The sequence below is a fragment of the Platalea leucorodia genome, assembly GCF_965183815.1.
Source record: "Platalea leucorodia genome assembly, contig: HAP1_HAP1_SCAFFOLD_328, whole genome shotgun sequence".
Taxonomy (NCBI): Eukaryota; Metazoa; Chordata; class Aves; order Pelecaniformes; family Threskiornithidae; genus Platalea; species Platalea leucorodia.
In genome coordinates, this window is record NW_028121249.1 from 1 (window position 1) to 69,441 (window position 69,441).

A 69,441-nucleotide genomic window follows, 5' to 3' on the forward strand; every position below is an offset into this window, starting at 1 on the left:
CGTCGGCCAGACCAGCGACGGCGGCGTCTACTGGGAGGGCATCGACCAACCCCTCCCCCCCGGCACCACCCTCACCTCCTGGTTGGGCCAACCCTGGAAGCCCGGTAAGACAGACCCCGCCCCTTCGCGGCCCCGCCCCCCCCCCTGAAGCCCCGCCCCGCTTCTCCCATCATCTCCTGATCTTCTAGGTGACCCCCAACCTTGCGCCCACCCCAATTCCCGCTTCTGCGCCCCGGCGAGCCAATGTCCCATCATCGACCCGGCGTGGGAGGACCCCGAGGGCGTCCCCATCGACGCCATCATCTTCGGTGGGCGGAGACCCGAAGGTGAGGCCACGCCCCCCCACCCCGCCCCACCCCGCCGCCCCCGAGGAGGCGCCGATTGGCCGGGTCCCACGGCGGGGCGGGTTCTCGCCCTAGGGGTGCCCTTGGTCTACGAGGCCTTCAACTGGCGCCACGGCGTCTTCGTGGGGAGCGCCATGAGGAGCGAGGCCACCGCCGCCGCCGAGCACACCGGTCAGCCCCGCCCCCTCGCCGCGCCCCACCACCCCCACCGCCCCGTAACCACCTCCCACCGCCCCGTAACCACCTCCCACCGCCCCGTAACCACCTCCCACCGCCCCGTAACCACCTCCCACCACCCATAACCACGTCCTACCACGTCCCGTGACCCCATAACCACGTCCCACCACCCATAACCACGTCCCACCACCCATAACCACGTCCTACCACGTCCCACCGCCCATAACCACGTCCCACCGCCCCGTAACCACCTCCCACCGCCCCGTAACCACCTCCCACCGCCCCGTAACCACCTCCCACCGCCCATAACCACCTCCCACCGCCCCGTAACCACCTCCCACTGCCCCGTAACCACGTCCTACCACATCCCACCACCCATAACCACGTCCTACCACGTCCCACCACCCATAACCACGTCCCACCGCCCCGTAACCACGTCCCACCGCCCCGTAACCACCTCCCACTGCCCCGTAACCACGTCCTACCACATCCCACCACCCATAACCACGTCCTACCACGTCCCACCACCCATAACCACGTCCCACCACCCATAACCACGTCCCACCACGCCGTAACCACGTCCCACCACCTCCCACCGCCCCGTAACCACCTCCCACCACCCATAACCACGTCCTACCATGTCCCACCACCCCGTAACCACGTCCCACCACCCATAACCACGTCCCACCACCCCGTAACCACGTCCTACCACGTCCCACCACCCATAACCACGTCCCACCACCCATAACCACGTCCTACCACGTCCCACCGCCCCGTAACCACGTTCCACCGCCCATAACCACCTCCCACCACCTCCCAGTGCCCCATAACCACCTCCCAGTGCCCCCAGTGCCCCATAACCGCGTCCCAGTGCCCCATAACCGCGTCCCAGTGCCCCATAACCGCGTCCCAGTGCCCCATAACCGTGTCCCAGTGCTCCATAACCACCTCCCAGTGCCCCATAACCACCTCCCACCACCTCCCAGTGCCCCATAACCACCTCCCAGTGCCCCATAACCACCTCCCAGTGCCCCCAGTGCCCCATAACCACCTCCCAGTGCCCCATAACCACCTCCCACCACCTCCCAGTGCCCCATAACCACCTCCCAGTGCCCCATAACCACCTCCCAGTGCTCCATAACCACCTCCCAGTGCCCCATAACCACCTCCCAGTGCCCCCAGTGCCCCATAACCACCTCCCAGTGCCCCATAACCACCTCCCAGTGCTCCATAACCACCTCCCAGTGCCCCCAGTGCCCCACAACCACCTCCCAGTGCTCCATAACCACCTCCCAGTGCTCCATAACCACCTCCCAGTGCCCCATAACCACCTCCCAGTGCCCCCAGTGCCCCATAACCACCTCCCAGTGCCCCATAACCACCTCCCAGTGCTCCATAACCACCTCCTAGTGCCCCATAACCACCTCCCAGTGCCCCCAGTGCCCCATAACCACCTCCCAGTGCCCCATAACCACCTCCCAGTGCTCCGTAACCACCTCCCAGTGCCCCCAGTGCCCCATAACCACCTCCCAGTGCCCCATAACCACCTCCCAGTGCTCCATAACCACCTCCTAGTGCCCCATAACCACCTCCCAGTGCCCCCAGTGCCCCATAACCACCTCCCAGTGCCCCATAACCACCTCCCAGTGCTCCGTAACCACCTCCCAGTGCCCCCAGTGCCCCATAACCACCTCCCAGTGCCCCATAACCACCTCCCAGTGCTCCATAACCACCTCCTAGTGCCCCATAACCACCTCCCAGTGCCCCCAGTGCCCCATAACCACCTCCCAGTGCCCCATAACCGCATCCTAGTGCCCCATAACCACCTCCCACCACCTCCCAGTGCCCCATAACCACCTCCCACCACCTCCCAGTGCCCCACAACCACCTCCCAGTGCCCCATAACCACCTCCCAGTGCCCCCAGTGCCCCATAACCACCTCCCAGTGCCCCCAGTGCCCCATAACCACCTCCCAGTGCCCCATAACCACCTCCCCCCCCCCCCCCTCCCCCCAGGCCGCCGCCTGATGCACGACCCCTTCGCCATGCGCCCCTTCTTCGGCTACAACGCCGGCCAGTACCTGGCCCACTGGTTGGCCGTCGGCGAGCGGCGGGGGGCCCGCCTCCCCCGCATCTTCCACGTCAACTGGTTCCTCCGCCACCCCCTCACCGGCGCCTTCCTCTGGCCGGGCTTCGGCCACAACGCCCGCGTCCTGGCCTGGATCTGCGGCCGGGTGGCCGGCGAGGCGGCCGCCGTCCCCACCCCGGTGGGGTTGGTGCCGCCGGAGGGGGCTTTGGATTTGGGGGGGTTGCCGGGCGTGGCCTACTCCGCCCTCTTCCCTTTCCGCAAAGCCTTCTGGGAGGAGGAGGTCCGGGAGCTGCGGGGCTACTACGAGGAGAATTTCGGCCGCGACTTGCCCAAGGAGGTGATGGGGGAGCTGGAGGCCTTGGAGGAACGGGTCAAGAAGATGTGAGGGCCCGCGGTGGCCGTCACGGGGCCGTTGGTGGCCGTCACGGGGCTTCGGTGGCCGTCTCGGGGCTTTGGTGGCCGTCTTAGGGCCTTTGGTGGCCGTCTCGGGGCCGTTGGTGGTCACCTTGGGGCCGTTGGTGGCTGTCTTAGGGCCTTTGGTGGCTGTCTCAGGGCTTTGGTGGCCACCTTGGGGCCTTTGGTGGCCGTCTCGGGGCTTTGGTGGCCACCTTGGGGCCTTTGGTGGCCGTCTTAGGGCCTTTGGTGGCCCTCTCGGGGCCTTTGGTGGCCACCTTGGGGCCTTTGGTGGCTGTCTTAGGGCCTTTGGTGGCCGTCTCAGGGCTTTGGTGGCCATCTCGGGGCCTTTGGTGGCTGTCTTAGGGCCTTTGGCTGTCTCGAGCCTTTGGTGGCCGTCTCGGGGCCATTGGTGGCCGTCTCGGGGCCATTGGTAGCCATCTTAGGGCCTTTGGTGGCCATCTCAAGGCCCTTGGTGACCATCTCAGCCCTTTGGTGGCTGTCTTAGGGCCTTTGGTGGCCGTCTCGGGGCTTTGGTGGCCGTCTCGGGGCCATTGGTGGCCACCTTGGGGCCGTTGGTGGCTGTCTTAGGGCCTTTGGTGGCTGTCTCAGGCCTTTGGTGGCCACCTTGGGGCCTTTGGTGGCCGTCTCGGGGCCCTTTGGTGGCCGTCTCGGGGCCTTTGGTGGCTGTCTTAGGGCCTTTGGCTGTCTCGAGCCTTTGGTGGCCATCTTAGGGCCTTTGGTGGCCGTCTCGGGGCCTTTGGTGGCCACCTTGGGGCCTTTGGTGGCTGTCTTAGGGCCTTTGGCTGTCTCGAGCCTTTGGTGGCCACCTTGGGCCCTTTGGTGGCCATCTCGGGGCCATTGGTGGCCGTCTCGGGGCCATTGGTGGCCATCTTAGGGCCTTTGGTGGCCATCTCAAGGCCCTTGGTGACCATCTCGGCCCTTTGGTGGCTGTCTTAGGGCCTTTGGTGGCCTTCTCGGGGCTTTGGTGGCCATCTCGGGGCCTTTGGTGGCCACCTTGAGGCCTTTGGTGGCTGTCTTAGGGCCTTTGGTGGCTGTCTCGAGCCTTTGGTGGCCATCTCAGGGCCCGTTGGTGGCCTTCTTGGGGCCGTTGGTGGCCACCTTGGGGCCTTTGGTGGCTGTCTCAGGGCCGTTGGTAGCCATCTCGGGGCCCTTAGTGGCCGTCTCGGGGCTTTGGTGGCCACCTTGGGGCCTTTGGTGGCTGTCTTAGGGCCTTTGGTGGCCATCTCGGGGCCCTTAGTGGCCTTCTCAGGGCTTCGGTGGCCATCTTGGGCTTTTGGTGGCCTTCTCAGGGCTTTGGTGGCCATCTCGGGGCCTTTGGTGGCCGTCTTAGGGCCTTTGGTGGCCGTCCCGAGGCTTTGGTGGCTGTCTCAGGGCCTTTGATGGCCGCCTTGGGGCCCTTGGTGGCCATCTCAGGACTTTGGTGGCCATCTCGGCCCTGTGGTGGCCACCTTGGGGCCTTTAGTGGTCATCTCTGGGCCCTTGGTGGCCATTTTGGGTGGTTGGTGGCCAGTTTGGGCAGTTGCTGTGGTCTTCACGGGGGTCCACCCCCCTCACCCGTCAGTGGCCACCACCCCCAACCTCATGGCCGCCTCCCTCACGACCTGGTGGCCACCACCACAACCTTGTGGCCACCACCACCGTCCCAACCTGGTAGCCACCATTGCGACCTGGTGGCCACCATTGCAACCTGGTGGCCACCACCACCACCTGGTAGCCACCACCCCCGGCCTGGTGCCCGCCATTGCGACCTGGTGGCCACCACCCCCCGACCTGGTAGCCACCACCCCGACCTGGTGGCCGCCACCGCCACCTGCTGGCCGCCATCTTCTCTGGTGGCCACCGTGGTCTTCGTCGACGCCCCCCCTGGCCACCGTCTCTCCTGATTGGACCACCGGGAGCCCGAGGCCGACGCCGCCCATTGGTGGCCTCTTGGCCAATGGCCCCGCCCCCTTGACCACGGGACCCCGCCCACCTTGGCCAACCTCTTCCACTTGACCGACCTCTTCCAGTTGGCCACGCCCCCTTGGCCAATGGCCACGCCCCCTTGACCAATGGCGACGCCCTGTTGACCAATGGCCACGCCCCTTGCCCCGTGGCCACGCCCCTTGCCCCACCCCTCCCCCCGTTGGCCAACCGCCCCCCTCCCGTTGGCCAATCCCTTTGTTGACCGATGACCGACGCCTCCCATTGGCCGACGCCGGCGGCTGCCTTCCGACGTCCTCATTGGCTGCTGACCTCACGCCCTCCGCTCCTATTGGCTCCCGCCCCCCCCCGGGGTGGGCGGGGCCTTGCCCACGTGCCTTGGGGGGGCGGGGCCGGGATGGGACCAATAAAAGAGCCCCTTGGGGGGGGCTCGGATGGGACGTGGGAGTCACGTGTCGTCATTGGGGGGGGTCAGGGGTCACGGCGGGGGGGCGGGGCGGGGGTCAAAGGTCACGGGGGAGGGGCCGGGCCCCGCCCCGAGGCTCCTCGGGCGCTCATTGGCCGCCGGCGCCGGGTTCAAGGCCGCGTGGGCGTGGCCACCGCCCCCCGCAGCCAATCAGCAGGCGCCCGCCCCCCCCACCGCTCTCACCAGCCAATCAGAGACGCCGTTTATTGCCCTCCCCCCCTCTCCAGCAGCAGGCGCCGCGTCCAATCAGCGCTCGCCCCGCCCCTCCCCCACCCCCGCGGGGCCCCGCCCCTTCCGGCGCGCGGCGGACGTAAACAAGCGGCGGCCGGGAGGGGGAGGGGGGGGGCGCAGCGCCGCCGCGCGCCGCTCCTGATTGGCCAGCGCCGGGCAGGGGGGTAAGGAGGGGGCTCCGGATTGGTGGGCGCTGGGGGGGGGGGGGGGGGGGGGGGGGTCGCTCCTCGGCCTCTGATTGGCTGGAGCGCGGCGGGGCGGCCGGAGGGGGGGGGGGGGGGGGGGATCGCGGGCCGTTGCCATGGGGACAGGGGGGGTCCCGGGGCCGTTACCATGGATACGGGGGGGGGGGGTGGTGTTTCTGGGCCCGTTGCCATGGAGACGGGGTCCCAGGGCGGTTGCCATGGAGACAGGGGGTCCCAGCCCGTTGTCATGGAGACGGGGGGGGGGGTGTGTGTGTCCTCTGGGCCGTTGCCATGGCTACGGGGGGGGGTGTCCCCTCGATGGTTGCCATGGCTACGGGGGAGTCCTGGGCCCGTTGCCATGGATGCGGGGGGGGGGGGGTATCCCAGGGTGGTTGCCATGGAGACGGAGGGGGTGTCCCCCAGGGCGGTTGCCATGGTTACGGGGGGGGGGAATTCCCCTGATGGTTGCCATGGGGACGGGGGTGTCCCGGGGCCGTTGCCATGGAGACGGGGGGGGGGGGTGTCCCTGGGCCCGTTGCCATGGGGGGGGGGGGGTGTCCCAGGGCGGTTTCCATGGTTACGGGGAGGGGGGGTGGGGGTGTCCCCGATGGTTGCCATGGCAACAGGGGGGTCCCTGACGCTCCCCCCCCCCCCGCAGGTGGTGGGGGATGGGCTCCCACAGCAGCAGCAGCAGCAGCGCGGGGGAGGGGCGGGGGGGGGGAGGGGGAGGGGGAGGGGGCGCCCCCCGCCCCGGGGGGACCCCGAGGAGGAGGAGGGGGAGGGGGAGGAAGAGGAGGAGGAAGAGGAAGAGGAAGAGGAAGAGGAGGAGGAGGAGGAAGAACGTCGACCTGGCCCAGGTCCTGGCCTTCCTCCTGCGCAGGTACCGGGGGGCCCTATAGGGTCTGGGGGGGGCTATAGGGCGGGGGGGGGGCCCTATAGGGTCTGGGGGGGGCCCTATAGGGTCTGGGGGGGGCCCTATAGGGTGGCTGGGGGGGGCTATAGGGCGGGGGGGGGGCCCTATAGGGTCTGGGGGGGGCCCTATAGGGTCTGGGGGGGGCCCTATAGGGTGGCTGGGGGGGGCTATAGGGCGGGGGGGGGGGCCCTATAGGGTCTGGGGGGGGCCCTATAGGGCGGGGGGGGGCCCTATAGGGTGGCTGGGGGGGGCTTTTGGGGGGGCCTTATGGGGTACTGGAGGGCCCTATAGGGTGTCCAAGGGGGGTATTGGGGGGGTCCTATGGGGTTTGGGGGGCCCTATAGGGTCTGAGGGGGGTCTATAGGGGGCCCTATAGGGTTTGGGGGGCCCTATAGGGTGGCTGGGGGGGGGTCCCTATAGGGTTTGGGGGGCCCTATAGGGTCTGAGGGGGGTCTATAGGGGGCCCTATAGGGTTTGGGGGGCCCTATAGGGTACTGGGGGGCCCTATAGGGTGTCCAAGGGGGCTATGGGGGGGCCCTATGGGGTTTGGGGGGCCCTATAGGGTCTGGGGGGGGGGCATAGGGGGCCCTATAGGGTTTGGGGGGTCCCCTATGGGGTACTGGGGGGCCCTATAGGGTGGCTGGGGGGGTCCCTATAGGGTTTGGGGGGCCCTATAGGGTCTGAGGGGGGGCTATAGGGGGCCCTATAGGGTTTGGGGGGCCCTACAGGGTACTGGGGGGCCCTATAGGGTGTCCAAGGGGGGTATAGGGGGGGTCCTATGGGGTTTGGGGGAACCTATAGGGTCTGGGGGGGGCCATAGGGGTCCCTATAGGGTTGGGGGGTCCCCTATGGGGTACTGGGGGGCCCTATAGGGTGTCCAAGGGGGTTCAAGGGGGGGTCCTATGGGGTTTTGGGGGGCCCTATAGGGTCTGGGGGGGGTCTATAGGGGGCCCTATAGGGTTTGGGGGGTCCCTATAGGGTTTGGGGGGTCCCCTATGGGGTACTGGGGGGCCCTATAGGGTGGCTGGGGGGGTCCCTATAGGGTTTGGGGGGGGCCCTATAGGGTCTGAGGGGGGTCTATAGGGGGTTCTATAGGGTTTGGGGGGCCCTATGGGGTACTGGGGGGCCCTATAGGGTGTCCAAGGGGGGTATAGGGGGGGCCCTATGGGGTTTTGGGGGACCCTATAGGGTCTGGGGGGGGTCTATAGGGTGTCCTATGGGGTATTGAGGGCCCTATAGGGTTTGGGGGTCCCCTATGGGGCTGTGGGGTGCTCTATAGGGTGTCCAGGGGGGGTATGGGGGGCCCTATGGGGCATAGGCTTTTGGCCCCAATTTAAAACAAAGCTTTTAAACATATATGTAGAGGGGGGGCCCTATAGGGTTTGAGGGGCCTATAGGGTTTGGGGGGGCTCTACAGGGGATTGGGGGGGGTCTATAGGGGATTGGGGGGCCTATAGGGGATTGGGGGGCCCTATAGGGTTTGGGGGGGCCTATAGGGGATTGGGGGGGGGCCTATAGGGGATTGGGGGGCCCTATAGGGGATTGGGGGGGGGGCCCTATAGGGTTTGGGGGGGCCCTATAGGGGATTGGGGGGCTCTATAGGGGATTGGGGGGGGCTCTATAGGGGATTGGGGGGGGGGCCCTATAGGGTTTGGGGGGGCCCTATAGGGATTGGGGGGCTCTATAGGGGATTGGGGGGGCCCTATAGGGTTTGGGGGGGCCCTATAGGGGATTGGGGGGGCCCTATAGGGGATTGGGGGGGGGCTCTATAGGGGATTGGGGGGGCCCTATAGGGTTTGGGGGGCCCTATAGGGGATGGGGGGGGCTCTATAGGGGGTGAGTGGGGCTCCCTATGGGGTGCTATGGGGCGCCCTATAGGGCCATGGGTCACCCTATGGGGGAGGGGGGGGGATTTTAGGGTGTGGCCGCCCCTCCCCCACCCCCAAGGGCGCCCCCTGCTGTTTCCCCCCCCCCCCAGGAACCAATCGGGGCCGGCGCGGGGGGGGAGGGGCCGGGGGGCCCCCCCCCGATTCGGATGAGGAACCTTGGGATGGGGGAGGGGGGGACCCGGACCCCCCCCCAGGTAGGGTGGGGGAGGGGCAGCGGGGGGGGGAGGGGCAGCGGGGGGGGGAGGGGCACCTTTGGGTGGGGGAGGGGCATCGGGGAGGGGCATCTGTGGGTGGGGAGGGGCACCTTGGGGGGAGGGGCATCGTGGGGGGGGGAGGGGGACCTGGGGGGGGAGGGGCATCTTTGGGTGGGGGAGGGGCATTGGGGGAGGGGCATATTTGGGTGGGGGGAGGGCATATTTGGGGGGGGGCATATTTGGGTGGGGGAGGGGCATATTTGGGTGGGGGAGGGGCACCGGGGGGGGGAGGGGCATTCCGGGTGGGGGAGGGGCATCTTGGGTGGGGGAGGGGCACCCTGGGTGGGGGAGGGGGGGGGGGTCCCCTTTTTGGGGGGAAACGGGGGGGATTTGGGGGTCCCAGCTGCCTGGGGGGGGGGGGGGTGGGGGGGAGGGTGGTGGGTTGGCCCCTCCCCCACTGACCATGTGACCCCTCCCCCCCCCAAGCCCCGCCCCCTCCGGACACGCGGGTCCTGGACAGCCACGAGTTGCGGTCGCAGCTGGAGTGGGTGGGGGGGCGGGGGGCGGGGCCCCGCCCCACCGAGGAGAGTTTGCCCCGCCTCCTGCGGCAGGTGTGGGGCAGGGGTGGGGCTGGGGGGGCCGCTATGGGGCTGGGGGGGTCCCTATGGGGCTGGGGGATGGTACGGGCCCGGGGGGGGCCGCTATGGGGCTGGGGGGCCGCTATGGGGCTGGGGGGTCCCTATGGGGCTGGGGGGTCCCTATGGGGCTGGGGGTGTCTATGGGCCCGGGGGGGGGCTGCTATGGGGCTGGGGGGCCGCTATGGGGCTGAGGGGGATCCCTATGGGTCCAAGAGGGCTCCTATGGGGCTGGGGGGTCGCTATGGGTCCAGGAGGGCTCCTATGGGTCTGGGAAGGCCCCTATGGGGCTGGGGGGGCTCCTATGGGGCTGTAGGGCTCCTATGGGTCCGGGAGGGCCCCTATGGGGCTGGGGGGGCTCCTATGGGTCTGTAGGGCTCCTATGGGTCTGGGAGGGCCCCTATGGGGCTGGGGGCGCCTATGGGGCTGGGGGGGCGCCTATGGGGCTGGGGGGGCTCCCATGGGTCCGGGAGGGCCCCTATGGGGCTGGGGGGGCTCCTATGGGGCTGTAGGGCTCCTATGGGTCCGGGAGGGCCCCTATGGGGCTGGGGGGGCGCCTATGGGTCTGTAGGGCTCCTATGGGTCCGGGAAGGCCCCTGTGGGGCTGGGGGGGCTCCTATGGGTCTGTAGGGCTCCTATGGGTCCGGGAAGGCCCCTGTGGGTCCGGGAGGGCCCCTATGGGGCTGGGGGGGGCCCCCCTATGGGTCCCGACCCCCGCGGGTCCCCTCTCCCCCCAGCGCGAGTGGGGCCGGTGCCGCCACGGCAGCTTCTCCCCGGGCGAAAAAACCCGCGTGGGCTCCCAGTAAGTACCCGTAACCCTACTGGGAGCTACTGGGACGGGGGGGGGGGGTCGGGAAAATTAACCTATGGGGCTCAGCCCCCTATATTTGCCCCGCCCCCCCCCAAGTTTCCTGCCCAATCACGTCGCCTTCACCGACGCCTACCCCCAGAAAGCTTTCTGCGGCGTCTTCTCCGACGACGGCTCCCTCTTCGCCTCCGCCTGCCAAGGTGCGCTATGGGGCACGGCCCCCCCAAATCTATGGGGCTGGGATGGGGGGGGGGGGGGGAGGGGAGCCGGATTGACCCCCCCCCACCCCCACCCCCCCCCAGACCAGACCCTGCGGCTCTACGAGTGCCGGGGGGAGGGGCTGCGCCTCTTCCGCGCCTCCCGCGCCCGCGACGTCGGCTGGAGCATCCTCGACCTCGTCTTCACCCCCGACGCCGCCCAGTGCCTCTATTGCAGCTGGTCCGACTACAGTGAGTGGGGGGGGGGGCGTGGCCAGGCCCGGGGGGGCGTGGTCATCACCTGGGGGGGGCGTGGTCGTGCCCTAGGGGCGGAGCCTAAGGGGGTGGGGGCGGAGCATAGCCTCTCTATTGCCTCTATTCTGCCGCGTTTAGGTATAGGGAGGGGTCCTAGGGGGCGTGGCCAGACCCTGGGGGGCGTGGCCAGGTCGTGGGGGGCGTGGTCATGCCCTAGGGGCGGGGCCTAAGGGGTGGGGGCGGAGCATAGCCCCTCCGTTGGCTCTATTCTGCAGCGTTTAGGTATAGGGAAGGGTCCTAGGGGGCGTGGCCAGGCCCTGGGGGGCGTGGCCAGGTCGTGGGGGGCGTGGTCTTGCCGTAGGGGCGGAGCCTAAGGGGGTGGGGGTGGAGCATAGCCTCTCTATTGCCTCTACTCTGCAGCGTTTAGGTACAGGGAGGGGTCCTGGGGGCGTGGCTTAAGTCCTGGGGGCGTGGTCATCACCTGGGGGGCGTGGTCTTGCCCTAGGGGCGGAGCCTAAGGGGGTTGGGCGCAGCCTGTGCCCCTCCCAGCGCCTCTATTGGGCATCATTTAGGTATAGGGAGGGGTCCTGGGGGCGTGGCTTAAGTCCTGGGGGCGTGGTCAGACCCTGGGGGCGTGACCATCGCCTTGGGGGCGTGGTCTTTCCCTAGGGGCGGGGCCTAAAGGGTTGGGGCGGAGCCTGTGCCCCTCCCAGCGCCTCTATTGGGCATCATTTAGGTATAGGGAGGGGGCCAGGGGGCGTGGCCTGATGCTGGGGGGGGCGTGGCCGAGAAAGGCGGGGCGTGGCCTAACGAGGCCCCTCCCCTTCCGGCCCCGCCCAGTCCACGTCTATGACATCTACGGGGACGGGGACAACCACACCGCCCTCGACCTGCGGTAGGGGGCGGGGCTATGGGGTGGGCGGGGCCGGGGGCGGGGCTACGGGGCGGGGAGGGGGGTCATGGGCGGGGCTATGGGGTCATGGGCGGGGCTATGGGGCAGGGTGGGCGGGGCTATGGGGCTCAGGGGGTCATGGGCGGGGCTATGGGGTGGGGTGGGCGGGGCTATGGGGTCATGGGCTGGGCTATGGGGCGGGGTGGGCGGGGCTATGGGGCAGGGAGAGGGTTCTATGGGGCTATGGGGCGGGGTGGGCGGGGCTATGGGGCAGGTAGGGGTCATGGGCGGGGCTATGAGTTGGGTTGGGCGGGGCTATGGGGCTCAGGGGGTCATGGGCGGGGCTATGGGGCAGGGTGGGCGGGGCTATGGGGCTCAGGGGGTCATGGGCGGGGCTATGGGGCGGGGTGGGCGGGGCTATGGGGCTCAGGGGGTCATGGGCGGGGCTATGAGTTGGGTTGGGCGGGGCTATGGGGCACAGGGGGTCATGGGCGGGGCTATGGGGGCGGGGCTATGGGGCGGGGTCACTGATTCCCCCCTCCCCCCCCAGCCCGGAAGAGCGTCGCTTCGCCGTCTTCTCATTGGCCGTGGGGCCGGACGGGCGGGAGGTGGTGGGCGGGGCCAACGACGGCTGCCTCTACCTCTACGACCGGGAGGTCCAACGGCGCGTCCTACGGGTCAGCCCCGCCCACCCCGGGGGGCGTGGCCTGGGGGCGGGCCTATGGGGGCGGGGGGTGAGGGGGGCGGGGTCAAGGGCAGCCTACGGGGGTCAAGGTCGCCCTGTAGAGGTCAAGGGCACCCAATGGGGGGGTCAAGGTCAACCTAGAGGGGGTCAAGGTCAACCTATGGGGGTCAAGGGCAGCCTATGGGGGTCAAGGTCGCCCTGTAGAGGTCAAGGGCACCCAATGGGGCGGTCAAGGTCAACCTATGGGGGTCAAGGGCACCCGATAGAGGTCAAGGTCACCCTGTGGGGGGTCAAGGGCACCCGGTAGAGGTCAAGGTCCCCCTATGGGGGTCAAGGTCACCCTGTAGGGGTCAAGGTCACTCTGGGGGGGGGTCAAGTTCAGTCTATGGGGGGGTCAGGATCGCCCTGTAGAGGTTAAGGTCACCCTATGGGGGTCAAGGCCACCCTATAGAGGTCAAGGTCAGCCTATAGAGGTCAAGGTCAGCCTATAGAGCTCAAGGTCACCCTATGGAGGCCAAGGTCACCCTATAGGGCTCAAGGCCACCCATGGGTGCCGAGGCCACCCTATGGGTCCAAGCCCCCCCCATGCCCCGGCGTGACCTTGACCTTGACCTTGCCCTCCCCCCCCCCCCCCCCCGCAGGTGGAGGCCCACGAGGACGACGTCAACGCGGTGGCGCTGGGGGAGGGGGCGGGGCAGCTGCTGCTCTCGGGCGGGGACGACGGCGTCTGCCGCGCCTGGGACCGCCGGTGCCTGGGGGAGGGGCGGCCCCGCCCCGTCAGCCTGCTGGCCGGCCACCGCGACGGCATCACCTTCCTGCACCCCAGGGTGGGGCCCGGGGGCACTGGGGGCACTGGGGGGCACTGGGGGGGGCACTGGGGGGCACTGGGGGGCACTGGGAGGGGCTGGGAGGGGACTGGGGGGCACTGGGAGGGGCTGGGAGGGGCTATGGGGGGCGCTGGGGGGCACTGGGGGGGCTGGGAGGGGACTGGGGGGCGCTGGGGGGCACTGGGGGGGCTGGGAGGGGCTATGGGGGGCAGTGGGGGGCACTGGGAGGGGCTGGGAGGGGACTGGGAGGGGCTATGGGGCACTGGGGAAGGACTGGGAGGGGCTGGGAGGGGCTATGGGGCACTGGGGAGGCACTGGGAGGGACTGGGAGGGACTGGGACGGACATAGGGTCAACTGGGAGCAACTGGGAGCAACTGGGATGGACATAGGGTCAACTGGGAGCAACTGGGATGGATGTAGGGTCAACTGGGATGGGCGTAGGGTCAACTGGGAGGAATGTAGGGTCAACTGGGAGCAACTGGGTTCAACTGGGATGGACATAGGGTCAACTGGGAGCAACTGGGTTCAACTGGGATGGACATAGGGTCAACTGGGATGGATGTAAGGTCAACTGGGATGGGCGTAGGGTCAACTGGGATGGACGTAGTGTCAACGGGGAGCAACTGGGAGCAACTGAGATGGACATAGGGTCAACTGGGAGCAACTGGGATGGATGTAGGGGCAACTGGGATGGGCGTAGGGTCAACTGGGAGGAACGTAGGGTCAACTGGGAGCAACTGGGTTCAACTGGGATGGACATAGGGTCAACTGGGAGCAACTGGGATGGATGTAGGGTCAACTGGGATGGGTGTAGGGTCAACTGGGAGCAACTGGGTTCAACTGGGATGGGTGTAGGGTCAACTGGGAGCAACTGGGTTCAACTGGGATGGACATAGGGTCAACTGGGAGCAACTGGGATGGATGTAAGGTCAACTGGGATGGGCGTAGGGTCAACTGGGAGGAACGTAGGGTCAACTGGGAGCAACTGGGATCAACTGAGATGGACATAGGGTCAACTGGGAGCAACTGGGATGGATGTAAGGTCAACTGGGATGGGCGTAGGGTCAACTGGGAGCAACTGGGAGCAACTGGGATGGACATAGGGTCAACTGGGAGCAACTGGGTTCAACTGGGATGGACATAGGGTCAACTGGGATGGATGTAAGGTCAACTGGGATGGGCGTAGGGTCAACCGGGACAGACGTAGGGTCAACTGGGAGCAACTGGGATCAACTGAGATGGACATAGGGTCAACTGGGAGCAACTGGGATGGATGTAAGGTCAACTGGGATGGGCGTAGGGTCAACTGGGAGCAACTGGGATGGGCGTAGGGTCAACCGGGACGGGTGTAGGGTCAACCGGGACGGACGTAGGGTCAACTGGGAGCAACTGGGAGCAACTGGGAAGGCTCTGCGGTCAACCGGGCTGGGGTTCTGCCGGGACTGGTGGAGCTGGGATGCTCCGGAAGCCCCGGGGGTGCCCCGGGGGTGCCCTCAAGCCCCGCCCCCCCCTTGCCCTTGACCCTTGACCTTTGCCCTTGACCCCCCCCCAGGGGGACGGGCGCTACCTGGTGACCAACTCCAAGGACCAGACGGCCAAGCTCTGGGACCTGCGGCGGCCGGCGGGGGCGGGGGGGCTGGCGGCCGCGCGCCGCGCCGTCGCCCGCCAGAGCTGGGACTATCGCTGGCAGCGGGCGCCGCGGCGCGGTGAGGGGGCGGGGCCTCGGGGGGGGGGGGGCCTCGGGGGGGCGGGGCCTCGGGGGGGGGCGGGGCCTCGGGGGGGCGGGGCCTCGGGGGGGAGGGGCTTCGGGGGGGAGGGAATTCGGGGGGGGATTCGGGGGGGAGGGGATTCGGGGGGGAGGGGCTTCGGGGGGGAGGGGATTAGGGGGGAGGGGCTTCGGGGGGGAGGGGCTTCGGGGGGGAGGGGATTCGGGGGGGAGGGGCCTCGGGGGGGGAGGGGCCTCGGGGGGAGGGGCTTCGGGGGGGAGGGGATTCGGGGGGGAGGGGCCTCGGGGGGGGATGGGATTCGGGGGGGAGGGGATTCGGGGGGGAGGGGATTCGGGGGGAGGGGCTTCGGGGGGGAGGGGATTCGGGGGGGAGGGGATTCGGGGGGGAGGGGCTTCGGGGGGGAGGGGATTCGGGGGGGAGGGGCTTCGGGGGGGAGGGGCTTCGGGGGGGAGGGGATTCGGGGGGGAGGGGCCTCGGGGGGGGATGGGATTCGGGGGGGAGGGGATTCGGGGGGGAGGGGATTCGGGGGGAGGGGCTTCGGGGGGGAGGGGATTCGGGGGGGAGGGGATTCGGGGGGGAGGGGCTTCGGGGGGGAGGGGATTCGGGGGGGAGGGGCTTCGGGGGGGAGGGGATTCGGGGGGGAGGGGCCTCGGGGGGGGAGGGGATTCGGGGGGGGAGGGGCCTCGGGGGGGGAGGGGATTCGGGGGAGGAGGGGCCTCGGGGGGGGAGGGGATTCGGGGGGGGAGGGGCCTCGGGGGGGGAGGGGATTCGGGGGAGGAGGGGCCTCGGGGGGGGAGGGGATTCGGGGGGAGGGGCCTCGGGGGGGAGGGGATTCGGGGGGGGGAGGGGCGCAGGGGCGTGGGGCTATGGGGAAGGGGGTGGGGGTTGGGGAGGGGGTGGGGCCATGGGGAAAGGGGTGGGGCTATGGGGAGGGGGCGGGGCTATGGGGAAGGGGTGGGGCTATGGGGAGGGGGGTGGGGCTGTGGGGAAGGGGGTGGGGCTGTGGGGAAGGGGGTGGGGCTATGGGGAGGGGGCGGGGCTATGGGGAAGAGGGTGGGGGTTGGGGAGGGGGTGGGGCCATGGGGAAAGGGGTGGGGCTATGGGGAAGGGGCGTGGCTTTGGGGAAGGGGGTGGGGCTTGAAGAATGGGTGGGGCTATGGGGAAGGGGAGGGGCTTGGGGAAGGGGTGGGGCTTGGGGAAGGGGCGTGGCTTTGGGGAAAGGGGTGGGGGTTGGGGAGGGGGTGGGGCCATGGGGAAAGGGGTGGGGCTATGGGGAGGGGGCGGGGCTATGGGGAAGGGGTGGGGCTATGGGGAAGGGGTGGGGCTATGGGGAGGGGGTGGGGCTGTGGGGAAGGGGGTGGGGCTGTGGGGAAGGGGGTGGGGCTATGGGGAGGGGGCGGGGCTATGGGGAAGAGGGTGGGGGTTGGGGAGGGGGTGGGGCCATGGGGAAAGGGGTGGGGCTATGGGGAAGGGGCGTGGCTTTGGGGAAGGGGGTGGGGCTTGAAGAATGGGTGGGGCTATGGGGAAGGGGAGGGGCTTGGGGAAGGGGTGGGGCTTGGGGAAGGGGCGTGGCTTTGGGGAAAGGGGTGGGGGTTGGGGAGGGGGTGGGGCCATGGGGAAAGGGGTGGGGCTATGGGGAGGGGGCGGGGCTATGGGGAAGGGGTGGGGCTATGGGGAAGGGGTGGGGCTATGGGGAGGGGGTGGGGCTGTGGGGAAGGGGGTGGGGCTGTGGGGAAGGGGGTGGGGCTATGGGGAGGGGGCGGGGCTATGGGGAAGAGGGTGGGGGTTGGGGAGGGGGTGGGGCCATGGGGAAAGGGGTGGGGCTATGGGGAAGGGGCGTGGCTTTGGGGAAGGGGGTGGGGCTTGAAGAATGGGTGGGGCTATGGGGAAGGGGAGGGGCTTGGGGAAGGGGTGGGGGTTGGGGAAGGGGCGTGGCTTTGGGGAAAGGGGTGGGGGTTGGGGAGGGGGTGGGGTCATGGGGAAAGGGGTGGGGCTATGGGGAAGGGGTGGGGCTATGGGGAAGGGGCGTGGCTTTGGGAAAGGGGCGTGGCTTTGGGGAAGGGGTTGGGGAGGGGGTGGGGCCATGGAGGAAGGGGGTGGGGCTATGGGGAAGGGGTGGGGCTTGGGGAAGGGGCGGGGCTATGGGGAAGGGGAGGGGCTTTGGGAAAGGGGGTGGGGCCATGGGGAAGGGGTGGGGCTCTAAGGGGCGGGGCTTTGGGAAGGGGCGGGGCTTGAAGAAGGGGCGGAGCTTTGGGAAAAGGGGCGGGGCTTGGGGAAAGGGGCGGGGCTTCAGGAGGGGGAGTGGCCAAGGGGAAGGGGGTGGGGCCTGGGGGAAGGGGTCGTGTGTGTCCCCCCCCCCCAGCAGTCGCCACGGTGACGGTGGGCGTGTCCCCCCCCCCCCCCGCAGCCACGGTGACGTCACCGCTGCCCGGCGACAGCTCATTGGTCACCTTCCGGGGCCACGCGGTGCTGCGCTCCCTGCTGCGCGCCCGCCTCTCCCCCCCCCGCGGGGGGGGCGGCCTCTTCCTGGGGGCGGGGTGCGCCTCGGGCGCCCTGATAGGTCAGGGGGCGGGGCCTGGGGGGGCGGGGCCTGGGGGGGGCGGGGCCTGCGGGGGGGGCGGGGCCTGCGGGGGGAGCGGAGTGGGGAGGGAGGGGACTGGGGGGCGGGGGTGGGGGGTGGGGGGGGGGCCTGGGGAAGGGGGCGTGGCTTTGGTGTGGGGGCGTGGCTGGAGGTTGGGGGCGTGGCGTGTGGGTGGGGGGCGTGGGGGGCGCGTTTAGGGGGCGTGGCCTGCGGTTGGGGGCGTGGCCTGCGGTTGGGGGCGTGGTTGGGGGCGTGTCTTTTGGGAGGGGGCGTGGTTAGGGGGCGTGGCGTGTGGCTGGGGGCGTGGCTTTAGGGTGGGGGCGTGGTTAGGGGGCGTGACGTGTGGTTGGGGGCGTGGCTTTTTAGGGGTGTGGGCGTGGTTATGGGCGTGGCTTTTTGGGGGTGTGGGCGTGGTTATGGGCGTGGTCCGCACTCGGGGGGGGGCGTGGTCTGTGGCTATGGGGGCGTGGTTTGAGGGCGGTGGGCGTGGTCTGTAGGGGCGTGGCTTGAAGGGGGGCGTGGCTACGGGCCCGGGGGCGAGGCCGGCGGGTGGGGGGCGGGGTTTGGGGCGTTGGGCGTGGCTCGAGGGGGGGGTGGTGGGCGTGGCCTGAGGCCGCCCCGCCCCCCCGGCAGTGTACGAGGTGCTGACGGGGCGGGCGGTGCGGCGGCTGACCAATCACGGGGCCTGCGTGCGCGACGTCAGCTGGCACCCCCACGGCGGGAGGCTGGCCAGCGCCTCGGTGGGCGGGGCTTGGGGGGGCGGGGCCGGGGGTGGGCGGGGCCGGGGGTCGCTATGGGGCTGGGGGGGTCTCTATGGGTCCCTATGGGGCTGGGAGGTCGCTATGGGGCTGGGGGGGTCCCTATGGGTCTGGGGGTTCCCTATGGGGCTGGGGGGGTCGCTATGGGGCTGGGGGTTCCCTATGGGGCTGGGGGGTGTTGCTGTGGGGCTGGGGGTGTCGTGGTTATGGGCTGGGAGGGAATCTATGGGGCTGGGAGGTCGCTATGGGGCTGGGGGGGTCTCTATGGGGCTGGGTGGGACCCTATGGGGCTGGGGGGTTCCCTATGGGGCCGGGGGGTCTCTATGGGTCCCTATGGGTCTGGGGGGGTCCCTATGGGGCCGGGGGGTCTCTATGGGTCCCTATGGGGCTGGGGGGGTCCCTATGGGGCTGGGGGGTCTCTATGGGTCCCTATGGGGCCGGGGGGTCTCTATGGGTCCCTATGGGTCTGGGGGTCCCTATGGGGCTGGGGGGTCCCTATGGGGCTGGGGGGTCTCTATGGGTCCCTATGGGGCTGGGGGGGTCCCTATGGGTCTGGGGGTTCCCTATGGGGCTGGGGTCTCTATGGGTCCCTATGGGTCTGGGGGTTCCCTATGGGGCTGGGGGGTCTCTATGGGTCCCCTATGGGTCTGGGGGTCCCTATGGGGCCGGGGGGGGTCTCTATGGGTCTGGGGGTTCCCTATGGGGCCGGGGGGTCTCTATGGGTCCCTATGGGTCTGGGGGTTCCCTATGGGCCGGGGGGTCTCTATGGGTCCCTATGGGTCTGGGGGGTCCCTATGGGGCCGGGGGTCTCTATGGGTCCCTATGGGGCTGGGGGGTCCCTATGGGGCTGGGGGGTCTCTATGGGTCCCTATGGGGCCGGGGTTCTCTATGGGTCTGGGGGTTCCCTATGGGGCTGGGGGGTCCCTATGGGGCCGGGGGGGGTCTCTATGGGGCCGGACGCCGCTATGGGGCCGCCTGACCCCCCCCTCCCCCCGCAGTGGGACGGCAGCATCTGCCTCTGGGATTACCGGGAGCCGCAGGACGAGGACGGGGGAGGGGAGGCGGGGGGGGAGGGGAGCGGGGCCCCCCCCCTCCGCCCCACGGCGCCGTAGCCCCACGGCGCCGCCGTCGCCCCCCAATAAACCGTGACCCACAAGTGACCCACTGTTATTTTGGGGGGGGGGGGAGGGGAACAGGGGGACGTGTGTCCCCCCTCCCCCCCCCCCATGCGACTCCGTGGGGTGGCGGCCTCCTCTCTGCCCCACAAGTCCCAGCCCCACATCTGCTGTGTCCGTCCGTCCGTCCGTCCGCGTCCCCCCTCATCCCCCCCCCCCCCCCCTTCCCCCTCCCCCAATGTCCTCTCCGTGTCCTTGTCCCCTCCCCGCCACCTGTCCCCGGACCAGGCCGCCATCCCAGGAGGCCGTGGGGCGGCCGCTGTGGGGCAGCCATGGGGTGGTGTGGGGCAGCCATCCAGGCCCTCAGCCGTGGGGCGGCCGCCGTCCTGGCCTCGCCGGCCTTTCCCCGGGCCCACGCCTTGACCTTGGCCTTACTTGTGGGGCTGGGACCCGTCCTGAGGGCCCGGGCCGACCCCCACAGCCTGCTGGCCTCGCCCCATAACCTGCTGGAGGCGTGAGTGGGGCTGGGGGGGAGCTGTGGGGCTGGGGGGGAGCTGTGGGGCTTGGCTGTGGGGCTGGGGGGGAGCTATGGGGCTTGGCTGTGGGGCTGGGGGGGGCTGTGGGGCTGGAGGTGTGAGTGGGGCTGGGGGGGCTGTGGGGCTGGGGGGAGCTATGGGGCTGGGGGGGAGCTATGGGGCTGGGGGGGATCTATAGGGCTTGGCTGTGGGGCTGGGGGGGAGCTGTGGGGCTGGGGGGGATCTATAGGGCTTGGCTGTGGGGCTGGGGGGGAGCTGTGGGGCTGGGGGGGATCTATAGGGCTTGGCTGTGGGGCTGGGGGGGCTGTGGGGCTGTGGGGGTTCTGTGGGGCTGGGGGGGATCTATAGGGCTTGGCTGTGGGGCTGGGGGGGAGCTGTGGGGCTGGGGGGGATCTATAGGGCTTGGCTGTGGGGCTGGGGGAGCTCTGGGTCTGGGGGGAGCTGTGGGTCTGGGGGGGCTGTGGGGCTGTGGGGTGGTTGTGGGGCTGGGAGGGTTGTGGGGCTGGGGGAATCTATGGGGCTGGGGGGGGGTGCGGGGCTGGGGGGAGATCTATAGGGCTTGGTGGTGGGGCTGGAGGTGGTTATGGGGCTGGGGGGTTATGGGGCTGGGCGGGAGCTATGGGGCTGGGGGTGGCTGTGGGGCTGGGGCGTTATGGGGCTGGACGGGAGCTATGGGGCTGGAGGTGGTTATGGGGCTGGGGGGTTATGGGGCTGGGCGGGAGCTATGGGGCTGGAGGTGGTTATGGGGCTGGGGGGTTATGGGGCTGGGCAGGAGCTATGGGGCTGGAGGTGGTTATGGGGCTGGGGGGCTGGGGGGTTATGGGGCTGGGCGGGAGCTATGGGGCTGGAGGTGGTTATGGGGCTGGGGGGTTATGGGGCTGGGGGGTTATGGGGCTGGGCGGGAGCTATGGGGCTGTGGTGGCTGTGGGGCTGGGGGGTGGTTATGGGGCTGGGTGTCTATGGGGCTGGGGGGGGGTGTGGGTGTGGCTATGGGGCAGGCCCCCGCCCTCCCCCACACCCCTCCCCTCCCCCCCCCCCCCCAGGCGCCTGGTGGCCCTCGGCCGGCGGTTGGACCACCTTGCTGGTGGCCGCCCTCTTGGTGGCCTCCTGGCCGCTGGCCCGGCCGGGGGGCGGCGCCCTTCTCCGCGCCGTGGGGCGCTGGCTGGTGGGCGTGGCCCTGGCTCGCTCCGCCCCCCGCCTCTTCGCCGCTTTGGAAGCCGCCACCGGGCGTTGCTGCAGGCCGGCGGCCGGGGGGCTCCTCCTCCTGCCCCACGGCGACCCACGGAGCTGCCGGGCCGAGGGCCATCGGTGGGAGGGGTTCGGGGCCTCCCCCCAGGCCTTCGCCTTGGTTCATTGCGGCCTGGGATTGGCCGAAGAAGCCGGGGCGTTGGGGCGGGTCCTCTACCTGCCCCGGCGGAGGAGGAGGAGGGGGCGGAGCCAAGAAGGAGCTCGGCGAATGGGCTGGAAGGGGGAAGGAGCTCAATGGTTGGAGGGGGAGAACCGTGGAGGAGCTCAACCAATGGGGTGGGGCCGGGGAGGAGGTCAACCAATGAGGTGGGGCGGTGGAGAACGTCAAGCGATGGGGTGGGGCCGGGAAGGAACCGGCCATCCAGGGTGGGCGGGCCACGGAGGAGGTCAGCCAATGGGGTGGGAGAGCCACGGAGGAGGTCAGCCAATGGGGTGGGGCCCTGAGGGAGGCCAGCCAATGGGGTGGGGCCGTGAGGGACCTCAAGGGAAGGGGGAAGGACCTCAGTGGATGGGGTGGGAGAGCCAGGGAGGAGCTCAGCCAATGGGGTGGGAGAGCCAGGGAGGAGCTCAGCCAATGGGGTGGGAGAGCCAGGGAGGAGCTCAGCCAATGGGGTGGGGCCACGGAGGAGCTCAGCCAATGGGGTGGGGCCAGGGAGGAGCTCAGCCAATGGGGTGGGGCCAGGAGGAAGCGGGCTGGCAGAGCCCCGAGGGCCATTGGCAGCCGGGGTGGGTGAGCCCCGCCCCCGGCAGGACCCGGACGATTTGGCGTTGGCTGTTACGAGGCCTCTCATTGGTCTTCGGGGAGAGCCCGGGGGCTGGGTGGCCCCAGGGGGCCGGGTGGCCACCGTCCGCCGGGTGGCCACCGTCCGCCAGGTGGCCACCGTCCGCCATGGGGCCGCCGTCATCTATGGGGCCGCCATCATCTATGGGGCCGCCGCCATCTATGGGGCCGCCGCCATCTATGGGGCCGCCGCCACCCATGAGGTCATCGTCCCCCATGAGGTCACCACCATCCATGGAGCCACCATCCCCCATGAGGTCACCATCCCCCATGAGGTCATCGTCCGCCATGAGGTCATCGTCCCCCATGAGGTCATCATCCCCCATGAGGTCATCGTCCCCCATGAGGTCATCATCCCCCATGAGGTCACCACCATCCATGGAGCCCCCATCCCCCATGAGGTCACCATCCCCCATGAGGTCATCATCCTCCATGAGGTCATCGTCCCCCGTGAGGTCACCGTCCCCCGTGAGGTCACCGTCCGCCATGAGGTCACCGCCCCCCGCTGGAACGCGCCCCCCCCGCCGGTCCCAAGGCGGGTGGAAGGAGGATGACGATGTCGCGGAGGAAGGAGCCCGGCGGCCCGGCACCGCCCTCTCCCTCCTCTTCCTCCTCAACGTGGCCCTGGTGGCGCTCTGGCAGATCCTATTGGCCGTCACCTTGGCCTACCGCCACGATTGGCCGCGGAACGCCGCCGGCGCCGCCGTGGGTTGGGCCGCTTGGGTCATCACCTATCGCTTCTGGTATCGCTACCCCTGTTCTCCTGGGCCACCGGGGTTGGGACTTCCGGCGCCCTGAAGGTGGCCGGGAGGGGCCCCAGGTGGCCGGGGAGGTTCTAGACCTCCAGGAGAACCCCAAAAGTCCAGGAGAACCCCAAAAGTCCAGGAGAACCCAAGAATCCTGGAGAACCTCAAGTGTCCTGGAGAACCTCAAGTGGCCAGAAGGTCCATGCGTCCATGGGGGGAGGGGTGATGATGGGGTTTGGGGGGGGCCCCAGGTGGCCGGGGAGGTTCTAGACCTCCAGGAGAACCCCAAAAGTCCAGGAGAACCCAAGAATCCTGGAGAACCCAAAATCCAGGAGAACCTCAAGTGGCCAGAAGGTCCATGCGTCCATGGGGGGAGGGGTGATGATGGGGTTTGGGGGGGACCCAGGTGGCCGGGGAGGTTCTAGACCTCCAGGAGAACCCCAAAAGTCCAGGAGAACCCCAAAGTCCAGGAGAACCCAAGTGTCCTGGAGAACCTCAAGTGTCCTGGAGAACCTCAAGTGGCCAGAAGGTCCATGTGCCCATGGGGGGAGGGGTGATGATGGGCTTTGGGGGGGACCCAGGTGGCCGGGGAGGTTCTAGACCTCCAGGAGAACCCCAAAAGTCCAGGAGAACCCCAAAAGTCCAGGAGAACCCAAGAATCCTGGAGAACCCAAAATCCAGGAGAACCTCAAGTGGCCAGAAGGTCCATGCGTCCATGGGGGGAGGGGTGATGATGGGGTTTGGGGGGGGCCCCAGGTGGCCGGGGAGGTTCTAGACCTCCAGGAGAACCCCAAAGTCCAGGAGAACCCCAAAAGTCCAGGAGAACCCAAGAATCCTGGAGAACCTCAAGTGTCCTGGAGAACCTCAAGTGGCCAGAAGGTCCATGCGTCCATGGGGGGAGGGGTGATGATGGGGTTTGGGGGGGGGACGCAGGTGGCCGGGGAGGTTCTAGACCTCCAGGAGAACCCCAAAAGTCCAGGAGAACCCCAAAAGTCCAGGAGAACCCAAGAATCCTGGAGAACCTCAAGTGTCCTGGAGAACCTCAAGTGGCCAGAAGGTCCATGCGTCCATGGGGGGAGGGGTGATGATGGGGTTTGGGGGGGACCCAGGCGGCCGGGGAGGTTCTAGACCTCCAGGAGAACCCCAAAAGTCCAGGAGAACCCCAAAAGTCCAGGAGAACCCAAGAATCCAGGAGAACCCAAGTGTCCTGGAGAACCTCAAGTGTCCTGGAGAACCTCAAGTGGCCAGAAGGTCCATGCGTCCATGGGGGGAGGGGTGATGATGGGGTTTGGGGGGGACCCAGGTGGCCAGGGAGGTTCTAGACCTCCAGGAGAACCCCAAAGTCCAGGAGAACCCCAAAAGTCCAGGAGAACCCAAGAATCCTGGAGAATCCAAGAATCCAGGAGAACCTCAAGTGGCCAGAAGGTCCATGCGTCCATGGGGGGAGGGGTGATGATGGGGTTTGGGGGGGGACCCAGGCGGCCGGGGAGGTTCTAGACCTCCAGGAGAACCTCAAGGGTCCTCCAGGAACCTGAAGAACCTCCAGGAGGCGCCATTTTGGGGCCAATCGGGCCGGAAACGGGGCTTCCCCCGCCCCTTTTTGGGGTGATTGAGGTCCCGGCCAATCAGGGGAAGGCAAAGGGGAGGTGCCGGCGGTGCGGGCGGCGGCCAATCAGGTGAGAGATGAAGAGGGGCGGGGACTCAGGAGGGTGGGTGACCCCGTTGACCTCCCCCCCCTCCGATTTTGGGGTCAAATCCGCCCGTTGGGGGATTTTGGGGGTCAAATCGGGGCGAAAACCGCAAATTTGGGGGCCGCGCTCGAGCGGGCCGCGCGGAACGGGGCGGAAAGGGCGGGTTTGAGTCAAAATAGCACCCAAAACCGGCCGTTTTGGGGAGAAAAGAGGCAAATCGGGGCGTTTTGCCCCAAAATCGGGGTTTTTTAATAGGCGGAAATGGCGGTTTTTGAAAACCGGGCGATTTTTGCCCCAAAATGAGGGGTTTTTGAGCCTAAAAACGACGGGGTTTGGAGGCGAAAGGGAAGATTTTTGGAGCGCAAAATTGGAGATTTTTGGGTGGAAAAGCGACAAGTTTGGGGGCGCGGAAAATCAAGATTTTGGAGCGCCAAATTCTGGATTTTGGAGGGCAAAATTCCCGATTTTGGAGCGCAAAATTCCCGATTTTTGGAGCTGCGAAGCGAAGCTTTTTGAGCAGCGAATTCAGGATTTTGGAGCCGAAAAATAAAGGTTTTTGGGTGCAAAATTCAAGATTTTGGGGGCACAGAATGAAAGATTTTTTTGGGGACCAAAAATTCAAGATTTTGGGGGCGAAAACGTGAAGATTTTGGGGTAAAAAAGTCACGATTTGGGAATTCTGCTCGGATTTCTCCCCAAAAAGGCAGGTTTTTGCGGTGAGGAGGGGAGGTTTTGTGCCAAATTTCAGGGTTTTGGGCAAAAATCATGAAAAAACGGGAGTTTGGGGTCGGCGGCGACGGTAGAAATGTTTTTTTTTGCAGAAAAACACCTAATTTGGGGGGGAAAAAAGGGATTTTGGGGGGTTAAAATGATGATAAAGGAAGAAAATGTGGTTTTTTTCCCCATAAAATGCGTGGGTTTGCTGTAAAATGTGTATTTTTGCCGTAAAATGTGGATTTTTTGCTGTAAAATGTGGATTTTTTTGCCGTAAAATGTGGATTTTTTGCTGTAAAATGTGGATTTTTGCTGTAAAATGTGGATTTTTGCTGTAAAATGTGGATTTTTGCTGTAAAATGTGTGGATTTGGGGCTAAAATGTGTGGTTTGGCCATAAAATGCTTCTTTTTGTGCCGTAAAATGCTTTTTTTTTGCAACTAAAATGCCTGAAAATGGGGTTTTTTTTCCCCATAAAATGGGGGGGGACGGGGCGGTAAAAATGAGGATTTTTTTTGCCATAAAATGAGGATTTTTTGCCATAAAATGAGGATTTTTTGCTATAAAATGAGGATTTTTTTGCCCTAAAATGAGGATTTCTTTTGCTATAAAATGAGGGTTTTTTTGCCATAAAATGAGGATTTTTTTGCCATAAAATGAGGATTTTTTTGCTCTAAAATGAGGATTTTTTTTTCTATAAAATGAGGGGTTTTGCCTTAAAACGAGGATTTTTTTTTGCCATAAAATGAGGACTTTATTGCCGTAAAATGAGGGGTTTTGCCTTAAAATAAGGCCTTTTTTGTTCATAAAATTAGGGTTTTTTTGTCTGAAAACGAGGGTTTTTTTACCATAAAATCAGGTTTTTTAACCTGAAAATGAGGGTTTTTCCTTTGCCTTAAAATGAGGGCTTTTAACCATAAACTGAGGGCTTTTAAACCATAAAATTAAGGTTTTTTACTGTAAAAGGAGGGGTTTTTTTGCCGTAAAATGCTTCTTTTGTGCCATAAAATCCTTCTTTTGCCCCTTTTTTTGGCCAGAAAATGAGGATTTTTTTTGCCTTAAAATGAGGGATTTTTTTTGGCCAGAAAATGAGGGATTTTCCCCATAAAAAGGGTTTATTTAACCATAAAATAAGGTTTTTTTTCCCCTATAAAATGTGGGACTTTGACTGCCTTAAAATGGGGGGGGAGGTGTCATAAAATGCTTTTTTTGCCCCCAAAATCCCTTTTTTGCCCCAAAAATGCTGCTTTTGCCATGTTTGGGGTTTTTTTTTCCATAAAATGAGGGGGTTTTGCCATAAAATTGGGTGTTTTTTTGCCGTAAATTAAATTTTTTCCATAAAATAAGAGGGTTTTTTCCCTTAAAGGACCTTTTTTCCCCCGAAAAATCAGGTTTTTTGGCCATAAAACGAAGGGTTTTTTCAACCTTAAAATAAGGTTTTTTTAAACCATTAAATAAGGTTTTTTTACCGTAAAATGAGGGCTTTTTTTGCCGCAAAATGACTTTTTTTCCCCCCTAAAATGTGGATTTTTTTTTGGCCGTAAAATGAGGATTTTTTTGCCGTAAAATTGGGTATTTTTTTGCCATAAAATGGTTTTTCCCCCCATAAAATAATTTTTTTTTTTCCTTAAATGAGGGGTTTTTTCCCCATAAAATGAGTTGGGTTTTTTTCAATAAAATGAGGTTTTTTTCCCATAAAATTGGGTATTTTTTCCCCATAAAATACCCTTTTCCCCCCATAAACCGAGGGTTTTTTCCCTTAAAATGGCTTTTTTTTTGCCACAAAATGGGAGGGTTTTGCCTTAAAATGAGGAACTTTTTTGCCTTAAAAAAAGGATTTTATTGCTTTAAAATGAGGACTTTTTTTGCCTTAAAATAAGGATTTTTTTGCCTTAAAATGAGGACTTTTTTTGCCTTAAAATAAGGATTTTTTTGCCTCAAAATGAGGATTTTTTTGCCTTAAAATGAGGATTTTTTTGCCATGCAATTGGGTATTTTTTTTTGCGCTAAAATGTTCTTTTTTCCCCCCATAAAATGAAGGGTTTTTTCCTCATAAAATGGGATTTTTTTGCCCTAAAAAGAAGGGTTTTTTACCTTAAATTTTTTGTTGTTGTTGTTTTTTGTTTGGTTGGTTGGTTTTTACCTAAAATGAGGGCTTTTTTGGCCATAAAATTGAATGTTTTTGCCATAAATTCCCCCCCCTCCATAAAATTAGGGATTTTTTTTCCTTGAAATAAGACCTTTTTTCCCCTTAAATGAGTTTTTCCCCCCTAAAATGTTTTTTTTGCCATAAATTTGGGTGTTTTTTGGGCCATAAAATGTGTTGGTTTTTTTCCCCCACGTAAACTGAGAGGATTTTCCCCCAAAATGAGGTTTTTTTCCCCATAAAATGAAGCTTCCCCCCCCTTTTTTTGCCGTAAACCGAGGGCTTTTCAACCACAAAACGAGGTTTTCCACCTGAAAACGGCGACGCTTTTTCTTTGCCGCAACACGAGGGCGCGTTTGCCTCCAACCAAACCTTTATTTTGCCTTAAAATCAACATTTTGAACCCAAACGAGTGGGTTTTTTTTCTTTTTTTGCCACAAACCAAAGTGGTTTTGCCAGAAAATGGAGCTTTTCCCCTCAAAAGACGCGGCGCTCGCCACAAAAAATACCTTCCCTTCTTGCCGGAAACCGGCGATTTTCGTCCCAGCGGCCTTTGAGGCAGAAACTCGAAAATTTTGGGGTAAAGAAGCGAAAATAGCGATTTTTGGGGGTGGTTTTCGTCGCGGCGGGGCGGCGGGAAGCGCAGGGGTTGGGGGGCGGAAACGGGGCGGAAAAAGGGGATTTTGGGGGCTATATTGGGCCAAGTCAAGGCCCGGGCGGTTGCGCGGATGCAAATGTTGGTCGGGTGGGGGTTTTTTTGCTCTAAATCTGCGGGTTTTCGGGGAAAAAAAAGGAGACAGCCCCTCCCTCGCCGCCCCCGGGTAGACCTGGTGGCCGTCCCAACCTTTGCTCTGGGTAGACCTGGTGGCCGGTTGCCCTGGGTAGACCTGGTGGCCCTGGGTAGACCTGGTGGCCGATTGCCCTGGTAGACCTGGTGGCCGGTTGCCCTGGGTAGACCTGGTGGCCGGTTGCTCTGAGTAGACCTGGTGGCCGTCCCCTCCCCTTGGGTGACTGTCCCCCTCCCCTTGGGTAGACCTGGTGGCCGGTTGCCCTGGGTAGACCTGGTGGCCGTCCCCTCCCCTTGGGTGACTGTCCCCCTCCCCTTGGGTAGACCTGGTGGCCGTCCCCTCCCCTTGGGTAGACCTGGTGGCCGGTTGCCCTGGGTAGACCTGGTGGCCAGTTCCCCTGGGACGAGCTGCTGGCCATCCCCAGCCCTGGGGCCACCTGGCGACTGTCCCCTCCCCTTGGCTAGACCTGGTGGCCATCCTGCACCCCCTTGGGTAGCCCTGGTGGCCAGTTGCCTTGTGTAGACCTGGTGGCCAGTTGCCCTGGGTAGACCTGGTGGCCGGCTGCCTTGGGTAGACCTGGTGGCCCGTTGCCCTGGGTAAACCCGGTGGCCAGTCCCCCTCCCCCCCAGGTTGCCCTGCTGACTCGTCCCCTCTCCTCCCATCCACCCCCCCCCCCCCCCCCCAGGTTGCCCTGGTGGCCCCTCCCCTCCTGGCGGCCGCTACCCCACGCCTCGATCTACCCCGGGCATCGTGGGCAACCCCCAATACCCACCCCTCCCCCCCCCCAGCTGGGGGTGCCACCCACCCCTGGGTGCTATCTTAAGGCGCGACACCCGCCTCCGCGTCCCCTGGGGGGGGGGGGGTGGGGGGGGGCAGGAAACATCTGCCGCCGCGGGGGAGGGGAGCACCCAGGCGCTGGCCGCGCCGGGCACCCGGTTTTTCTCTCCGTGCACGCCTGCACCCCGTTTTCCTCGCTGTGCACCCATGCACCCGTGCAACGTCCTCTCCGTGCACCCCGTTTTCTTCTCCGTGCACCCATGCACCCATGCACCCATGCAACGTCCTCTCCGTGCACCCCATTTTCTTCTCCGTGCACCCATGCACCCATGCACCCATGCAACGTCCTCTCCGTGCACGCCTGCACCCCGTTTTCCTCGCTGTGCACCCATGCAACGTCCCCTCCGTGCACCCCGTTTTCTTCTCCATGCACCCATGCACCCATGCACCCGTGCAACGTCCCCTCCGTGCACCCTGTTTTCTTCTCTGTGCACCCATGCACCCATGCACCCATGCAACGTCCTCTCCGTGCACCCCATTTTCTTCTCCGTGCACCCATGCACCCATGCAACGTCCTCTCCGTGCACCCCATTTTCTTCTCCGTGCACCCATGCACCCATGCACCCATGCAACGTCCTCTCCGTGCACGCCTGCACCCCGTTTTCCTCGCTGTGCACCCATGCACCCATGCAACGTCCCCTCCGTGCACCCCGTTTTCTTCTCCATGCACCCATGCACCCGTGCACCCATGCAACGTCCCCTCTGTGCACCCTGTTTTCTTCTCCGTGCACCCATGCACCCATGCACCCATGCAACGTCCTCTCCGTGAACGCCTGCACCCCGTTTGCCTCTCTGTGCACGCATGCACCCATGCAACATCCTCTCTGTGCACCCCATTTTCTTCGTGCACCCATGCAACCGTGCAACGCCCTCTCCGTGCACGCCTGCACCCCGTTTTCTTCTCTATGCACCCGTGCACCCATGCAACGTCCTCTCCGTGCACGCCTGCACCCCGTTTTCCTCGCTGTGCACCCATGCACCCGTGCAACGTCCTCTCCGTGCACCCTGTTTTCTTCTCCATGCACCCATGCACCCATGCACCCATGCACCCGTGCAACGTCCTCTCCGTGCACCCCGTTTTCTTCTCCATGCACCCATGCACCCGTGCACCCATGCAACGTCCCCTCTGTGCACCCTGTTTTCTTCTCCGTGCACCCATGCACCCATGCACCCATGCAACATCCTCTCCGTGCACGCCTGCACCCCGTTTTCCTCTCTATGCACCCATGCACCCGTACAACGTCCTCTCCGTGCACGCCTGCACCCCGTTTTCTTCTCTATGCACCCGTGCACCCATGCAACGTCCTCTCCGTGCACGCCTGCACCCCGTTTTCTTCTCTATGCACCCGTGCACCCATGCAACGTCCTCTCCGTGCACGCCTGCACCCCGTTTTCCTCTCTATGCACCCATGCACCCATGCAACGCCCTCTCCGCACACGCCTGCACCCCGTTTTCCTCGCTGTGCACGCGTGCACCCATGCAAAGTCTCTGTGCACCCCGTTTTCCTCGCCGTGCACCCATGCACCCGTGCAACGCCCTCTCCGTGCACCCCGCTCTCCTCCCCGTGCACGCCCCCCCCGCCCCTCCCCCCCCCCCCGCCCCCTCCCCCCCCCCCCCCCCCCGGGGGGGTTCCGTGTCGCTCCGTGCAAGCAGCCGATGGGGGAGGTGGCCCCGCGTCACCTCGGGGATTGGGGGGAGGGGGGGAGGGGGGGGGGCACACGCCCCTCCCCCCCCTAGACCACGCCCTGGATGACGTTCTTGTAGCCGGGGGCGGGGCCCTGCTTGAGCTGGATGACGGTGGAGAGGAGCCACTTCACCTGCGGGGGGGGGGGGGGGGAGGGGAGGCGGTGGGGTGGGGTGGCCCCCCAGCCCCCCCAGCCGGGCAGCTGTCCGTCTGCCTGCCCCGCGAGGTGGCCATCCGTCCATCTGCCCGTCCGTCTGGTTGTCCGTCCATCCGTCCATCCATCCGTCCATCCATCCGTCCATCTACCTGTCCATCTGGTTGTCCATCCATCCCACCACCCATCCGTCTGGTTGTCCATCTAGGTGTCCATCCATCCATCCATCTACCTGTCCGTCTGGTTGTCCGTCCGTCCATCCATCCATCCGTCCCACCATCCGTCCGTCCATCCGTCCATCTACCTGTCCATCTAGGTGTTCATCTACCCATCCATCTACTTCTCCATCCGTCTGGTTGTCCATCTAGGTGTCCATCCGTCCGTCCATCCATCCGTCCGTCTGTCCCACCATCCATCCATCTACCTGTCCGTCTGGTTGTCCGTCCATCCGTCCATCCATCCGTCCATCCGTCCGTCCATCCATCCGTCCATCTACCTGTCCATCTAGGTGTTCATCTACCCATCCATCTACTTCTCCATCCGTCTGGTTGTCCATCTAGGTGTCCATCCATCCATCCATCCATCCGTCCGTCTGTCCCACCATCCATCCATCTACCCATCCATCTGGTTGTCCATCTAGTTGTCCATCCGTCCATCCATCCATCCATCCATCCGTCTACTTCTCCATCCATCTGGTTGTCCATCCATCCCACCACCCATCCGTCTGGTTGTCCATCTAGGTGTCCATCCATCCATCCATCCATCTACCTGTCCGTCTGGTTGTCCATCAAGTTGCCCATCTACCCCTCCCTCTAGTTCTCCAGCCATCTGCTTGTCCACCTGCCTGTCCATCTGGTTGTCCGTCCGTCCGTCCGTCCGTCCGTCCATCCATCCATCCATCCATCCATCCATCCATCCATCCATCCATGCGTCTGTCCCACCATCCATCCATCTACCTGTCCATCTGGTTGTCCGTCTGGTTGTCCAGCCATCCCACCCCCCCCCATCTGCTTGTCCATCTACCTGTCCATCCTTCCGTCCGTCCTTCCGTCCACCCCCCCCCCAGAGGACCTCCCCCCCCCCCACCTTGAAGAGGGTGACGGTGGCGCTGTAGCAGACGCTGAGGAGGAAGAGGGTGATGAAGACGGCGATGGTGTCCCAGGGGCCGTTGGACTTCTCGGGGTCGGCGTGGCAGAAGTCTTCGGGCAGGCTGAACTCTGGGGGGGAGGAGGGAGAGGGTCAGCGGCCGGCAGCTGCCCGTCCCTCTGCCCGTCCCTCTGCCCGTCCCTCTGCCCGTCCCGCTGCCCGTCCCGCTGCCTGTCCCTCTGCCCGTCCCTCTGCCTGTCCCTCTGCCTGTCCCTCTGCCCGTCCTGCTGCCTGTCCCTCTGCCTGTCCCTCTGCCTGTCCCGCTGCCCGTCCCGCTGCCTGTCCTCGCTGCCCTCTGCTGCCCCACCCTTGGGCCATCCGGGGATCTACCCAGGCTTCCACCCACCAATCAACCATCCAAACAACCAACCAACCGCCCAACCAGCCAACCGTCCAACCAACCACACAACCAACCAACCACTGAACCACCCAACCAACCACTCAACCAACCACCCAACCACTCAACCAACCATCCAACCACCCAACCACCCAAACAACCACCTAACCAACCACCCACCCAACCAACCACCCGTCCAACCACCCAACCACCCAACCAACCTCCACGCCACACAGCCAACCACCCAACCAACCACACACCCAACCACCCAACCACACAACCACCCAACCACGCACCCAACCACGCACCCACTCGCCCAACCAACCACCCAACCACGCACCCACACAACCAACCTCCACACCACACAGCCAACCATGCACCCAACCACCCAACCACACACCCACGCACCCAACCACGCACCCAACCACCCAACCAATCACCCAACCACACAACCACCCAACCACGCACCCAACCACCCAACCACTCAACCACGCACCCACGCGCCCAACCAACCACACAACCAACCACCCAACCACCACGCCACACAGCCAACCACGCACCCAACCACTCAACCACGCACCCACACACCCAACCACCCACCCAACCACGCACCCAACCACCCACCCACGCACCCAACCACCCAACCACGCACCCAACCACCCAACCACGCACCCAACCACTCAACCACGCACCCACGCACCCAAACACACACCCAACCACGCACCCAACCACGCACCCAACCACGCACCCAACCACGCAACCACGCAACCACGCACCCAACCACACACCCAACCACGCACCCAACCACGCACCCACCCACCCAACCACGCACCCAACCACGCACCCAACCACGCACCCAACCACGCACCCAACCACGCACCCAACCACGCAACCACGCAACCACGCACCCAACCACACACCCAACCACGCACCCAACCACGCACCCAACCACGCACCCAACCACGCAACCACGCACCCAACCACACACCCAACCACGCACCCAACCACGCACCCACCCACCCAACCACGCACCCAACCACGCACCCAACCACGCACCCAACCACGCACCCAACCACGCACCCAACCACGCAACCACGCAACCACGCACCCAACCACACACCCAACCACGCACCCAACCACGCACCCAACCACGCACCCAACCACGCACCCACCCACCCAACCACGCACCCAACCACCCAACCACGCACCCACGCACCCAACCACGCACCCAACCACGCACCCAACCACGCACCCAACCACCCACCCAACCACGCACCCACGCACCCAACCACGCACCCAACCACGCACCCAACCACCCAACCACGCACCCACGCACCCAACCACGCACCCAACCACCCAACCACGCACCCACGCACCCAACCACGCACCCAACCACGCACCCAACCACGCACCCACGCACCCACCCACCCAACCACGCACCCACGCACCCAACCACGCACCCAACCACGCACCCACGCACCCAACCACCCACCCAACCACGCACCCACGCACCCAACCACGCACCCAACCACGCACCCAACCACCCACCCAACCACCCACCCAACCACGCACCCACGCACCCAACCACGCACCCACGCACCCAACCACGCACCCAACCACGCACCCACGCACCCAACCACGCACCCAACCACCCAACCACGCACCCACGCACCCAACCACGCACCCAACCACGCACCCAACCACGCACCCACGCAACCGCCCACCCCCCAACCACCACCGCCCCCCCCGGCTCCCCACCCATAAGCCCCCCTCCCCCACCCTGGGGGGGGTGGAAGGGGGAGGGCGTGGCCTCGGGGGGGGGGTGGGGCTACCATCGCCCCCCTCCAGCCACTCAGCTCCCGGGGGTTCCCGCCCACCCAGGAGGCGCCGGCCCCACCCCCCTGGCTCTCCCGCCGTCTCCCATGGGTGCTGCCCCCGAGGATGAGGAGGAACCTCCCCGTCCTCTCCGCCCGTCCGTCTGTCCACGCGCCCGTCCGCCCGCCCATCCACCCGTCCGTCCGTCCGCCCAGCCGCCATGTTTGATGTCTCCTCATCCACCCGTCCATCCATCCGTCCACCCAGCCGCCATGTTTGACGTCTCCCCGTCCGTCCGTCCATCTGTCCGTTCACCCTCCCCATCCCTGCTGTCTCCCCACCCCCGCCCGCCACCCCTCCCCCCCCCCCCCAACATCTCCCCTCCCCCCCCCCACGGCGCTCAGAGGCAGACGCCAGCCTGACTTCTTCTCCTTTATTCGCCCACCCGAGACAGGGGGGAGGACCAAGATGGCGGCGCCACCGAGGGGGCGGAGCCACCAAGGGGGTGGTGCCATCGGGGGGGGAGGGAGGGACGCCGCCAAGATGGCGGTGCCATCGGGGGGGGGGGTGTGTGCCATCGAGGGGGTGGTGCCGTCAAGGGGATGATGCCATCAAGGGGGTGGTGCCGTCAAGATGGCGGCGCCATGGAGGGGGTGGTGCCACCGAGATGGCGGCGCCGTCAAGATGGCGGCGCCATCGAGGCGATGGGGCCACCTAAGATGGAGGAGCCCCCAAGCCGGCCCGCGCCACCAAGATGACGATGCCACCGCCGCGGCCACGCCACCGCCACGGCGACGCCACCGCCACGGCCCCGCCCCCAAGACGGCGGCCCCGCCCCCAAGATGGCCGCCGCCTCACTTTTTACCGGGGTTCCTGTTGACGCTACGTTGGATGAACTTCATGGGCAAGCCCTCGTGGACCACCATGCAGACGTAGGTGGTCCCCCGCTGCCACTCCGCCCGCTCGACGGCCAATCGGCTGTAGAGGAAGTAGGAGGCGTCCCCTCCCTTCTCCTTGATTGGCTGGAGGGTGTCGGAGGAGGCGGGGCTTAAGGTCTCCTGGTTCTTCTGCCACTCCACCGAGACGTCCTCGGGGTAGAAGCCCCGCACCAGGCAGGTCAAGGTCAGCGTGGGCCGGGTGCCGCTCAGCTCCTCGGGGGGCGGGGCCAGCAGGTAGACGCTGGGGGCCAAGCGCTTGCCTGGGGGGGGAGGGGGAGGGGTCAGTGGGGCGGGGGGCGGGGGGAGCGGGGGCGAGGCAACGCAAGGGGCGGGGGATGGAAGGCGCCGCGTCGGGGTGCAATGCAACGCAAGAGATGCGCGATGCAACGCAACCTGTGCACGCTGCAACTCATCGCGGTGCAACGCAATGCAAAATACGTGCGAGGCAATGCAACCTCTGCACGCTGCACCGCGTCGCGGTGCAATGCAATGCAAAATGCGTGCGAGGCAATGCAACCTCTGCACGCTGCAATGCGTCGCGATGTGATGCGATGCAAGATATGCGCGATGCAACGCAACCTCTGCACGCTGCAACTCATTGTGCTGCAACGCAAGAGTTGCACGAGGCAATGCAACCTCTGCACGCTGCACCGCGTCGGGGTGCAATGCAATGCAAGAGATGCGCGATGCAATGCAACCTCTGCACGCTGCACCGCGTCGGGGTGCAATGCAATGCAAAATACGTGCGAGGCAATGCAACCTCTGCACGCTGCACCGCGTCGGGGTGCAATGCAATGCAAGATATGCACGATGCAACGCAACCTCTGCACGCTGCAACTCATTGTGCTGCAACGCAAGAGTTGCACGAGGCAATGCAACCTCTGCACGCTGCACCGCGTCAGGGTGCAATGCAATGCAAGAGATGCGCGATGCAATGCAACCTCTGCACGCTGCACCGCGTCGGGGTGCAATGCAATGCAAGAGATGCGCGATGCAATGCAACCTCTGCACGCTGCGACGCGTCGGGGTGCAATGCAATGCAAGATCCGCGCGATGCAACGCGTCGCAACGCGACGCAGTGCCAACCCCGCCCCCCCCCCCCGCCCGCCCCTCCCCCGCCCCGGGCCCTACCGGCTTTCTTGCTGAGGCTGCGGGCGATGGGGGAGGGCAGCTCGGCGTGGCTGATGGTGCAGGTGAAGCTCTCGCCGCTCTCCCACTCGTGGGTGCTGATGGGGACCACGCTGGTGGCCGTGAAGGTGCCGTTGAACTGGGCCTTCAGGTCGAGGGGGCGGGGCCGGAGGCTGCCCCCGCCTTTCTTGCTCCAAGTCACCACCAGTCCCTCGTCACTGGGCAAACTGGTGGCCAGGCAGGTGAGTCTGGGGCTCTGGGAGACGTAGAGGTCCGAGGGGGCCGGGGGGAGGACGAAGACGCGGATGTTGCTGGCGTCCGGGGGGGAACCTGGGGGGGGAGGGGGCGGGGGTGAAGCCCATGGAGATGCCACCACCCCAAAGCCACGTGGGGTGAAGCCCATGGAGATGCCACCACCCCAAAGCCACGTGGGGTGAAGCCCATGGAGATGCCACCACCCCTAAAGCCACGTGGGGTGAAGCCCATGGAGATGCCACCAAGCCTGGAGCCATGGGAGGTCAACCCATGGAGATGCCACCACCCCAAAGCCACGTGGGGTGAAGCCCATGGAGATGCCACCACCCCAAAGCCACGTGGGGTGAAGCCCATGGAGATGCCACCACCCCTAAAGCCACGTGGGTGAAGCCCATGGAGATGCCACCACTCCAAAGCCACGTGGGTGAAGCCCATGGAGATGCCACCACCCCAAAGCAACTTGGGGTCAAGCCAAGAGGGGCGGAGACCCCCAAAGCCACATGGGAACCCCACGGAGATGCCACCACCCAACACAACATGGGATGAACCCATGGAGATGCCACCACCCAACACAACATGGGGTGACCCCATGGAGATGCCACCAACCCAAGGCATCTGGGGAACCCCATGGAGATGCCACCACCCAACATGAGGTGACCCCATGGAGATGCCACCACCCAACACAACATGGGGTGACCCCATGGAGATGCCACCACCCAACACAACATGGGGTGACCCCACGGAGATGCCACCACCCAACACAACGTGGGGTGACCCCATGGAGATGCCACCACCCAACACAACGTGGGGTGACCCCACGGAGATGCCACCACCCAACACAACATGGGGTGACCCCATGGAGATGCCACCACCCAACACATCGTGGGGTGACCCCATGGAGATGCCACCACCCAACACAACACGAGGTGACCCCATGGAGATGCCACCAACCCAAGGCATCTGGGGAACCCCATGGAGATGCCACCACCCAAGGCATCATGGGGTGACCCCATGGAGATGCCACCACCCAGGGCATCATGGGAACCCCATGGAGATGCCACCACCCAACACATCATGGGATGAACCCATGGAGATGCCACCACCCAAGGCATCATGGGATGAACCCATGGAGACGCCACCACCCAACACAACGTGGGATGAACCCATGGAGATGCCACCACCCAAGGCATCATGGGATGAACCCATGGAGACGCCACCACCCAACACAACGTGGGATGAACCCATGGAGATGCCACCACCCAACACAACATGGGATGAACCCATGGAGACGCCACCACCCAGGGCATCATGGGAACCCCATGGAGATGCCACCACCCAAGGCATCATGGGGTGACCCTAGGGACACGCCACCACCCAGGGCATCATGGGAACCCCCCGCAGATGCCCCCCCCCCCCCGGCGGAACTCACTCAAGCACTTGTGGCCGGTGACCTCCTGCACGCTGCTGGAGGCGGGGTGGGTGACCCTGCAGACGTAGGTCTTCTCCTGCCAGTCCTCCAAGGAGACGTTGAGGCGGGCGCTGGTGCGGAAGGTGCCGCCGGCGGCTTCGGGTTCAACGGGGGCGGGGGCGGGGGCGGGCGAGAAGGGTTGGTCGTCCACCAGCCATTGGAGCGTCAGCGGGGGCGGGGCGAAGCCGGTGACGAGGCAGAGGAGCTGGACGGTGGCGGCGTCGCAGGCGTGGTAGAAGGAGGTGGTGGGGACCTTGGTGGGGGGGGTGACTGGGGGGGGGGGGGGAGGGGCGGGGTCAAGGGCGTCGCCAGCTCCAGGCGCCAGGCGGTTGCAGGCTTGCGGCGCGGGAGCAAAGGGGGCTGCTGCGACCGCGGCCGTGCAACCGGCGTCGCCGTGCGACCGCGACCCTGCGACCGCGGCCCTGCGACCGCGACCCTGCGACCGGCATCGCCGTGCAACCGCGACCCTGCAACCGGCATCGCCGTGCAACCGCGACCCTGCAACTGCGACCCTGCAACCGGCATCGCCGTGCAACCGCGACCCTGCAACCACGACCCTGCAACCGGCATCGCCGTGCAACCGCGACCCTGCGACCGCGACCCTGCGACCGCGGCCCTGCGACTGCAACGCTGCAACCGGCATCGCCGTGCAACCACGACCATGCAACTGCAACCCTGCAACCGGCATCGCCGTGCAACCGCGACCCTGCAACTGCGACCCTGCAACCGGCATCGCCGTGCGACCGCGACCCTGCAACTGCAACCCTGCAACCGGCGTCGCCGTGCAACCGCGACCCTGCAACTGCGACCCTGCAACCGGCATCGCCGTGCAACCGCGACCATGCAACCACGACCCTGCAACCGGCGTCGCCGTGCAACTGCGACCCTGCAACTGCGACCCTGCAACCGGCATCGCCGTGCAACTGCGACCCTGCAACTGCAACCCTGCAACTGCAGCCCTGCAGCCTTGCAAGCGCCGTCCCCGGGCAACTGCAACCATTGCCATGCAAGAGCAAAGGCCGCTGCTGCAATTGCAACCCCGCAACCTTGCTGTGATGCAAAAGCAAAGCATCCCACTGCAATTGCAACCCCGCTACCGCCATCCCCGTGCAACTGCAACCATTGCAACGCAAAAGCAAAGGCCGCTGCTGCAATTGCAACCCTGCAACCTTGCTGCGATGCAAGAGCAAAGGCTCCTGCTGCAATTGCAACCCCACAACCGCCATCCCCGTGCAACTGCAACCATTGCAACACAAAAGCAAAGGCTGCTGCTGCGATTGCAACCCCGCAACCTTGCTGCGACGCAAGAGCAAAGGCTCCCGCTGCAATTGCAACCCCACAACCGCCATCCCCGTGCAACTGCAATGGCTGCAATGCAAAAGCAAAGGCCGCTGCTGCGATTGCAACCCCGCAACCTTGCTGCGATGCAAGAGCACAGGCTCCTGCTGCAATTGCAACCCCGCAACCTCGCTGTGATGCAAAAGCAAAGGCTCCTGCTGCGATTGCAACCCCGCAACCTTGCTGCGACGCAAGAGCAAAGGCTCCCGCTGCAATTGCAACCCCGCTACCGCCATCCCCGTGCAACTGCAATGGCTGCAACGCAAAAGCAAAGGCCGCTGCTGCAATTGCAACCCTGCAACCTCACTGCGACGCAAAAGCAAAGGCTCCTGCTGCGATTGCAACCCCGCAACCTTGCTGCGATGCAAAAGCAAAGGTTCCCACTGCAATTGCAACCCTGCAACCTCACTGCGACGCAAAAGCAAAGGCTCCTGCTGCGATTGCAACCCCGCAACCTTGCTGCGATGCAAGAGCAAAGGCTCCCGCTGCAATTGCAACCCCACAACCGCCATCCCCGTGCAACTGCAACCATCGCAACGCGAAAGCAAAGGCCGCCGCTGCGCCTGCGGCCCCGCAGCCTCGCGGCGCCGCGGGCGGGTGCCGCCGCCGCCCCCTTACCCGGGACGTCTTTGCTCTGGGTGAAGCCGGAGGGCGGGTGGCGGACGGTGCAGCGCAGGCGGGCGGGGCGGCCGGAGGCGACGCTGACTTGGCTGCCCAGGACGTAGAGGCCGGTGGGGCGGAGGGCGGGGGGAAAATGGCGGGCGGTGGCGGGGGAGGAGCCGCTGTCCCAGGTCACCGTCACCGGCTGCGGGAAGTAACCGTCCACCAAACAGGCCGCCACCACGCCGGTGCCGGTGCCGCCGCCGCAGGCCGTCAAGGGGAAGATGGCGGGCGACGTCACCTTGGCTGGGGGGGGGGGGAGGGGAGACACAAATTGGGGGGGGGGGAGGGGTTAATTGGCACCCGTCTGCACCCGTTTTCGTAGCCGTCGGGGTTCAGGGCACCCCAGGGCGGCTTCTGGGCAGCCTGATGGCACCCCGAGGCGCCCCAAGGGCACCCATGGGCGCCCCAAGGCACCCATGGGCCCCCTAAGGGCACCCGTGGGCCCCCCAAGGCACCCATGGGCCCCCCAAGGGACCTCCATGCACCCTAAGGGCACCCCAAGGGCACCCATGGGCCCCCCAAAGCCCCTCTGTGCCCCCTAAGAGCACCCATGTGCCCCCCAAGGCACCCATGGGCCCCCCAAGGGACCTCCATGCACCCCAAGGGCACCCATGGGCACCCTAAGGGCACCCGTGGGCCCCCCAAGGGACCTCTGTGCCCCCTAAGAGCACCCCAAGGGCACCCATGGGCGCCCCAAGGCCGCTCTCTGCCCCCTAAGAGCACCCGGGGCACCCATGGGCCCCCCAAGACACCTCCATGCACCCTAAGAGCACCCCAAGGGACCCCTCTGCACCCCAAAGCCCCTCTGTGCCCCCTAAGAGCACCCATGGGCCCCCTAAGAGCACCCATGGGCCCCCCAAGGGACCTCCATGCACCCTAAGGGCACCCCAAGGGCACCCATGGGCCCCCCAAAGCCCCTCTGTGCCCCCTAAGAGCACCCTAAGGGCACCCATGGGGACCTCAAAGCCCCTCTCTGCCCCCTAAGAGCACCCATGGGCCCCCCAAGGCACCCATGGGCCCCCCCAAGGGACCTCCATGCACCCTCATTGACCCCCTGCCCCATAGGGACCCTCCTGCCCAATAGGGACCCCATAGGGACCCCACACTACAGCTGAGCTCCCCCTGCCCCATAGGGACCCCTGCCCCATAGGGACCCCCTGCTCCAGCCTTGCTATCCCCTGCCCTATAGGAACCCCCTGCCCCATAGGGACCTTCCTGCCCCATAGGGACCCCATAGGGACCCCACACTACAGCTGAGCTCCCCCTGCCCCATAGGGACCCCTGCCCCATAGGGACCCCCTGCTCCAGCCTTGCTATCCCCTGCCCTATAGGAATCCCCTGCCCTATAGGAACCCCCTGCCCCATAGGGACCTTCCTGCCCCATAGGGACCCCATACTGCAGCTTAGCTCCCCTCTGTGCTCCCCTGCCCCATAGGGACCCTCCTGCCCCATAGGGATCCTCCTGCCCCATAGGGACCCCACACTACAGCTTAGCTCCCCCTGCCCTATAGGGACCCCTGCCCCATAGGGATCCTCCTGCCCCATAGGGACCCCACACTACAGCTGACCTCCCCCTGCCCCATAGGGACCCCTGCCCCATAGGGACCCCTGCCCTATAGGGTTCCCTGCCCCATAGGGACCCTCCTGCCCCATAGGGACCCCTGCCCTATAGGGTTCCCTGCCCCATAGGGACCCTCCTGCCCCATAGGGACCCCATAGGGACCCCACACTACAGCTGAGCTCCCCCTGCCCCATAGGGATCCCCTGCCCCATAGGGACCCTCCTGCCCCATAGGGACCCCCTGCTCCAGCCTTGCTATCCCCTGCCCTATAGGAATCCCCTGCCCTATAGGGACCCCCCTGCCCCATAGGGACCTTCCTGCCCCATAGGGACCCCATACTGCAGCTTAGCTCCCCTCTGTGCTCCCCTGCCCCATAGGGACCCCCCTGCTCCAGCCTTGCTATTCCCTGCCCTATAGGAACCCCCTGCCCTATAGGAACCTTCCTGCCCCATAGGGACCCCTTACTGCAGCTTAGCTCCCCTCTGTGCTCCCCTGCCCCATAGGGACCCTCCTGCCCCATAGGGATCCCCCTGCCCCATAGGGACCCCACACTACAGCTTAGCTGCCCCCTGCCCCATAGGGATCCCTGCCCCATAGGGACCCCCTGCCCCATAGGGACCCCCTGCTCCACCTCAGCTACCCACTGCCCCATAGGGACCCCTGCCCCATAGGGACCCCTACCCCATAGGGCCCCTATACCACAGCTTAGCTCCCCCTGCCCCATAGGGACCCTCCTGCCCCATAGGATCCCCTGCCCCATAGGGACCCCCTGCTCCAGCCTTGCTATCCTCTGCCCTATAGGAACCCCCTGCCCTATAGGGACCCCTGCCCCATAGGGACCTTCCTGCCCCATAGGGACCCCATACTGCAGCTTAGCTCCCCTCTGTGCTCCCCTGCCCCATAGGGACCCCCTGCCCCATAGGGACCTCCTGCCCCATAGGGCCCCCTACCCTATAGGGCCCCTATACCACAGCTGAGCTCCCCCTGCCCCATAGGGACCCTCCTGCCCCATAGGGACCCCACCCTATAGGGACCCTATACCACAGCTTAGCTGCCCCCTGCCCTATAGGGTTCCCTGCCCCATAGGGATCCCTGCCCCATAGGGACCCTATACCACAGCTTAGCTCCCCCTGCCCCATAGGGATCCCTGCCCCATAGGGATCCCTGCCCTATAGGGACCCCACACTACAGCTTAGCTGCCCCCTGCCCCATAGGAACCCCTGCCCTATAGGAACCCCTGCCCCATAGGGACCCTATACCACAGCTTAGCTCCCCCCTGTGCTCCCCTGCCCTATAGGATACCGTGCCCCATAGGAACCCCGGCCCCATAGAGACCCCTGCCCTATAGGGACCCCTTACTATAGCTTAGCTGCCCCCTGCCCTATAGGAACCCCCTGCCCCATAGGGATCCTCCTGCCCCATAGGGACCCCACACTACAGCTTAGCTCCCCCTGCCCTATAGAAAAGCCCTGCCCTATAGCGACCCCCTGCTCCCCCCCAGCTACCTACTGCCCCATAGGAACCCCCTGCCCCATAGGGACCCCACCCTATAGGGACCCTATACCACAGCTTAGCTGCCCCCTGCCCCATAGGGACCCTCCTGCCCCATAGGGACCCCACACTACAGCTTAGCTCCCCCCTGCCCTATAGAAAAGCCCTGCCCTATAGCGACCCCCTGCTCCCCCCCAGCTACCTACTGCCCCATAGGAACCCCCTGCCCCATAGGGACCCCACACTACAGCTTAGCTCCCCCCTGCCCTATAGAAAAGCCCTGCCCTATAGCGACCCCCTGCTCCCCCCCATAGAACCCCCCTGCCCCATAGGACCCCCCTGCCCCATAGGGACCCCCTGCTCCACCTGAGCTACCTGCTGCCCTATAGGGACACCTGCCCCATAGGGACCCCTGCCCTATAGGGTTCCCTGCCCCATAGGAACCCCCTGCCCCATAGGGACCCCCTGCTCCAGCCTTGCTATCCCCTGCCCTATAGTAACCCCCTGCCCTATAGGGACCCCTGCCCCATAGGCCCCCCTACCCTATAGGGACCCCATACTACAGCTTAGCTCCCCCTGCCCCATAGATCCTCCCTGCCCCATAGCGTCCCTCCGCCCCATAGGGACCCCAGATTCCACCTCTGCCCCATAGATCCCCCCCTGCCCCACACCTCCCCGCCCCATAGATCCTCCCCGCCCCATAGCGTCCCCCCACCCCATAGGGACCCCATATTCCACCTCTGCCCCACAAAGGCCCCCCAGCCCCATAGATCCCCCCCTGCCCCACACCTCCCAGCCCCATAGAAGAGGCCCTACCCGCCTGGCCGCAGCTCCGGGCCCTCTGCCCCACGGCGCCGCCGCTCCTGCCCCATAGCCACGGCGTGGAGCCCTCGCTCCTCTGCCCCACGGCTCGCTGGGAGATGATGCAACGGGGCGGGGGGAGGGGGGCCACCCCCCCCCCTCCCCCCCCCGCCCCCCAACTTCCCCTTTCCCGCCCGGCACCCAGTGAGGTCCCGGGGGAGCACCCAGCACCCTGCACCTGCGGCGGGGCTCTGGCAGCCCCATAGCACCCTGCTGTGCCCCATAGCGCCCCATAGCACCCATAGCCCCCATAGCCCCCATTGTGCCCCATAGCCCCCCATAGAACCCCATAGGCCTCATAGCCCCCCATAGAACCCCATAGCGCCCATAGCCCCCCATAGCCCCCATTGTGCCCCATAGAACCCCATAGAACCCCATAGCACCCCATAGCGCCCTATAGCACCCATGGCCCCCCATAGAACCCCATAGCCCCCATAGCGCCCCATAGCCCCCATTGTGCCCCATAGAACCCCATAGCACCCCATAGCGCCCTATAGCACCCATAGCCCCCCATAGAACCCCATAGAACCCCATAGAACCCCATAGCCCCCATTGTGCCCCATAGCCCCCCATAGAACCCCATAGGCCTCATAGCCCCCCATAGAACCCCATAGCACCCCATAGCGCCCTATAGCACCCATAGCCCCCCATAGATCCCCATAGCCCCTATTGTGCCCCATAGCCCCCCATAGAACCCCATAGGCCTCATAGCCCCCCATAGAACCCCATAGCACCCCATAGCGCCCTATAGCGCCCATGGCCCCCCATAGAACCCCATAGCACCCCATAGCGCCCTATAGCACCCATAGCCCCCCATAGAACCCCATAGCCCCCATAGGCCTCATAGCCCCCCATAGAACCCCATAGCACCCCATAGCGCCCTATAGCACCCATAGCCCCCCATAGAACCCCATAGCACCCATAGCGCCCCATAGCCCCCATTGTGCCCCATAGCCCCCCATAGAACCCCATAGCGCCCTATAGCACCCATAGCGCCCCATTGCACCCCATAGCACCCCATAGAACCCATAGCGCCCCATAGCCCGCCATAGCTCCCCATAGCACCCCTAAGCACCCTATAGTGCACCCATAGCCCCCATAGCACCCATAGCACCCCATTTTGCCCCATAGCCCCCCAGTGTGCCCCATAGCACCCTATAGCACCTCATAGAACCCCATAGCCCCCATAGCGCCCTATAGCACCCCATTGTGCTCTATAGCCCCCGTAGCGCCCATTGTGCCCCATAGCACCCCATAGCGCCCTATAGCACCCATAGCCACCCATAGCCCCCATAGCACCCATAGCACCCCATAGCCCGCCATAGCCCCCCATAGCACGCTATAGCACCCCATTTTGCCCCATAGCACCCTATAGCCCCCATAGCACCCCAGTGTGCCCCATAGCACCCATAGGCCCCATAGCCCCCCATAGCTCCCCATAGCACCCTATAGCCCCCATAGCCCCCCATAACGCCCCATAGCCCCCCATAGCACCCATAGGCCCTATAGACCCCCAGTGTGCCCCATAGCACCCATAGGCCCCATAGCGCCCCATAGCACCCATAGCCCCCCATAGCCCCCCAGTGTGCCCTATAGCACCCCATAGCACCCATAGCACCCCATAGCCCCCCAGTGTGCCCTATAGCACCCCATAGCACCCCATAGCACCCCATAGCCCCCCAGTGTGCCCCATAGCCCCCCAGTGTGCCCTATAGCACCCCATAGCACCCATAGCACCCCATAGCCCCCCAGTGTGCCCCATAGCACCCATAGCCCCACAGTGTGCCCCATAGTGCCCCATAGCACCCATAAGTGCCCCATAGCCCCCCGGTGTGCCCCATAGCACCCCTTAGCACCCATAGGCCCCATACCGCCCCATAGCCCCCCAGTGTGCCCCATAGCCCCCCAGTGTGCCCCATAGCACCCCATAGCACCCATAGGCCCCATAGCGCCCCATAGCCCCCCAGTGTGCCCCATAGCACCCCATGGCACCCATAGGCCCCATAGCCCCCTTAGCACCCCATAGCGCCCCATAGCACCCCTAGCACCCCATAGCGCCCCATAGCACCCATAGCGCCCCATAGCGCCCCATAGCGCCCCATAGCCCCCCTAGCACCCCATTGTGCCCCATTGTGCCCCATAGCGCCCCATAGCGCCCCATAGCGCCCCGGTGTGCCCCATAGCACCCCATGGCACCCATAGGCCCCATAGCCCCCCTAGCACCCCATAGCGCCCCATAGCGCCCCATAGCGCCCCATAGCGCCCCATAGCCCCATAGCGCCCCATAGCGCCCCCTAGCGCCCCATAGCGCCCCATAGCGCCCCCTAGCGCCCCATAGCGCCCCATGGCACCCATAGGCCCCATAGGCCCCCTAGCACCCCATTGTGCCCCATAGCGCCCCATAGCCCCCCGGTGTGCCCCATAGCACCCCATGGCACCCATAGGCCCCATAGCCCCCCTAGCACCCCATAGCGCCCCATAGCACCCATAGCGCCCCATAGCGCCCCATAGCGCCCCATAGCCCCCATAGCGCCCCATAGCGCCCCATAGCGCCCCATAGCCCCATAGCACCCCATAGCGCCCCCTAGCGCCCCCTAGCGCCCCCTAGCGCCCCATAGCACCCATAGCGCCCCATAGCGCCCCATAGCGCCCCATAGCACCCCATAGCACCCCATAGCGCCCCTAGCGCCCCCTAGCGCCCCCCAGAACGCAGACCGAGTCCCCCGCGGGTGAAGACCGAGGGGTTTTATTGGGGGGGGGGGGAGTGGGGGGCGGCCATGTTGGGGGGAGGGGCGCAAGGCGTGGGGGGGGGGGGGAGGGGGCGGGGCCGCCCCGCCCTAGACCTCCTCCTTCAGCGCGTGGGCGGAGCCTCGGGCTCCTTTAAGATGGAGGACGGTGGAGAAAAGCCACTTGACCTGGGGGGGGGAGGGGAGGGGGTGATGGGGGGGGGGGGAGGGGCGGTGACGTCATGGCCCCGCCCCCCCGCGCGCGGCCGGAAGCCCACCTTGAAGAGGGTGACGGTGGCGCTGTAGCAGACGCTGAGGAGGAAGAGGGCGACGAAGATGGCGACGGTGGCCCAGAGGCCCTCGGCGGCGGCCGCCTCCTCCGAGCAGAGGGCGGCCGAGAGGTCCAGGCCTGCGGGGGAGGGGAGGCGCTGGAGGACCGCCCACCCGAGCACCCACCTGACCACCCACCCACCCACCCGAGCACCCACCCACCCGAGCACCCACCCACCCATCTAACCAACCTTCTGACCAACCACCCAACCACCCAACCAACCATCTGACCGCCCACCTGAGCACCCACCTGACCACCTTGAGCACCCACCTGACCACCTTGAGCACCCACCTGAGCACCCACCTGACCACCTGAGCACCCACCTGACCACCCACCCATCTAACCAACCTTCTGACCAACCACCTGAGCACCCACCTGACCACCTGAGCACCCACCTGACCACCTTGAGCACCCACCTGACCACCCACCCACCCATCTAACCAACCATCTGACCACCCACCTGAGCACCCACCTGACCACCTGAGCACCCACCTGACCACCTTGAGCACCCACCTGACCACCTTGAGCACCTGACCAACCACCTGAGCACCCACCTGACCACCCACCCACCCACCCATCTAACCAACCATCTGACCAACCACCTGAGCACCCACCTGACCACCTGAGCACCTGAGCACCCACCTGACCACCTGAGCACCCACCTGACCACCTTGAGCACCCACCCAAACGTCCACCCAACCTTCTAACCAACCTTCCAGCCACCCACTCAACCACTCAACCACCCACCCACCCACCCACCCATCTAACCAACCGTCCGACCACCCACCCACCCACCCACCCACCTGTCCAACCAACCAACCAACCATCCAACCAACCGTCCAACCTTCTGACCAACCACCCACCCGACCACTCAACCAACTGTCCAACCACCCATCTAACCACCCATCTAACCAACCACCCAACCTTCTAACCAACCATCCAACCTTCTAACCAACCACCCAACCATCCAACCAACCACCCAACCAACCATCCACTCAACCGTCCAACCTTCTAACCAACCACCCAACCACCCAACCAACCACCCAACCACCCAACCAACCATCCATCCAACCATCCATCCATCCAACCAACCAACCATCCATCCAACCAACCATCCATCCAACCAACCATCCATCCAACCACCCACCCACCCAACCATCCATCCAACCAACCATCCACCCAACCACCCAACCAACCACCCACCCAACCAACCATCCATCCATCCAACCATCCATCCATCCAACCACCCACCCAACCAACCACCCACCCAACCAACCACCCACCCAACCAACCACCCACCCAACCAACCACCCACCCAACCAACCATCCATCCATCCAACCACCCAACCATCCATCCAACCAACCATCCATCCATCCAACCATCCATCCATCCAACCACCCAACCATCCACCCAACCATCCATCCATCCAACCAACCGTCCATCCAACCATCCAACCACCCAACCACTCAACCAACTGTCCAACCTTCTGACCACCCACCCACCCAACCATCTAACCAACCTGCCAACCATCTAACCGCCCACCCAACTGTCCACCCAACCTTCCAACCACCCACCCATCCAACCACCCACCCAACCATCTAACCAACCATCCAACCATCCAACCATCCACCCACCCAACCTTCTCCAACCTGGATCCATCTCCACCCTGGAACCTTCTCCAACCTGGAGCCATCTCCAACCTGGAGCCATCTCAACCATCCCCAACCTGGAACCTTCTCCAACCTGGACCCATCTCCACCTGGACCCATCTCAACCATCTCCAGCCTGGACCCATCTCAACCATCCCCAACCTGGAACCTTCTCCAACCTGGACCCATCTCAACCATCTCCAACCTGGAACCTTCTCCAACCTGGACCCATCTCCAACCCGGAGCCATCTCCACCTTCTCCAGCCTGGACCCATCTCCACCTTCTCCAGCCTGGACCCATCTCAACCATCTCCAACCTGGAACCTTCTCCAACCTGGACCCATCTCCAACCCGGAGCCATCTCCAACCCGGAGCCATCTCCAACCCGGAGCCTTCTCCAACCTTCTCCAACCTGGACCCATCTCCACCTTCTCCAGCCTGGACCCATCTCCAACCTTCTCCAGCCTGGACCCACCTCCACCTTCTCCTACCTGGACCCACCTCCACCTTCTCCAACCTGGACCCATCTCCAACCTTCTCCAACCTGGACCCATCTCCAACCTTCTCCAACCTGGACCCATCTCCAACCTTCTCCAGCCTGGACCCATCTCCAACCTTCTCCAACCTGGACCCATCTCCAACCTTCTCCAACCTGGACCCATCTCCAACCTTCTCCAACCTGGACCCATCTCCAGCCTGGACCCATCTCCACCTGGACCCATCTCCACCTGGACCCATCTCCACCTGGACCCATCTCCAGCCTGGACCCATCTCCAGCCTGGACCCTTCTCTGACCTTCTCCAACCTGGACCCATCTCCAACCTGGAGCCATCTCCTCCTGGCCCCATCTCCAACCTGGAACCTTCTCCAACCTGGAACCTTCTCCAACCTGGAGCCATCTCAACCATCTCCACCTGGACCCATCTCCACCTTCTCCAACCTGGACCCATCTCCACCTGGACCCATCTCCACCTTCTCCTACCTGGACCCATCTCCTCCTGGACCCATCTCCAACCTGGAACCTTCCCCAACCTTCTCCAACCTGGACCCATCTCCACCTTCTCCAGCCTGGACCCATCTCCACCTGGAGCCATCTCCAGCCTGGACCCATCTCCACCTTCTCCAGCCTGGACCCATCTCCACCTGGAGCCATCTCAACCATCTCCAGCCTGGACCCACCTCCACCTTCTCCAACCTGGACCCATCTCCAACCTTCTCCAACCTGGACCCATCTCCAACCTTCTCCAACCTGGACCCATCTCCAACCTTCTCCAGCCTGGACCCATCTCCAGCCTGGACCCATCTCCACCTGGACCCATCTCCACCTGGACCCATCTCCAGCCTGGACCCTTCTCTGACCTTCTCCAACCTGGACCCATCTCCAACCTGGAGCCATCTCCTCCTGGCCCCATCTCCAACCTGGAACCTTCTCCAACCTGGAACCTTCTCCAACCTGGAGCCATCTCAACCATCTCCACCTGGACCCATCTCCACCTTCTCCAACCTGGACCCATCTCCACCTGGACCCATCTCCACCTTCTCCTACCTGGACCCATCTCCTCCTGGACCCATCTCCAACCTGGAACCTTCCCCAACCTTCTCCAACCTGGACCCATCTCCACCTTCTCCAGCCTGGACCCATCTCCACCTGGAGCCATCTCAACCATCTCCAGCCTGGACCCATCTCCACCTTCTCCAACCTGGACCCATCTCAACCTGGAGCCATCTCCAGCCTGGACCCTTCTCTGACCTTCTCCAACCTGGACCCATCTCCAACCTTCTCCAGCCTGGACCCATCTCCACCTTCTCCAGCCTGGACCCATCTCCACCTGGAGCCATCTCCAACCTGGACCCATCTCCACCTTCTCCAGCCTGGACCCATCTCCACCTGGAGCCATCTCCAACCTGGAGCCATCTCCAACCTGGAGCCATCTCAACCATCTCCAACCTGGACCCATCTCCAGCCTTCTCCAACCTGGACCCATCTCAACCATCTCCAACCTGGAACCTTCTCCAACCTGGACCCATCTCAACCATCTCCAACCTGGAACCTTCTCCAACCTTCTCCAACCTGGACCCATCTCCACCTTCTCCTTCCTCTCCCCCCCGACCTCCTGGTTGTCCCAACCCTCGCCCAAAGACACCACGCCGTGGAGACCCGGTGGTGCAAAGCCCCGGTGGCTTTATTGGAGCTTAGAAGATCGTCGGGCCACAGAGGTCTTCTACAAAGCGGTGGGACGAGAAGATGGGGGGGGGGGGGGGAGGACCTCTTAATTACCGGGGCCACTCTGCACCTGGCGTTGGGTGAACCTCATGGGCAACCCTTCGTGGACCACCATGCAGGTGTAGATGTCCCCGCTCAACCAGCTGCTCTTGAGGACCATCAGCTTGCTGTAGACGAAGAAGGTGCTCTCCTTCGGGCCGTCCCTCAGCGGTGGGGTGGTGACGTAGTTGTCCTCGGCGAGGTTCTCGTGGTTCTTCAACCATTGGACTTGAAGGTTCTCGGGTTGGAAGCCGTAGACCAAGCAGGTGAGGGTGACCTTGGGGTGGGTCATCTCGTCGGCGGAGGGCGGGAGGACGAAGATGAGAGGTGGGGAGACCTTGCCTGCAAGGAGAAGACGGTTGGGTGTTGGCCAACCAACAGAGAAGGTCCCTTGACCATGGTGCCACCAGAGGCGGCCTCATGACCACGGTGACCTTCACCATGACCCCACCACGGGGGTGGGAGGAGGCTTGGAGAAGAAGCCACTGACCTGACCACCTGGCGATGCTTTTGTTGAGGGGCACCTGAAGCTCATCGTGTTTCACCGTGCAGGTGAAACGTTCTCCAGCTTCCCAATCTTGGGTGGAGATGGCCAAGGTGCTGGTGGCCGTGAAGGTCCCGTTGAATTGTTCTTGGAGGTCCGAGAAGTCCGGGTTGAGGACCCCCGGTTTCTCCTTCAGCCAGGAGAGCTGGAAGCCGGAGTCGCTTGGAAGGTTGACGGCCAAACACCGGAGCTTGGGGTTGCGGGTGATGTAGAGGTCGGCCACGTTGGGTGGGAGGACGTAGAGGTAGATGGTGGTGGAGATGGGGGGGGAGGGGCCTGTGGGGGGGAGGGGAGGGGAGGGAGGCGCGGTTGTGGGACCTTCGGTGGTGGCGGCGTGGTCATGGGACCTTCGGTGGTGAAGGTCACCGTGGTCATGAGACCGCCTCTGGTGGCACCGTGGTCATGGGACCTTCTCCCCTGGTGAAGGTCACCGTGGTCATGGGACCTTCTCCCCTGGTGAAGGTCACCGTGGTCATGAGACCGCCTCTGGTGGCACCGTGGTCATGAGAACTTCTCCTCTGGTGCCACCATGGTCATGGGACCTTCTCCCCTGGTGGCACCGTGGTCATGGGACCTTCTCCATTGGTGAAGGACACCATGGTCATGAGACCTCCTCTGGTGGCACAATGGTCATGGGACCTTCTCCCCTGGTGAAGGCCACCATGGTCATGAGAACTTCTCCCCTGGTGGCACCATGGTCATGGGACCTTCTCCCCTGGTGACACCGTGGTCACGCAACCTTCACTGGTGACACCCACCATGACCATGGGACCTTCTCCCCTGGTGCCACCATGGTCACACAACCTTCTCCCCTGGTGAGGGCCACCATGGTCATGCGACCTTCTCCCCTGGTGACACCAAGGTCACGCAACCTTCTCTATTGGTGAAGGCCACCATAGCCATGGGACCTTCTCCCCTGGTGCCACCATGGCCATGGAACCTTCTCCACTCTTGAAGGCCACCATGGCCATGGGACCTTCTCCCCTGGTGAAGGTCACCGTGGTCATGGGACCTTCTCCCCTGGTACCACCATGGTCATGGAACCTTCTCCATTGGTGAAGGCCACCATGGCCATGGGACCTTCTCCCCTGGTGCCACCATGGTCATGGAACCTTCTCCATTGGTGAAGGCCACCATGGCCGTGGGACCTTCTCCCCTGGTGCCACCATGGCCATGGGACCTTCTCCCCTGCTGCCACCATGGTCATGGAACCTTCTCCATTGGTGAAGGCCGCCATGGTCATGGGACCTTCTCCACTCTTGAAGGCCACCATGGTCATGGAACCTTCTCCACTCTTGAAGGCCACCATGGCCATGGGACCTCCTCCCCTGGTGCCACCCCCTCCCCCGCTGCCCCCCCCGCCTCACCTGAGCAGGACCGGACGTGGTCCTGGACGACCTTGTGGGTGGCGGGATGCCTGACCTTGCAGGTGAAGGTCTTCCCTTCCGCCCAATCCAGGTGGCTGACCTTGATCCTGCTGCTGGCCGAGTAGGTGACGCCGCCGCCTTCCCGCCGCGGCGGCGTCTCGGTGGCCGTCACGGGACTGGGGACGCCGTCCACCAGCCATTCCACCTCCACGGCCGGTGGGAAGAAGCCGGAGATGAGGCAGAGGAGCTCCACCGATTCCTCGCCCGTCTGGGAGCTGCAGGAGGCCGTGTAGAGGACCTGGACCTCCGGGGGGATGGGCGTCGTCGGGGCCGAACACACTGCGGGGGGGGGAGGGGTTATGGGGTCAGGGGTGGAGCGAGGAGGTCTTGGAGGTCCCACCTCATTCCAGAAGTTCTGGAGATGGAGGAGGACCTTGGATGGGCCAAGAGGTCTTGGAGGTCCCACCTCATTCCAGAAGTTCTGGAGATGGAGGAGGACCTTCCCTGGCCAAGGCTCTTGGAGGTCCCACCTCATTCCAGAAGTTCTGGAGATGGAGGAGGACCTTGGGTGGGCCAATGGCTCTTGGAGGTCCCACCTCATTCCAGAAGTTCTGGAGATGGAGGAGGACCTTGGATGGGCCAAGGCTCTTGGAGGTCCCACCTCATTCCAGAAGTTCTGGAGATGGAGGAGGACCTTGGATGGGCCAAGGCTCTTGGAGGTCCCACCTCATTCCAGAAGTTCTGGAGATGGAGGAGGACCTTGGATGGGCCAATGGCTCTTGGAGGTCCCACCTCATTCCAGAAGTTCTGGAGATGGAGGAGGACCTTGGATGGGCCAATGGCTCTTGGAGGTCCCACCTCATTCCAGAAGTTCTGGAGATGGAGGAGGACCTTCCATGGGCCAAGAGGTCTTGGAGGTCCCACCTCAGGGCGTGGGTCATGGGGATGGAGAGGACCTCAGGTGGGCCAAGAGGTCTTGAGAACCTCCCACCTCATTCCAGAAGTTCTGGAGATGGAGGAGGACCTTCCCTGGGCCAATGGCTCTTGGAGGACCTCCCACCTCATTACACGAGTTATGGGGCCAGGAGAAGACCTTCCATGGTCCAACGCCTCTTGAGGGCACCTCAGCCCCATCTCATGAGCTATGGGGCCAGGGGAGGACCTTGCACGAGTTATGGGGCTGGGAGAAGACCTTGCACGAGTTATGGGGCCGGGAGAAGCCCTTCCATGGCCCCACGTGGTCTGGAGGACCTCCTCCCCTCCCCCACCCCCGCTTACCGTTGACCTCCTTGGCGCGGTTGGTGCCGGTGGGGGGATGGGAGACGCTGCAGGTGTAGGCGTCGCGGTGGGCGCCGTGGGGCAGGCGGAGTTGGCTGCTGAGGCGGTAGAGGCCGGTGGCGGCGTCGCGGACGGGCGGGAAGGTGGTGACGTCAGCGGTGACCCCGCCCCAGGTGACGGTGACGGGGGGGGGGAGGTAACCGCTCACCAAACAGGCCACCGTCACCGGGCCGGTGGTGGCCCCACAGCAGGCGGTGAGGGGGAAGAGGGTGGGAGGCGAGGCGGAAGCTGTGGGGCGGGAAGAAGGTTGGGGGTCAGGTATGGCCGCCCGTGGCGACGTGTGGGGCAGGAGGAGGTTGGGGGGGGCAGAAGGTGGCCTGCCCCATAGCGGGGGAGGAACTCCTGCCCCATAGGATGAAGGCCTGCCCCATAGCGGGGGAGGAAGGCCTGCCCCAGAGGATGAAGGCCTGCCCCATAGCGGGGGAGGAAGGCCTGCCCCATAGGATGAAGGCCTGCCCCATAGCGGGGGAGGAACTCCTGCCCCATAGGATGAAGGCCTGCCCCATAGCGGGGGAGGAAGGCCTGCCCCATAGGATGAAGGCCTGCCCCATAGCGGGGGAGGAAGGCCTGCCCCATAGGATGGAGGAAGTCCTGCCCCATAGCGGGGGAGGAAGGCCTGCCCCAGAGGATGAAGGCCTGCCCCATAGCGGGGGAGGAAGGCCTGCCCCAGAGGATGAAGGCCTGCCCCATAGGATGAAGGCCTGCCCCATAGCGGGGGAGGAAGGCCTGCCCCAGAGGATGAAGGCCTGCCCCATAGCGGGGGAGGAAGGCCTGCCCCATAGGATGGAGGAAGTCCTGCCCCATAGTGGGGGAGGAAGAAGTCCTGCCCCAGAGGATGAACTCCTGCCCCATAGCGGGGGAGGAACGCCTGCCCCATAGGATGGGGGGGGGGTCCTGCCCCATAGGATGGGGGGGGGGAGAGCGATGAGGCACCAGCTCAACGCGTAGCGCCGGCCCCACGGCTCCCCCTGCCCCACAGAGATCCCCAGAGGCAAGGATGGTCCTGCCCCACGGCTATCTCTGCCCCACAGATATCCTCTGCCCCACAGCTAGCCCTGCCCCACAGCTAGCCCCGACCAGCAGCTCACCGTGCCCCACAGCTAGCCCTGCCCCACACCGAACCCCAGCCCCACAGCTAGCCCTGCCCCACAGCTCACCATGCCCCACAGCTAGCCCCGACCCACAGCTAGCCCTGCCCCACAGCTAGCCGTGACCCACACCGATCCCCTGCCCCACAGCTCTCCTGGCCCTAAAGCTATGCCTGCCCCACAGCTCACTGTGACCCACAGCTATCCCTGCCCCACAGCTAGCTCTGCCCCACAGGTCTTCCTGCCCCACAGCTCACTGTGACCCACAGGTTTCCCTGTCTCACAGCTTGCCCTGCCCCACAGCTCACCGTGCCCCACAGCTAGCCCTGACCCACACTGATCCCCAGACCCACAGCTAGCCCTGGCCCCACAGCTAGCTCTGCCCCACAGCTCACCGTGCCCCACAGCTCACCGTGCCCCACAGCTTTCCCTGCCCCACAGCTTGCCCTGCCCCACACTGATCCCCTGCCCCACAGCTCTCCTGGCCCTAAAGCTATGCCTGCCCCACAGCTCACCGTGCCCCACACTGATCCCCTGCCCCACAGCTCACTGTGACCCACAGCTAGCCCTGCCCCACAGCTACCCGTGCCCCACAGCTTTCCCTGCCCCACAGCTAGCTCTGCCCCACAGCTCACCGTGCCCCACAGCTAGCTCTGCCCCACAGCTTTCCCTGCCCCACAGCTACCCATGACCCACAGCTTTCCCCAGCCCCACAGCTAGCTCTGCCCCACAGCTCTTCCTGCCCCACAGCTATCCCTGCCCCACAGCTCCTCCTGCCCCACAGCTCACCGTGCCCCACACTGATCCCCTGCCCCACAGCTTTCCCTGCCCCACAGCTCACCGTGCCCCACAGCTATCCCTGCCCCACAGCTCACCGTGCCCCACAGCTAGCCCTGCCCCACGGCTCACTGTGACCCACAGCTAGCTCTGCCCACAGCTGTCCCTGCCCCACAGCTAGCCCCAGCCCCACAGCTAGCTCTGCCCCATAGCTTTCCCTGCCCCACAGCTAGCCCCAGCCCCACAGCTAGCTCTGCCCCATAGCTTTCCCTGCCCCACAGCTAGCCCCAGCCCCACAGCTAGCTCTGCCCCATAGCTTTCCCTGCCCCACAGCTAGCCCCAGCCCCACAGCTAGCTCTGCCCCATAGCTTTCCCTGCCCCACAGCTAGCCCTGCCCCACAGCTAGCCCCGACCCACAGCTAGCCCCAGCCCCACAGCTACCCCTGCCCCACAGCTTGCCCCAGCCCCACAGCTTGCCCCAGCCCCACAGCTATCCCTACCCCACACTGATCCCCAGCCCCACAGCTAGCTCTGCCCCACAGCTACCCGTGCCCCATAGCTTTCCCTGCCCCACAGCTCGCCCTGCCCCACAGCTCGCCCTGCCCCACAGCCCCACACATCACCCCCAATTTCGGGCTCAATTCCGGCCATTTTGGGGCGGCCCCGCCCGGGGGGGGGGGGGGGGGGGGGGGGGGGCCCTACCGCAGCCACTGGGGTCCAAACTGGAGATTTGGGGGTCCAAACCGAAGATTTCGGGGTCCATAACGGAGATTTTGGGGTCCAAAACGAAGATTTTGGGGTCCACAACGAAGATTTTGGGGTCCAAAATGGAGATTTGGGGGTCCAAAATGGAGATTTGGGGGTCCAAAATGGAGTTCTAGGTCCATAAAGGAGATTTCGGGGTCCAAAATGAAGATTTTGGGGTCCAAACCGAAATTCTGGGTCCATAACGGAGATTTGAGGGTCCAAAATGGAGATTTTGGGGTCCACAAGGACGATTTTGGGGTCCAAACTGAAATTCTGGGTCCATAACGGAGATTTTGGGGTCCAAAACGAAGATTTTGGGGTCCACAACGAAGATTTGGGGGTCCAAAATGGAGATTTGGGGGTCCAAAATGGAGATTTGGGGGTCCATAAAGGAGATTTCGGGGTCCATAAAGGAGATTTTGGGGTCCAAACTGAAATTCTGGGTCCATAACGGAGATTTTGGGGTCCATAAAGGAGATTTCGGGGTCCAAAATGAAGATTTTGAGGTCCACAAGGACGATTTTGGGGTCCAAACCGAAATTCTGGGTCCATAACAGAGATTTTGGGGTCCAAAATGAAGATTTTTAGGTCCACAACGAAGTTCGGGGTCCATAACAGAGATTTAGGAGTCCAAAATGAAGATTTTTGGGTCCACAAGGACGATTTTGGGGTCCAAAACGAAGATTTTGGGGTCCAAACTGAAATTCTGGGTCCATAACGGAGATTTCGGGGTCCAAAATGAAGATTTTGAGGTCCAAACCGAAATTCGGGGTCCATAACGGAGATTTTGGGGTCCAAACCGAAGATTTTGGGGTCCAAACCGAAATTCGGGGTCCATAACGGAGATTTTGGGGTCCACAACGGAGATTTGGGGGTCCAAAATGGAGATTTGGGGGTCCAAAATGAAGTTCTAGGTCCATAAAGGAGATTTCGGGGTCCAAAACGAAGATTTTGGGGTCCATAACGAAGATTTGGGGGTCCAAACCGAAGATTTGGGGGTCCAAACCGAAGATTTTTGCCTCCTCAACCAACTTCTAGGTCCATCCCGGCGAATTTTGACTCCGCGCTCCGGTTTCCAGCTCCGGAACGGTGAATTTAGGCCGGGAGCGACCATTTTTAGGCCGGGATCGACCATTTTTAGGCCGGGAGCGACCATTTTTAGGCCCAGAAAGGTGATTTTTGGGTCCAGAAAGGCGATTTTTGGCGGCCGGGAGGGTGATTTGGGCCAGCGAGCCCAGCCTGGCTACCAAAAAAAAAAAGACGTTAGCCAGCAGAAATAGCGACGAGTCGCCGGCGAAATCCCCGGCCGGGCCCACCCCCGGTGGAAAAAGGCGGCGGGGCGGCCCCTCCCCCGCCCTGCCCCCGGTTCGGGGGAATTTCTGCAGAAATGGGGCCCGGCGGGGGGGGGAGGGGCGGCCCCGAGTGGCCCCTGCTGCTCCCCTCCCCCCCCCCGCCGCCGCCGCCGCCGCGCCCTTCGGCGGGGGCCGATCGGTCACCGGCGGCGATTGGCAGGGGCGGTAGGCGAGGGGATCGGTAACCGAGGGGATCGATAACCGAGGGGGTCGATAACCGATCGGGTCGATAATCAAGGGATCGATAACTGATTGGATCAATAACTGATCAGATCGATAACCGAGGGGATCGATAACCGAGGGGATCGATAACCAATCGGGTCGATAACCGAGGGGATCAATAACCGATCGGGTCGATAACCGAGGGGATCGATAACCGATCGGATCGATAACCGATCGGGTCGATAACCGATCGGGTCGATAACCGACCGGGTCGATAACCGACCGGGTCGATAATTGATCGGGTCGATAACCGATGGGATCGATAACCAATCGGGTCGATAACCGAGGGGATCGATAATTGATCGGGTCGATAACCGAGGGGATCGATAATTGATCGGACCAATAACCGATCGGATCGATAACTGATGGGATCAATAACCGATTGGGTCGATAACCGAGGGGATCGATAATTGATCGGGTCGATAATTGATCGGGTCAATAACCGATGGGATCGATAACCGATCGGGTCGATAATCAAGGGATCGATAACTGATTGGATCAATAACTGATCAGATCGATAACCGAGGGGATCGATAACCGAGGGGATCGATAACCAATCGGGTCGATAACCGAGGGGATCAATAACCGATCGGGTCGATAACCGAGGGGATCGATAACCGATCGGATCGATAACCGATCGGGTCGATAACCGATCGGGTCGATAACCGACCGGGTCGATAACCGACCGGGTCGATAATTGATCGGGTCGATAACCGATGGGATCGATAACCAATCGGGTCGATAACCGAGGGGATCGATAATTGATCGGGTCGATAACCGAGGGGATCGATAATTGATCGGACCAATAACCGATCGGATCGATAACTGATGGGATCAATAACCGATTGGGTCGATAACCGAGGGGATCGATAATTGATCGGGTCGATAATTGATCGGGTCGATAACCGAGGGGATCGATAACCGAGGGGATCGATAACTGATTGGATCAATAACTGATAGGATCGATAACCGAGGGGATCGATAACCGATCGGGTCGATAATCAAGAGGATCAATAACCGATCAGATTGATAACCAAGGGGATCGATAACCGATCGGATCGATAACCGAGGGGATCGATAACCGAGGGGATCGATAATCAATAGGGTTGATAACCAAGGGGATCGATAATCAAGGGATCGATAACCGAGGGGATCGATAACCGAGGGGATCGATAATTGATCGGGTCGATAACCGAGGGGGATTGATAACCAATCGGATCAATAACCGATCGGATCGATAACTGATAGGATCGATAATCGATAGGGTTGATAACCGAGGGGATCGATAATCAAGGGATCGATAACCGAGGGGATCGATAACCGATCGGATCGATAATTGATCGGGTCGATAACCGAGGGGATCGATAACCGAGGGGATCGATAATTGATCGGATCGATAACCGATCGGGTCGATAACCGATCGGGTCGATAACCGATCGGGTCGATAATCAAGAGGATCAATAACCGATAGGATTGATAACCAAGGGGATTAATAACCGATCGGATCGATAACTGATGGGATCGATAACCGATCGGGTCGATAACCGAGGGGATTGATAATCGATCAGATCGATAATTGATGGGATCAATAATCGATGGGATCGATAACCGATCGGGTCGATAACCGATAGGATTGATAATCAAGGGATCGATAACTGATAGGATCGATAACCGAGGGGATCGATAACCGATCGGATCAATCGCCGATGGGATCGATAACCAATCGGATTGGTAACTGATCGGATCGATCACCGACGGGATCGATCACCGAGGGGATCGACCACTGATCAGATCGAGAACTGAGGGGATCGACAACCAGTGGGATCAGCAACCAATGGGATCGATAACTGATCAGATCAATAACCGACGGGATCGATCACCGACGGGATCGATCACTGATCAGGTCGATAAGCAATGGGATCGATCACCGACGGGATCGATCACCGCTGGGATCGATCACTGATGGGATCGATCACCGATGGGATCAATAACCAAAGGGATCGATCACTGACGGGATCGATCACCAAGGGGCTGGATAATCGACGGGATCGATCACCGACGGGACCGATCACTGATCAGGTCGATAAGCAATGGGATCGATCACCGACGGGATCAATAACCGAAGGGATCGATCACCGCTGGGATCGATCGCTGACGGGATCGATCGCTGACGGGATCACTCACCAATGGGCTGGCTCACCGGCGGGATCAACCACGGACGGGATCAACCACGGACGGGATCAACCACGGACGGGATCGCTCACCGGCGGGATCGCTCACCGGCGGGATCCATCGCTCCCCGGCGGGATCCATCACCGAAGGAACGGATCCCGGGCGGGCTGACTCGATCCCGGGCGGGATCACTCGACGGCCGATCCCGCGGGCCCCAGCGCGGGATTTTCCCCCCTGCAGGCGGCTGCCGGCGGCGAGGGGGGGGCGGAGCCGGGGGGGAGCCAATGGGGGGGGGGGGGCAGCCCGACTGGGATCGGGGGGATCCACACTGGGATCGGGGGGATCCCGACTGGGATCGGCGGGATTCGCACTGGGATCGGCGGGATCCACACTGGGGATTGCAACTGGGATTGGGGGGATCCCGACTGGGATCGGGGGGATCCACACTGGGATCGGGGGGATCCCGACTGGGATCGGGGGGATCCACACTGGGATCGGGGGGATTCACGCTGAGATTGAGGGGATCCCAACTGGGATTGGGGGATCCCAACTGGGATCGAGGGGATCCACACTGGGATCAAGGGGATCCCAACTGGGATTGAAGGGATCCCAACTGGGATCGGGGGGATTCACACTGGGATTGAAGGGATCCCAACAGGGATTGGGGGATCCCAACTGGGATCAAGGGGATTCACACTGGGATCAGGGGGATCCCAACTGGGATTGAAGGGATCCCAACTGGGATCGGGGGGATTCACACTGGGATCAGGGGGATCCCAACTGGGATTGGGGGGATTCACACTGGGATTGAAGGGATCCCAACTGGGATTGGGGGATCCCAACTGGGATTGGGGGATCCCAACTGGGATGGGGGGGATTCACATCAGGATCGGGGGGATCCCAACTGGGATTGAAGGGATCCCAACTGGGATCGGGGGGATTCACACTGGGATCGGAGGGATCCCAACTGGGATCGGGGGGATCCCAAGCGGGATCGGGGGGGGCCTGCCGGGATGCGGGGAGCAGGGATCCCCCCCGGCCCCACCCCGCGGATGCCACCTGGTCCCCAGGGGCGCGGGCCTAGGGCCAGCCAGCAAAGCCCAGCTTAGAGCCTGCCTAGCAAGGCTCGGCTTCGCTCGTACCCGGCAAAGCCCAGCTTAGAGCCTTGTGCGCAATGCTAGGCTTCACTATTACCTAGCAAAGCCCAGCTTAGCGCCTTGCCGGCAATGCTCAGCTGCAGTATTACCCAGCAAAACCCATTGTGCTGGCAAAGCTCAGCTTTGAGCTTGGCTCTTATCCAGGAAAGCTCAGCTTAGAGCCACGCTAGCAATAGTCCACTTCGCTATTACCTAGAAAAGCTCAGCTCAGAGCTGTGCTAGCAAAGCTCAGCTTCGATATTGCCTAGAAAAGCTCAGCTCAGAGCCGTGCTAGCCTTGCTCAGCTTCAGAATTACCTGGGAAAGCCCAGCTCACCGAGCTGTGCTAGCAAAGCTCAGGTTCCTTACCTTGTAAAGCTCAGCTCATAGCTGTGCCAGGAATGCTCAGCTTCAATACTACCTGGAAAGCTCAGCTCTGAGCCGTGCTAGCCTTGCTCAGCTTCATTACCTAGAAAAGCTCAGCCCAGGGCTGTGCTAGCAAAGCTCAGCTCTAAGCATCCATATTATCTAGCAAAGCTCAGCTCAGAGCCCTGCTAGCCTTGCTCAGCTTCATTACCTAGAAAAGCTCAGCCCAGGGCTGTGCTAACAAAGCTCAGCTCTAAGCATCCATATTATCTAGCAAAGCTCAGCTCAGAGCCGTGCTAGCCTTGCTCAGCTTCATTACCTAGAAAAGTCCTGCTCTGATCTGCGCTAGCAAAGCTCAGCTTTGAGCCTCGATATTACCTAGCAAACCCCAGCTCAGAGCTGTGCTAGCAAAGCTCAGCTTCAATATTACCTGGAAAAGCTCAGCCCAGGGCTGTGCTAGCAAAGCTCAGCTCTAAGCATCCATATTATCTAGCAAAGCTCAGCTCAGAGCTGAGCTGTCCATGATCAGCTCCAATATTACCTGCGAAAGCCCAGGTCACCAAGCTGTGCTAGCAAAGCTCAGCTTCCATATTACCTGGAAAAGCTCAGCTCAGAGCCGTGCTAACGATGCTCAGCTGCAGTACTATCTAGGAAAGCTCAGCCTAGCTTCAATACTACCTGGAAAGCTCAGCTCAGAGCCGTGCTAGCCTTGCTCAGCTTCAATATTATCTAGGAAAGCTCAGCCCAGGGCTGTGCTAGCAAAGCCCAGCTCTAAGCATCCATATTATCTAGCAGAGCTCAGCTCAGAGCCGTGCTAGCCTTGCTCAGCTTCATTACCTAGAAAAGCTCAGCCCAGGGCTGTGCTAGCAAAGCTCAGCTCTAAGCATCCATATTATCTAGCAGAGCTCGGCTCAGAGCCGTGCTAGCCTTGCTCAGCTTCAGTATTATTGAGCAAAGCTCAACTCAGAGCTGAGCTGTCCATGATCAGCTCCAATATTACCTGGGAAAGCCCAGCTCACCGAGCTGTGCTAGCAAAGCTCAGCTTCATTACCTTGTAAAGCTCAGCTCAGAGCCCTGCTAGCCTTGCTCAGCTTCCATATTACCTGGGAAAAGCTCAGCTCAGAGCCGTGCTAACGATGCTCAGCTGCAGTACTATCTAGGAAAGCTCAGCTCAGTGCTGTGCTAGCCAGGCTCAGCTGCAGTACTATCTAGGAAAGCTCAGCCTAGCTTCAGTACTACCTGGAAAGCTCAGCTCAGACCTGTGCTAGCCATGCTCAGCTTCAATATTACCTAGAAATGCTCAGCTTCAATATTACCTAGAAAAGCTCAGCTCAGGGCTGTGCTAGCAAAGCTCAGCTTTGAGCCTCGATATTACCTAGCAAATCTCAGCTCAGAGCCGTGCTAGCCAGGCTCAGCTTCAATATTATCTAGCAAAGCTCAGCTCAGGGCTGTGCTAGCAAAGCTCAGCTTTGAGCATCAATACTCCCTAGCAAAGCTCAGCTCAGAGCCCTGCTAGCAATGCTCAGCTTCCATATTACCTGGAAAAGCTCAGCTCAGAGCCATGCTAGCCAGGCTCAGCTGCAGTACTAGCTAGCAAAGCTCAGCCTAGCTTCACTACTACCTGGAAAGCTCAGCTCAGAGCTGTGCTAGCCATGCTCAGCTTCGATATTACCTGGAAAAGCTCAGCTCAGGGCTGTGCTAGCAAAGCTCAGCTTTGACCCTTGATATTACCTAGTAAAGCTCAGCTCAGTGCCATGCAAGCAATGCCCAGATTCAATATTACCTAGAAAAGCTCAACTGTGAGCTCCCATATTATCGAGCAAAGCTCAGCTCAGAGCCGTGCTAGCCAGGCTCAGCTGCAGTACTATCTAGGAAAGCTCAGCCTAGCTTCAGTACTACCTGGAAAGCCCGGCTCTGAGCTGTGCTAGCCATGCTCAGCTTCAATATTACCTGGAAAAGCTCAGCTCAGGGCTGTGCTAGCAAAGCTCAGCTTTGAGCCTCAATATTACCTAGCAAAGCTCAGCTCAGAGCCGTGCTAGCCTTGCTCAGCTTCAGTATTACCTGGGAAAGCCCAGCTCACCGAGCTGTGCTAGCAAAGCTCAGGTTCCTTACCTTGTAAAGCTCAGCTCATAGCTGTGCCAGGAATGCTCAGCTTCAATACTACCTGGAAAGCTCAGCTCTGAGCCGTGCTAGCCTTGCTCAGCTTCATTACCTAGAAAAGCTCAGCCCAGGGCTGTGCTAGCAAAGCTCAGCTCTAAGCATCCATATTATCTAGCAAAGCTCAGCTCAGAGCCGTACTAGCCTTGCTCAGCTTCAATATTATCTAGGAAAGCTCAGCCCAGGGCTGTGCTAGCAAAGCTCAGCTCTAAGCATCCATATTATCTAGCAGAGCTCGGCTCAGAGCCGTGCTAGCCTTGCTCAGCTTCAGTATTATTGAGCAAAGCTCAACTCAGAGCTGAGCTGTCCATGATCAGCTCCAATATTACCTGGGAAAGCCCAGCTCACCGAGCTGTGCTAGCAAAGCTCAGCTTCATTACCTTGTAAAGCTCAGCTCAGAGCCGTGCTAGCCTTGCTCAGCTTCCATATTACCTGGGAAAAGCTCAGCTCAGAGCCGTGCTAACGATGCTCAGCTGCAGTACTATCTAGGAAAGCTCAGCTCAGTGCTGTGCTAGCCAGGCTCAGCTGCAGTACTATCTAGGAAAGCTCAGCCTAGCTTCAGTACTACCTGGAAAGCTCAGCTCAGAGCTGTGCTAGCCATGCTCAGCTTCAATATTACCTGGAAAAGCTCAGCTCAGACCTGTGCTAGCAAAGCTCAGCTTTGAGCCTCAATATTACCTAGCAAAGCTCAGCTCAGAGCCCTGCTAGCAATGCTCAGCTTCAGTATTACCTGGAAAAGCTCAGCTCTGAGCTGTGCTAGCAAAGCTCAGCTTCAATATTACCTAGAAAAGCTCAGCCCAGGGCTGTGCTAGCAAAACTCAGCTCTAACATCCATATTACCTAGCAAAGCTCAGCACAGAGCTGTGCTAGCCAGGCTCAGCTGCAGTACTAGCTAGGAAAGCTCAGCCTAGCTTCAATATTACCTGGAAAGCTCAGCTCAGAGCTGTGCTAGCCATGCTCAGCTTCGATATTACCTGGAAAAGCTCAGCTCAGGGCTGTGCTAGCAAAGCTCAGCTTTGACCCTTGATATTACCTAGTAAAGCTCAGCTCAGAGCCGTGCTAGCAATGCCCAGATTCAATATTACCTAGAAAAGCTCAACTGTGAGCTCCCATATTATCGAGCAAAGCTCAGCTCAGAGGTGTGCTAGCAATGCCCAGATTCAATATTACCTAAAAAGCTCAGCTTTGAGCTCTGCTAGCAAAGCTGAGCTCTAAGCATCCATATTACCTAGGAAAGCTCAGCTCAGAGCCGTGCTAGCAAAGCTCAGCTTCAATATTACCTGGAAAAGCTCAGCTCACCGAGCTGTGCTAGCAAAGCTCAGCTTCAGTATTATCTAGCAAAGCTCAGCTCAGAGCCGTGCTAGCCAGGCTCAGCTGCAGTACTATCTAGGAAAGCTCAGCCTAGCTTCACTACTACCTGGAAAGCCCGGCTCTGAGCTGTGCTAGCAATGCTCAGCTTCAATATTACCTGGAAAAGCTCAGCTCAGGGCTGTGCTAGCAAAGCTCAGCTTTGAGCCTCGATATTACCTAGTAAAGCTCAGCTCAGAGCCGTGCTAGTGATGCCCAGATTCAATATTACCTGGAAAAGCTCAGCTCAGGGCTGTGCTAGCAAAGATCAGCTTTGAGCCTCAATATTACCTAGCAAAGCTCAGCTCAGAGCCGTGCTAGCCTTGCTCAGTTTCAGTATTACCTGGGAAAGCCCAGCTCACCGAGCTGTGCTAGCAAAGCTCAGGTTCCTTACCTTGTAAAGCTCAGCTCATAGCTGTGCCAGGAATGCTCAGCTTCAATACTACCTGGAAAGCTCAGCTCTGAGCCGTGCTAGCCTTGCTCAGCTTCATTACCTAGAAAAGCTCAGCCCAGGGCTGTGCTAGCAAAGCTCAGCTCTAAGCATCCATATTATCTAGCAAAGCTCAGCTCAGAGCTGAGCTGTCCATGATCAGCTCCAATATTACCTGCGAAAGCCCAGGTCACCAAGCTGTGCTAGCAAAGCTCAGCTTCCATATTACCTGGAAAAGCTCAGCTCAGAGCCGTGCTAACGATGCTCAGCTGCAGTACTATCTAGGAAAGCTCAGCCTAGCTTCAATACTACCTGGAAAGCTCAGCTCCGAGCTGTGCTAGCCTTGCTCAGCTTCAATATTATCTAGGAAAGCTCAGCCCAGGGCTGTGCTAGCAAAGCTCAGCTCTAAGCATCCATATTATCTAGCAGAGCTCAGCTCAGAGCCGTGCTAGCCTTGCTCAGCTTCAGTATTATTGAGCAAAGCTCAGCTCAGAGCTGAGCTGTCCATGATCAGCTCCAATATTACCTGGGAAAGCCCAGCTCACCGAGCTGTGCTAGCAAAGCTCAGCTTCATTACCTTGTAAAGCTCAGCTCAGAGCCCTGCTAGCCTTGCTCAGCTTCCATATTACCTAGAAAAGCTCAGCTCAGACCTGTGCTAGCAAAGCTCAGCTTTGAGCCTCAATATACCTAGCAAAGCTCAGCTCAGAGCCCTGCTAGCAATGCTCAGCTTCAATATTACCTGGAAAAGCTCAGCTCAGAGCTGTGCTAGCCAGGCTCAGCTTTGAGCTTCGATATTACCTAGCTAATCTCAGCTCAGAGCCGTGCTAGCAATGCCCAGGTTCAATATTACCTGGAAAAGCTCAGCTCTGAGCTGTGCTAGCAAAGCTCAGCTTCAATATTACCTAGAAAAGCTCAGCCCAGGGCTGTGCTAGCAAAACTCAGCTCTAACATCCATATTACCTAGCAAAGCTCAGCACAGAGCTGTGCTAGCCAGGCTCAGCTGCAGTACTATCTAGGAAAGCTCAGCCTAGCTTCACTACTACCTGGAAAGCCCGGCTCTGAGCTGTGCTAGCCATGCTCAGCTTCAATATTACCTGGAAAAGCTCAGCTCAGAGCCGTGCTAGCAAAGCTCAGCTTTGAGCCTCGATATTACCTAGCAAATCTCAGCTCAGAGCCGTGCTAGCCAGGCTCAGCTTCAATATTATCTAGCAAAGCTCAGCTCAGGGCTGTGCTAGCAAAGCTCAGCTTTGAGCCTCAATATTACCTAGCAAAGCTCAGCTCAGAGCCCTGCTAGCAATGCTCAGCTTCCATATTACCTGGAAAAGCTCAGCTCAGAGCTGTGCTAGCCAGGCTCAGCTGCAGTACTAGCTAGCAAAGCTCAGCCTAGCTTCACTACTACCTGCAAAGCTCAGCTCAGACCTGTGCTAGCCATGCTCAGCTTTGAGCTTCGATATTACCTAGCTAATCTCAGCTCAGAGCCGTGCTAGCCAGGCTCAGCTGCAGTACTATCTAGGAAAGCTCAGCCTAGCTTCAATATTACCTGGAAAGCTCAGCTCAGAGCTGTGCTAGCCATGCTCAGCTTCGATATTACCTGGAAAAGCTCAGCTCAGGGCTGTGCTAGCAAAGCTCAGCTTTGACCCTTGATATTACCTAGTAAAGCTCAGCTCAGTGCCATGCTAGCAATGCCCAGATTCAATATTACCTAGAAAAGCTCAACTGTGAGCTCCCATATTATCGAGCAAAGCTCAGCTCAGAGCTGTGCTAGCAATGCCCAGATTCAATATTACCTAAAAAGCTCAGCTTTGAGCTCTGCTAGCAAAGCTGAGCTCTAATCATCCATATTACCTAGGAAAGCTCAGCTCAGAGCTGTGCTAGCAAAGCTCAGCTTCAGTATTACCTGGGATAGCCCAGCTCACCGAGCTGTGCTAGCAAAGCTCAGCTTCAGTATTATCTAGCAAAGCTCAGCTCAGAGCCGTGCTAGCCAGGCTCAGCTGCAGTACTATCTAGGAAAGCTCAGCCTAGCTTCAATACTACCTGGAAAGCCCGGCTCTGAGCTGTGCTAGCAATGCTCAGCTTCAATATTACCTGGAAAAGCTCAGCTCAGGGCTGTGCTAGCAAAGCTCAGCTCTAAGCATCCATATTATCTAGCAAAGCTCAGCTCAGAGCCCTGCTAGCCTTGCTCAGCTTCATTACCTAGAAAAGCTCAGCCCAGGGCTGTGCTAGCAAAGCTCAGCTCTAAGCATCCATATTATCTAGCAAAGCTCAGCTCAGAGCCGTGCTAGCCTTGCTCAGCTTCAGTATTACCTGGGAAAGCCCAGCTCTGAGCTGTGCTAGCAATGCTCAGCTTCAGTATTAGCTAGCAAAGCTCAGCACAGAGCCGTGCTAGCCAGGCTCAACTGCAGTACTGTCTAGGAAAGCTCAGCCTAGGTTCAATACTACCTGGAAAGCTCAGCTCAGAGCCCTGCTAGCCTTGCTCAGCTTCAATATTACCTGGGAAAGCTCAGCTCAGGGCTGTGCTAGCAAAGCTCAGCTCTGAGCCTCTATATTACCTAGCAAAGCTCAGCTCAGAGCCGTGCTAGCAAAGCTCAGCTTCAATATTACCTGGGAAAGCCCAGCTCACCGACCTGTGCTAGCAAAGCTCAGCTTCATTACCTGGAAAAGCTCAGCTGACCGAGCTGTGCTAGCAAAGCTCAGCTTTATTACCTGGAAAAGCTCAGCTGAGATCTGTGCTAGCAAAGCTCAGCTTCCATATTACCTGGAAAAGCTCAGCTCAGAGCCGTGCTAACGATGCTCAGCTGCAGTATTATCTAGCAAAGCTCAGCTCAGAGCCATGCTAACGATGCTCAGCTGCAGTATTATCTATCAAAGCTCAGCTCAGAGCCATGCTAACGATGCTCAGCTGCAGTACTATCTAGGAAAGCTCAGCTCAGAGCTGTGCTAGCCAGGCTCAGCTGCAGTACTATCTAGGAAAGCTCAGCCTAGCTTCAATACTACCTGGAAAGCTCAGCTCAGACCCGTGTTAGCAATGCTCAGCTTCCATATTACCTGGAAAAGCTCAGCTCTGGGCTGTGCTAGCAAAGCTCAGCTTTGAGCCTCGATATTACCTAGTAAAGCTCAGCTCAGAGCCGTGCTAACAATGCCCAGATTCAATATTACGTAGCAAAGCTCAGCTCAGACCTGTGCTAGCAAAGCTCAGCTTCAATATTACCTTGAAAAGCTCAGCTCAGGGCTATGCTAGCAAAGCTCAGCTTTGAGACTCAATAGTATCTAGCAAAGCTCCGCTCTGAGCTGTGCTAGCAAAGCTCAGCTTTGAGACTTGGTATTACTTAACAAAGCCCAGCTCAGAGCTGTGCTAGCCATGCTCAGTTTCGATATCATCTAGGGAAGCCCAGCTCACCGAGCCGTGCTAGCTATGCTCAGCTTTGATATTATCTAGGAAAGCCCAGCTTACCAAGGCGTGCTAGCTATGCTCAGCTTCAGTTTTACCTAGCAAAGCCCAGCCTGGAGTTGTGCAAACCCTGCTCGTGCTCGAGGTTTTCTAGGAAAGCCGCGTTTAAGCTGTGCTCAGCTTCGAGCTGTGCTAGCCATCCGCGGTCTCGATATGATCTAGTAAAGCTCAGCTCAGAGCCGCGCAAGCCATGCTTAACATTGCGCTGTGCCAGCCACGCTTGGGCTTGAGCTTTGCTAGGAAAGCAAGGTTTTAACCATGCAAGCTCTGCTCAGCGTCAAGCTGTGTTATCGGTACTCAGCTTCAGTGTTATCTAGAAAAGCCCGGCTTAGAGGTGTGCTAGCAAA

At 62.3% G+C, this 69,441-nt stretch overlaps 3 protein-coding genes, 1 long non-coding RNA gene and 1 gene segment (V, D, J or C); 3 read left to right on the forward strand and 2 right to left on the reverse strand.

The window, feature by feature from the left end:
* Positions 1-4: 4 nt before the first annotated feature.
* On the forward strand, positions 5-3,609 carry LOC309604062 (phosphoenolpyruvate carboxykinase [GTP], mitochondrial-like; the record flags this gene model as incomplete). The annotated part of the gene is made up of 4 exons (XM_082338985.1): positions 5-104; positions 189-326; positions 420-515; positions 2,537-3,609. Coding segments are annotated over 4 exons (792 nt in total), but the record flags the coding sequence as incomplete, so codon positions are not given.
* A 22-nt stretch (positions 3,610-3,631) lies between these two features.
* LOC309604063 lies at positions 3,632-5,387 on the forward strand. Its single transcript, XR_014230832.1, has 2 exons — positions 3,632-4,095; positions 4,181-5,387. It is a non-coding gene; the product is annotated as an uncharacterized lncRNA (long non-coding RNA).
* A 634-nt stretch (positions 5,388-6,021) lies between these two features.
* Positions 6,022-19,315, forward strand: DCAF11 (DDB1 and CUL4 associated factor 11; the record flags this gene model as incomplete). The annotated part of the gene is made up of 14 exons (XM_082338986.1): positions 6,022-6,043; positions 6,490-6,711; positions 8,723-8,827; positions 9,314-9,438; positions 10,200-10,264; positions 10,370-10,470; positions 10,573-10,719; positions 11,563-11,617; positions 12,165-12,291; positions 12,941-13,126; positions 14,680-14,833; positions 17,262-17,414; positions 18,069-18,175; positions 19,192-19,315. The coding sequence occupies 14 exons, from the start codon at positions 6,022-6,024 to the stop codon at positions 19,303-19,305; spliced, it is 1,683 nt and encodes a 560-aa protein (XP_082195112.1). The 3' UTR covers positions 19,306-19,315.
* Positions 19,316-21,736: 2,421 nt separating this feature from the next.
* Positions 21,737-23,450, reverse strand: LOC309604061 (uncharacterized protein). Its single transcript, XM_082338984.1, has 2 exons — positions 23,409-23,450; positions 21,737-22,708 (listed from the first exon to the last, which is right to left on the reverse strand). Exon 2 carries the CDS (start codon positions 22,359-22,361, stop codon positions 21,753-21,755), a length of 609 nt encoding a protein of 202 aa, XP_082195110.1. The 5' UTR covers positions 22,362-22,708; positions 23,409-23,450; the 3' UTR covers positions 21,737-21,752.
* A 7,078-nt stretch (positions 23,451-30,528) lies between these two features.
* LOC309604067 (immunoglobulin heavy constant gamma 2-like) lies at positions 30,529-42,275 on the reverse strand. The segment is given in 7 exons: positions 42,251-42,275; positions 39,677-39,964; positions 37,682-37,990; positions 36,001-36,327; positions 34,797-35,129; positions 31,720-31,850; positions 30,529-30,612 (listed from the first exon to the last, which is right to left on the reverse strand).
* Positions 42,276-69,441: the final 27,166 nt, after the last annotated feature.

Bases quoted from the DNA above. Each gene is read 5' to 3' on its own strand.
- LOC309604061 (XM_082338984.1), bottom strand. From the start codon at position 22,361: ATGGCGGACGGTGACCTCACGGGGGACGGTGACCTCACGGGGGACGAT.